At 42.5% G+C, this 72,089-nt stretch overlaps 1 protein-coding gene across 1 annotated transcript; it reads right to left on the reverse strand.

The window, feature by feature from the left end:
* Positions 1-26,126: 26,126 nt before the first annotated feature.
* Positions 26,127-27,150, reverse strand: LOC136569472 (zinc finger protein 892-like). Its single transcript, XM_066569868.1, has 2 exons — positions 26,281-27,150; positions 26,127-26,210 (listed from the first exon to the last, which is right to left on the reverse strand). The coding sequence occupies exons 1-2, from the start codon at positions 27,148-27,150 to the stop codon at positions 26,127-26,129; spliced, it is 954 nt and encodes a 317-aa protein (XP_066425965.1).
* Between the last annotated feature and the right edge of the window lie 44,939 nt (positions 27,151-72,089).

Raw genomic sequence — 72,089 nt, forward strand, 5'->3', positions numbered from 1 at the left:
GAGCTGCAGCGAAGGGAGAGGGATCAGCGGGAGCACAGCCAGCCGCTTCGAAGTTTTTCCTTTCGACCAGAACTTTCCGTAAATTTTGGTCAGTGAAAAAGTAGCGCCGAGCAGCACCCCCCTTCCCCCCCCCCCCCACCCGGACGCGTCTGCTTTTATTTTAATTCATTTGCCTCACGAATGGATTTTACAGCGATGGGAAGCAATTTATCCCGCGCTCAGAGGGAGTTCTATTTCCAAGTTCAAAGCCTCCTTGTTTCGGGGAAAATTTCATTTTTAAAAAGGGACGTTAAAGCCTTTGTTCGTTTTTTGTTCGAACATTTTCCCGAGAATTCTCGGGAAGATGCTTTGTCTGGTTCGTTTTGGGGAAAAGTGGGGAAATGTATTTATTCAGAGCAAGTTAAGGGGGATTTTAGGGTTGGGAAGTTCAAAGTTTGATCCAATTTTTAAGTTGATAAACGAAAGGGAAAAAGTTGGGGTTCCCAGTTCTCCTCCCCCGTGTTCTCTCCCCCCCCCCCCCCCCCAATCCTTTTCCCTTATGGGCGATACAGGACACAGATCCTGCCAAAAGGCACAGGGTTGCTGCCGTCTCCCTGCTGTCTCCTGCAACACCCAGTCCCTCTCCCAGCCTGGAACTGGCCACCCCAGTCTGGACCCTGCCCTCGCCCTCGGTCCTAAAGCTCCTGTTCCCAATTCGGACCCTGGTTTGCTCCCCAGTTCTAATCCACAAAATGGCGCCGGCCACGTGGCGGCCCGAAAGTATTGTAGGTATTTTCGAAGCAAAATATAGATCTAAAATAAATACATATTTCTGAATCTCATTGGAAAAATATCTCCCTTCTTGTTCCTGCTCTGCAGTGTTAAATATTGGTGGAAAATTTTACAAAATCAGCACTTGGCTATTTTCTCTGAAGAAATTTTTCCTAAGGGATGAAGAAGAAGATACTTTCTGCTCAGCTAAATATGTGAAGTTTGAACATATACAAAGAAATGGCCAAATTATCTCTGAGAGGTACTTACGTGTTTTATGGAGGGAATCAATTTCTGTAATGTGTTGACAGCGGCTTATTGCTTGTTAATATATTTAAAACTTGAGAGACAATTGGCTGCATTGACTGCACAGGAAAAATTTATTACCTGTAGCACAAGATGGGGGGGAGGATTGCAGGTTGTCCAAGTATTGGTTACTTTGAATGGACTCGGACTCAGTCTTTTTAAACTGTTACTAATGGAAATTTAGATAGCAGCTGTGTGAAATGAATCTATTGGCCTTCTTTCTGCAATGTACAAGCTCTTTGCTAATTGGGTAATGGTTTCTTGCTACAACTCAGTCTGCACCAGGGATATTCAGGAAATAGACAAAATGGGCTGTCAGACAGGAAGAACTGGGGGTGTTGTAACTATAACATCAAAAAAAACCCCCAAACCAGCAACAAAGTTTTGCCATGTCCAAGCACCCAACATTGATTGGGATTCAGGGGCTACAGCCAAACTGAGGCCCCACAGACTCGCATCTCCCCAAAACATCCCTGTCCTGCAGAAAATGTCCCTACAGAGTCCTGCCCTGCCGTGGTGTCCCCAGGGATGGCCCTGCAGCAGCTGAAGCTGCAGCCAGCTGAGGGGTGTCTGTCCATCCCCAGTGTCCCTGCCCTTTCCAGAGCCACACCTGGCACTGGGTCTGACACTGCTGATCTCCAGCTGGGAGGATAGCAGTGAAAGAGGACAGAAAGTGCCTGAACTCCTCTGTGCTGCAGCTCCAGCGACTGATAAGCCCATGGCCCCCTTTGGTGCAAAGCCTCTCCACAAGGTCACACCAGCCGGGAGCACAAATCCTCATGTATATGCATTTTTCAGGCTATTTTCCTTGAGGAATTCTTAATTTTATAAATCTTCCTCTTTGGACTGTTACGAACATAATTTTTCTTTTAGTCTTTCAAAATCCTTCCAAGCAGACATAGCTTTTTTCACCCTGTCTTGTTTCTTCTGCCTATCTCCATCCCCACCTGCTTTTCTTCATTATTCTTTTGTCATTTAAGACAAGATTAATGATACTGGTGGGCCTGGAGTATTCTTGAAATAAATGGCTTCTTTTATTGTCCCATGCTAAGCATCATTTTGGATTTCGATTACTTGGATTTTGCCTCTCAGCCCCCTCTGACAAAAGCATCCCTCCTGGATATATACAGTCTGTGAGATTTGTGTGAAGCTGCGAGTCAGTTCAGTGCTGTTTACTACTACTCATCAATAAAATAAAAAATAAATTGAAAAATCACCCAAGAAATATTTTTCTGTTGTGGCGATGAATACTCAGTAGCTTCTTTGTACAAAATCAGACTCACTGTGGATGCCAAGAATTTTCTTTTTAAAGGGGGAAAAGATTCTGCTTGTGTAGGGAGGTTGGATTAGATGACCTCCAATGGTCTCAGTCAGCCATGCCCATTTTGTGTGATTTCATTAAAAGGAAGGTTGGGGCACCTTAATGTTAGAACTTTAGGGGGAAGAACCTGAGCAAAATTTTTCAGAGAAGTTAACAGAGAAAGAGGCAGGGTTATTCCTGGTCATGGCACCATTTGAAATTGGGTTTTGGTGGGGTTTTTTTTTCTTTGCTTTTCCTTTCCAAACAAGAATAAAAACAAGGCCCATAAAATTCTTTTTAGACAAGCTAAAAGAAATCAATAAATTAAGGACATTGAATTGAAACACAAAGGGGGACACACCACTTTAATACATTAAAAGTGTTCAAAAGACTACTTGAGTGAAATCTGATGAAGTGCAAGATTAGGAAATTACAGGTTCAGGGGTTTGCTTTTATCTATTCTGAGTTCACCATTGAGTAACAAAAATTAGAGTCCAGTTTCCTCTCACAGAGGCCAGGCTTTTCCAGAGAGCAGACAAGGAATATCTTCTTTCTTTCATTTTCAGCATGACAGAAGTCTTTAGTTAAGTTTCTTGTTGCCCCAAATCTTATAATCTCCAATTAGGGTTTATTCTTCATCAGCACTTTACCTGGCTGGAGGCCAGCATTGCAGGAAGAGATGGATGTTTCAGTACCTTCCATGTCCCAGATCACCTTGCTCTCTGCCACTCTGCCTTTTGAATAGAGGACATCCTAATTAATGACATTTTAGCCACAAAGTCTGATGATCAGATATTCCTGCTGATACCAACCTTTTTATCTGCTTTGGATGTGGCAAGACACAGGGACACAGCCAAAGGATCAGAACCCTAACTTTAAAAATGGGCTTTGTGCCAGGAGAGCAGTAACAGGAGAATGTTGTCACTGTTGAGAAAAGGAGAATAGATAGTTGTTTTTCTTAATAATTTTGATGACATAGCCAAAATTTGTTGAAGAAGAGGAGGAAGAAGAGGAAGGGGAAGGGGAACAGGAAGAAGAGAAGGAAGATGAAGATGGAAGAGGAATAGGAAGAGGAGGAGGAAGAGGAAAAATATGAAGAAGAGGAAGAGAGAAATTGGAGGAGGAACAGGAAAAAGAGGAGGAAGAGGAAGATGAGGATAAGGAAGAGAAAAAGAAAAAGCAGCAGTTGGGGAGGGAGAGGGGGAGGGGATTTCATTGGTAAGAGAAGCTCTGCAAGCTCTGTAGGTACCAGCAAGAAGGAAATACACCTCCTTCCGAAGGGGCTGGTGAGTGAATGCGCTGAGCAGGGGCACAGCTTGCTCTGAGATGCAGTTTCCCTTCCCTGTTGGTAGATGTACAAGTGGCAGTGTCAGGGGAGCCCCATGAAGGCAGAACTCACTGCTAAGAGGATCATCTGAGATGTGTCTATGTGTGTATCTCCCTGACAGCTGCCACCTTGGCTGATGCTCTGTGGCTCAACTGAGACCCCACTGCCACTCAGGCCAAGTAAAGACGGAAACAGAGAGCTCCCAAGGTCTCAGCCGGGAAATCAGAGTCCTGCTGGGAGCCCAGCAGTCACTTGTCATCTGTGAAGTGGGTTTGTCATATGCATTGCTGGGAAAGAAATCTGTCAGAGACTTGTATAACAACACCACTTCAGCCAGCTTCTCCTGCTGCCATTCTCTTTGGGATTTATTGGTGCAGCAGGACCTCGTATCACAGTGGTGCATTTTACAGCCCTTTTGGGAGTCTTCCGTGTATCAAGGGAAAATCTGGATTTAGGGATATACCTGTATTAGTTTTGAACACCACTATGAAGGAAGGAGGGGGGAGAAAAATTAAGCCAACAGAAAAAATGAGGATTAGGGAAGACCTCAAATGTGAATATTGATCAAGACAAACACTTGCACAGGTGAAGTCTGGTGTAGGTGAAGTATTTGCCCAGATGTAGAAACTATTTCCAAGTCATGTTTTTTACTGCCTGTTGCTTTGACTGGAGTATGAGTTTCATGTATTTGGCAGACATACTGGAACAAATTGCCTGATTTTGCCTGATACACCTGTGTACTTGTCTGCAGCTGAGACTGAAGACTGACAGGTGACATTCTCACGGTCTGACCTGTTTCAACATCCCACCACAGAAATAAATCCCGTTTGTACCCCATAACCCACAGAGCTGATTCTGTCTGAGGCTGACTACCATCCAAGGAAGTTGTCCCATCCTGTGTTCTTTGCTCTGCTGCCCTGTTGTGCAGGTGCGCAGTCCAGCTCCTTCTGGGCTTTGTTTGCAAGGAAATCCCTTCCATGGTGGGCGTGGCAAGATGGGCTGGGGATCACATTTCTTCTGGTTTTTCTGCTATCCATGCCAGTTCAGCCTGGCTGAAATACAGTAGTAGCACTTCCATTCCTCCTAGGGCTACTTCATAGACCCTCAGAGAGAAAATTATTTGTGCATCAATAATAATCAATAATAATCACTGCCAAGTACCTCTGAGGGGACAGTTCCACACAAGGATCTTCTCTTGCTGGTGTCTCTTTGTAGGAATGTGCAGAATGGGTGCAGCAGTTCAGATTCACAACCTGCCTGAATGTTTAAGTAAAGACGGCTCATTCCATATGTTTTCTCATATGCTTCCTGTGTAAAATGTTAGTTGCAGTGTGGTTTAGACTTCCTGAACAGACTAGCTAACACAAAATTGTCTCTTTCATAATACTGCTGGAAAAAATACTCCAAATTTATGCTTCTTATGATTTTAGTTCACGTTCAGGGAAATTAAGTCAGAAACCTTGCTGGTCTGCATCTCTAGGGCATTGTAAACAACAAATTCACTTTGAATAAATTATAATGCAGTCAGGCTGAGAAAATATAAGACTGGGCTCTGAGCTAATATAAATCATAGCAGATATATGGAAATTGAACTCTGTGGGTTTACATCAGCTAATGGGTCTCACCCAGGATTTATGTAATACAGTTACATAAATCTCTTGGTTGAGGCCCCATACTCATTTTGTAGAAATTCACCAATTCACCAACTAGTATATCAACTCAGAGAGCAATTAAGTGTCTGACAGCCTCACAGAGACTTTCTAAGTTGTTCCTTTACGGCAAAACCATGCCACCTTTTTTGCAAAATCCACCCATAAATAGCCATTTAACCTGTAATTGAGCCTGCTGTGCTCAGGAGAGAACAATCACCAGACAGCTCCATGCTGCAGACAAAAATAAGACAAATAGTCAGTCTCATAACACCAGACTTGTCTAGACTGAGCAAAATTACATGGACCAAAACCCAGCAAAAAACGTCAAGGTTATCGAACTCCCTTCATGGCCTGTTGCTTAATCCCACTGTGCAAGCACGCTCACAGAAGAATTTATGCTCATCTCAGCAGGCTGATTTACTCTTCAGTGTGGTTTAACAGTAATACATAGATAGCATCAATGAGACAAAAATAAAGAAAAACATAACTCCCATGCCAACCAAAGCAACCCCTCTTTTGTAACTTAGAGAATTGCTGACACAAACCCAGGTCTTTCAGAGGAGGTGGTAGGTTCATCATGGTTAAACCCAGGCTGCACTCTGAGCATGTGGCAGATAAAAACAAGTTTTTATGAGCTACTAGTCCTTATTTCTGCAATTCTTATATATTTGCCCTAAGTGACTTACCTCTTGCCATTTTTCCCCTCAAATTTGAAAAAATATCAATTGACCAAATGGTTTTCCACAGCACGGCCCTTCTTCTGACACACAGTTTCAGTTCATTTCTGCAGTTGTGCTGTTTTTATTATAATTTGACCTTGAAGCTTTATTCTCTGGCAGATTACATCCAATATCTCCTGAATTGGTTGCGTTTTGCTGCTTGTTCCTACACTCCTACCTGGAAGCAGGAACTCCCAAACACCCAGGAAGGATGAGGTGGAGAGGAAGCAGTGTCACCTGTGCCTGACAGCAGAGGTGTTGTCACCTCCATAGACTCTGGCTGGTGACTGGATAAAGGTTGAGGGAGCAGCAACAAGAAAAAACATTTCCCCATAATGTGCACTGACTCTCCAGACCCTGAAGTGGATTTGCAGAGTACTTGGCTCTGAAGGGCTTTAAAATGCATCTGAAAATGGAAACAAGCAGAAAACTAGATTTTTTTTCTTTTCTGCTTAATGTAGATCTCATAAATGAGGAAAAAAATCCTTCAGGAAAAAGACTTGCTGAAAATCCTAGTGATTGGTCAGAACTATTGAGTTTTATTTTGAGGATTTTTCTCATTCCTCTTCACTAGTGGTACTGAAATAGGCCCAGGCATGTCACAAAGTCTGACTGATGCTGCTCTTACCAGCTGTGACTGGATATTAGGACAACCTATTGTTAAAATATTTGTAAATATAAAAAAACATAAAGGTCGGAATTAAGGAATAGATCCTTGGGAGCCTGGCCCAGTTGAATCCACTGCTATGGAAAGGCTCAAATGCAGAAATATCAAAGAATTCAGTCACATCTCCTCCCCCAGGGAAGTTTCCCTGCCTCTAGTGTATCAGACCCTGTCAGAGTTCCCATTACACCTCTGCTCTTTCACACGTGATGAACCATGAGGTTTCCACAGCAACTCACTCTGTGCTGAGATGCCAGTCACTGCCTGGTTTAACAAAAAGTTTGACTGAGCCCTGATCCAGTTGTAATTCAGCTTCCAAAGAAACACAGCTTCTCAAAAAACAAAACCAAAAATCCCTCTATTTGGCAGGCTGTTATTTTCAGACTAAACAGCAACAGAGCAGATTGTTCTTGGCTCTTGCTCCACATATGATATAGATGCTGGCTGTTCTTCAAACACATTTAATGATCCCATGCTACGTATGAAGAAATACAAATAGTAAGTAAAGGCAGGTGCGTTTTATTTGGCAGTTAAAAGATGCTCACCATTTAAAAGTGAATATAGTACAAGTTATCTGTGCAATAAAGTGAATTTATTGAGCAGAAAATGGTTTGCTTTATACAGTAAATCATTTTATGTATTGTAACATTTTTTTCTTTTCAGCATCGAGTTGAGCTATTCCACACTGAATACAATTAAATATGAATTGTGCCTGGAAGGACACCAGTTCTATCTACTTTCTCACATATACAGGAGGCAAATATTCAAGTCTTTGCTCTCATCTATATGTGGTGTATAATACATATACTTCTGCATCATTCCCATGAGAAATGCATGCACTTAATCAATGCTCCTCCTATAGTTTCAACTGCCCAACTCTTGCTTCAGTTTCCAAAATTCAGATTATCTCCCCACTACATACGGTGACTGTGCTTTTATAAAGCTTTCCCAGGGACCACTGAGAACCAACTTTTTTACACTGATTTGAAGACCCTCATGCTGCTAACATTGACCTGGATTAAGTAATATACCAGTTTCTACTAATAATGTATCTGAGCACCCTCTCTTCATGTATTAAATGTTCTATGGCTGTCTCTGGTCTTCGCCAGAAATCTAACATTGTGAATAAAGTATCAGGCCAGACAGCTCTTGACAGTGTAAGTTTTTAGAATAAAACCAAAACATAAATAAACAGACAAAAATTTACTCCAAAACCTACAGCACAACTTTGTTTAAGCCACATATGCAGTCTTTTTTAAAAGAAAAATGCATAAAAGTACCTCTTACATTTGTTGACAAGTAAGCTTCATACCTTGCATACATATATTAATTCCAATAGTTTTTCAGCTCTTGTTTTATTTCCTTGTTGTGCAGAGATAAAAACCAACAGAACAGAACAAAACAAAACACATCTCAAAACCTCACAAAACCCTGCAGGATTTTGATTTTAATTTTATTTTTTAAAAAAACCCATAGAACATGTCGGGTCAATTTGAAATATTTGAAGTGTCAGGCTTTTGAAGCTAAATTCCATTAGTCATCACCAAGCAGAATTTGAGAAATTAAAAATTCTTTGAATAAGAAAAAAATCAACACTCACAAATAATTTATAATTTGAAATACTATGTTCTAGGCTACTGAGAGGAAAAACCTACAAATAGGAAAACTTCTTTAAGAAAAAAAGAAAAAGAGATCACTTAGCAGATTTTTTCACTGTCAGTTATTTTAGAATGAGGGAAATCACTCTGATATTTGTTTAAAATTGGACTTTCCCATTGCCATGAAATTTCAAGGTCAGTACTTTTTAAAAAAATCTTCATTTCTTAAATCCATGTTTTATTGTTGGAACATCTGATAGCTAATCAAATTTCAGGCTTTTAATCCTCTTGGACATTTAAACTTTTCGTTATTCTCATCTTTTTATCTATGCTTTGGAACCCTCATATCTGAGGGTTTTTCTAAGCAAGATGCAGATAAAGAAAAAAAAATAAAAGCAAACGGAGATATGGGTAGTTTGAAATGTGTTTTGTTATGGGTTTATCTTGCCTGTTTACTTTAAAGGCAAAGTTTAAATGAATCATTCAAGCACTATCTTTATCCAGTATTTTCCAAGTTTTCAACTTCAATAGTAAAAATTTCTCAGGATTTTTTTCTCAGGATTTTCTTCAGGATGGAGATTTCTCAGCTAGGCAACAATGACTAGTTTAATTAAATTCTTCATTCTGTTTTGCCACATACGATTTTTTTTAATCTGTGGTCACCTCCAAACCACAAATAATCCAATTACAATTTGAGGGATTCTTCCTTTTTACAGAAGAAGACAGAAAAAAGGACATGGCCAGAACAACATAAAAATTGCTTAGACAGGTATTACACTGAAATTTAGGGTGGTACAGTTTCACTAATAACACAGTTTCACTAATAACTTTTCTTTGATATCTTTTAAAGGAGGTATCTAAATGCCCCCAAGAGGAATCCTCTGTCTGCCAGAAGAGATGAATCCTTTTGTGATGCTTGGAGCAAGTTGTATTGACACAGGAGCCTTTGAAAAGTTTCCTTCTTCATACACTTCTCCTAGGGAAAATTTCGTTGATAAAAAAATTACCCAACTGCAATGTCTGACTAAAAATATTTTTCAATAGGCATATTTCAAAATAAATATTTCAACCCTTTTCTTCCCAAGATAAAGAAAGGCATTGTTTTTCACAAGGACTGGACATTATAATAATTTATTTTATTGGAGATTTTCTCATCTGACCAGAAGTAGCTTACTAGTTCTGGGTATCTAAACAGGAGAGTTTCTACCAGGTGCTGTATTTTCCTCTCATTAAGGTGGGCTGCACTTCTGAAAAATAAGGTCTTCCACACTTAGAGAGGCAGATTTTCAGAGGTAAATAGTCCGATGGCCACTTGCTGACCTCTAGTTGGAAACCTGTCTGCAAACTGGGAGGCTCAGTGGTCAAAATCCCCAAAACTGCCTATGGGCTCCCGTGTTTCTGTGCGAAATTCCAGCCAACAACACCCTGAAATAAAAAAATCTTACCACATGGAAATTATTTTTGGTAATTTCTAGAAATCTCAGCTAATATTCTCATTTATCCAATGCCATTATTTATGCCTCTGCTGGAAATGAGACTGGGCTGCGCAATTTTGGATCCAAAGATGCTGGAAAATCAGTTGTTCTCTCATAGTCAAAGAGCACATCTTGAAGAGTGACATATGAGATGAACAGCAAAATCCACACAGGGCCTCTATGAATGAATGGGAATGGACTCTGTGGAAGTGTGGGCACCTCCTAGAATAGTCCCAGAAATAATTAAATCATATTTTTCAAGCATGACATAGTGGGCAAGGAAATATAGTAACACTCCATTTTTAATTTTTTTTTCCTGTACATCTGAGTCAGACTGCCAGTTTAAGCTGAAAAGTGTTTTCCTAAAATTTTAAATCCTCTGAGGAGCAATGGGTAAAGGGACATGATGTTTTTCTAGGATTTGTTTAAGTATCTCTAAAGGAAATGTGAGCTTGGAAGAAATCAGGGTTAAGCTCTTTCCAGGAAGTTCTGTTAATCTGACACAACAAACTCGTCAATGAAGCTCACAAATTACTTTGCATATGAAAATGGAAATCAGCAGAAGCAGAGCAAAATGTGCATTTTTAACATTACAAATATATACTCAAGCCAAGAGTTACAAAGCTGGAAGTGTCCAGCTGAACGTATTGTTTTCTGAAAGTGCTCTTCTGACCCGGAGAGAACTCATGGACAGCAGCTGACACAGCTATGGAATCTGAAATTGCCAGATGTAGGAACTGCAGAAATTGAGCTAGGAAGGCTTACACAAAACACCTCATGGGTACTACCCTCCCAGTTGTTTAGGATTGGAATTTAAAAAGATCCAGCTAGCTGCAATTACCTTGGAGTTTGTCCCTCCTGCCATATGGAAGTGCCTCTCTCAAGCCTTTTGGAAGGGAATTTTGCTAAATAATGGATCAGGTGAACCAGATAAATTTTGCGATTTTAAATCTCATACATACGTATCCAAAGGGACTCAAATTCATTAAAAATTTAAAAAACAAAAGGAAAGAAAAAGGTTGTGCATGACCACATACATGAAGTTTGAGGATGGAGTGCTTTCTGTGACTGGGCTGCTATTTCTGGTTTTGGTGTTCCATTCCATTATGTGCCTTCAGTATGGACTTAAGACTGAAACACATAGCACAGATTTGCATTTTTTGTGGGGTTGCATATGCCTGAGCTATCAACAAATTCAGATACATAACAAAAAGAAAATGGTTTTCAGCAAGGCTTTTATTCTGGACAGTTATCATTTCTCTGTTCTAGGTCAAAATTGATTTAAATTTTGTTTGAGCTGAAAATGGCAGTCCACATAAATTTACAGTGTTTGCTTTTGCTCTGACACACAAAACTGGACAAACAAAAAGTACATTTCAACAAGAAGTTTGCAAATTCTGGTGGAATTAGTGGCAGAGGGCTCCAAAAAGTGATTTGTGTGATGTAACATGTTCAACCATAGGACATTTGAAAATACTTCCCCCAGCACAGATAAAGGGAGAGCCCAAATTATCTTTACATTTATGGAGCACAATCAAAATTGTAAGTGTTTAAATGAGGGATATGAACCCTAATTTCTACTGAAATTTGTCATATTGCTCAGAAGTTTTTTCTCACGCGAATCCAGACAAATCTAAACATAAACTTCTGATTCCCTGCAGAGTTGACTCACAGTAAAATGGAAATCAGGGCTGTCTGTAAAAATGCATCCCGGGAAAAATCTGATCGAGTTGGGATCCTGTCGTCATCTTATCGCAGGGGTTCCATACTGTTGCCTCCTTATCGCAAAAGTTTCATACCTGCTTGGTATTTTCTCATGGGCTGTTCCTCAGGGCACTGACTCTTTCTTCTTCACAAAGCAGCCAACTAACTCCAGTTCCCTTCTTAACCAGCCACCCCCACTCTTTTATAGCACTCTCCTTCTCATTGGTTACAACTGTTCCTAATCTTTGATAATTGGCCCAGCTGCGACTCCTTAGGAGTAAGATTACTTTCTACACTATCTTTATTTTCTTATATTCTATCCCCCTACAGGATCTGATATGGGTTCCTCCACATGCCTATGGATCACAGAATTTTGAAGAGCAGTCTTCTACCATTTCTCTTCGAATGCGAAACCGTGGATTTTTGTAGCCCCCTGTCATTTGCAACAACTTGTGTGAAAAAAACCCAACAAATTACCTGTTTTGGGATTTTTGAAAGTACATACCTTTTTCACTGAATGTATAAAAATATTTATCAATGTCTAATAATTTTACAATTTTTCTTCTACCAGGAGTCGGACATTTTGCTGTCTATTTTTGATGAATGTATATGGTTGTCCCAGGGCCTTTCGCTGGTCAGAGTGACCCCGAGAAAACATTAGAAAGTCACTTTTCCCAGTCGGGCGCTCAAAGAAGGAGTCAGAGCTCTTCAGTTCTCAGTCTCAAGGTTGTTCTATTGTTCCTTATCTATAAAATTCTTTCTTCTTCCCTGCTGAGGTCTGTCCAGCAGGACAGCTCCAGGCACTCTGCCTGCCCCCGGGGCAGTGTTATGTCTTTATACTAAAAACTACGTGTACAATGTTTACAATTAGTTTCCAATACCTATCACCTATGTTAGACAGTGAGCTTCCACTCTAAACCAATTTTTAAGTGCCAGCATCACAGCAGAAGATGGAGGCCAAGAAGAAAGAGAAGGGCTGGACATGCCTAGATCCCTCCATCTTGCCCCCTGAACTCTCATTCTAAAAACCCCAAAATATCTACTTTTTCACCGCACAATAAATTTACTATTATTCTACTTAACTGTCGTGGCCTGCAGATCTTTATCTAAGGATGGTAACTTGCTCCATGGGTCATAATCAAAACCACAGGCATCTTGGGCTCTCTGCCAGGGTCTCTGAGCCCCCTGGCAGGGGTCTTGGCTGCTCAGGACAGCCAGAGGGATGTCTTGGGTTCTGACATATGGTATTCAGTAAATTCAGAACTCAAAAGGGCTTGGCAATAAGGATTTCTCAAATATGGGATTAAATAAAATGTCTCCCCTACAATTACCTGTCAAATCCACTATCAAGCTGTTTCTTGCTTGAAGAACTCCAAAAATAAACCAAACAATACATCTATGAATCTTTTGAAATGTAGAAATGGTATTTATTTTCAGATCTTTGTGATGGAACCAGGTGGTTGCCCTCAAAAATTATCTGGGCATATTTTTAAAAACATTTTTCAGCCAAACAGTTTACACATAAAACCACCCAATAATCTTGGGTAAAGTTTCAAGTGAATTAGTTTTACAGATATTTTTTAATATTTGATGGTATATTTTTATTGATTTAGTATTAATGTTTGTGCTCAGAAATGGTAAGACTAACATAAATGTTTAAGCTCTAAAGCAATAGATTTGAAAGCTCTTGAGTGTCATAAAATTCAGATTTTTCCAGACTTGCGGCCCATTAGCAGAAGATAAATATTAGCCTTTAGTGAGTATGTGGTATCACTCTAGAAACAAGCACATAACCAGCGAGTGTGCTTTTCCTCAAGAGAACAAAAGAATTTTACATTGTAAATAGTACCATGAGAAGGTGTGACATAATATTACCAAAATTATAATTTAAGTCACAGGTGGTCTGAAAAAAAAAATGTTTTCTCAAACGCATTGTTTTCCCCTCCCCATACTTACCTCCAGACAACTTGGAGGGAAAATAACAAAATAACCCACAATAACTGAAGAAATTCATGCCACACCTGACATTTTGGGGTTTGGTATTGCTAACTCTGTTTGGAATAAGATTCAATGCATTCTAAATGAAACTCTATTGTGACATAAATATTAGTTGAATTACAAATTATTTGGTTTATTGTTTTGGCTTTATGCATTTTCAGTTGAAACACCAGAAGTTTAAATTGGTGAAAGACTTTGTGTTCTTCTTGCACTGAACCTTATAAAAACCCATTAAGCTCCCCTCAATCCTTTCTACCACTTTCAGAAATAAAAGAGCTCTTCACAGGGTGACTTCCAGTTTACTCTGTGTAGTTAAAGTGACCATGAAGCCACATCCACATGCTAAAAACACCTTCACAGCTGTCTTTAGACAGCAAGTCTTCTCCATGGTTTTTAAGGTATAACACTAAGATCCATACTTACCTCAATTTAAATGTTCAAAAATATCCTGGTTCTTTATTCCTTGTCTTTCAACAATACTTGAGGAAAATGTTGAAAGGATTTCATGTGGGCAACTAGGATTTCTCTGAGCACTCACTGTAGGCTGCTGTTCCAAACAGCAAGTTTTGCTGGGTGAAGCCCAGTGCAGTCTTCAGCTCTCCAATGTCTCCTTTATTATAGAAGATGCTGCAGAAAAATTGCTACCTTTCAAGCTACCATGTTTGTCTCTTCATATACACCCACAGTGAAATACTTTAAATTGGTGTTGCTTTTTAAATTAATGTTAGGCACAAAGGCCAAAGAATTATTATTTCATTAGAGAGAACTGCATCTGGAATACCCAACACTAGAACTTGCTCCCCTGCTCTCCAACAGCTGAAAACAGAAATGGTCTAATTATGCACAGCCTCCTGCACATCTTACTGTAAATTCAGGTGAATCACACATAGAAATCTGGCCTATGTTCATCAGGTGAAAAGCTCATGTGAACTCCTCCTGCAGCTCTCCCTGGTCAGAGCAAATTCCTTCCACACACCCAAGACTCTTCCTTCTTTGTGATTTTTCTCTTTTCTCTTTCTTGAGCATTTGTGTACAGAAGGGACTAAACCTCATATAGGGTAGAGCTGAACAGTTTTGTTTATCATTTAAAGCTAGTAGAATTAGAGGAATTGGAAAATGAAAAGACAACACTGACATGGGAAGTCAGACTGCTCACCTCTTGTTAAAGGTGGGACCTTGCAGCAGATGTAAAGAACAGAAATAAAAAAAACAAGTGTTCTCATTACATGGTGATGTGCAAATTTTCAGGCACTTTGAAGACAAAGAATAATGCAGTCAGTAATACCTGTACTGAGTTTGCATGATCTTGTTTTGGTAGCAGGGGGGCTATGGGGGTGGCATGTGTGAAAAGGTGCTAGAAGCTGCAGGAAAAGCTCCCTCAGCCATAACCATGGAAGAGTTTCTGGAAAAGTTTATAGTCTGTTAGAATTGTTATGGATCAACTTGGAACTGAAGAGGAACAAATTTTCAGAGATTATTTCTCCTCAATTTTTTTTGTTCTAATTCAGAAGGAAAACAAAGATGAGGTTCTCTGCTGGTGCTAAGTTGTGCTTGCAAGTAGTGTCATAGTAGTTGAGTTGGGAGAAGCAACAAGAGCAGTGCAGCAAGTACTTCATGCGATGCAAGTTAGAGCATGTTATAAATGATCAATCGAAAGCCAAATTATCAAAAATGCGAAAAGATTTATCTTTTTCTGCGACCAAAATACAGACCTCAAAACCACCACAGCCAAAGAGGCAGCATCAGGCCTGGGTTCAGCGCTGGGTGAACTTGGATCCGACCTCTATTGCATCGAATCCTCCCCCTGTTCACAAGAGCCGTTTCTTGCAGGGATGTTTTATACAGTTTATTATGCCCGAGGTGAAGGAGTTCCAGTTTCTTTTGTAACTGCATATTCATAGTTGGTTCTTTCACTGTGCAGTGCTGGACAAAGGCCATCTCCTGGTTGACAGCCAGCGTTGATCAAATCCAAGAAGTCGCGTATTCACATGCATCTTTCTGGGTACTTTGGCTATCTTGATCAATGTTATCAACAGGGCGATGATTGATGATCGCTCTTAGGCGTCTTCCGATGGCTCGGGATAACAGTGATCATCACGCTGGGTGCGTCTATTCTTGGGCTAAAGTGCCAATCGTTATCTGGCTGACTCTAGGAATTTTGGAGTTTGAATAGACATCCACCTCTCGGGCTGCTTGTGGTCAGAGACTTGTTTGGATTTCACAATCTTTATAAAATACATTCTTTGATAGCATGAATTATTTCTAACATATGTTACAAGCCCCGCCCAAAAGATCCCAAGTTGATGCAGTTACACAGCTTGGTTTTGCCCAGGAAGTTTGTGTTGTTTTCTTTTCCTAGGAATGCCCCCACCTCCCTGCTGAAGATTAGAAGAACCAGTCTGGGAGCGGGGCGGCTGCCAGCAGTTTTAAATCGAGATGTGATGATCATTTTTCACTTAGGCTCTGTCACCTTTGGCATAGATACAAGAGGCTTTTCCTTCCTTTTAATAATTGGTCTGTAGAGGGCCAAATTTTCTCATTTCTTTTAATAGAAACCTTCCTAGAGTTGACATGGAGCTGTGGAGAGCTAATGAAATTTTTAATTGCCACTGTAATCGCTTGTATTGACAATTTACTAATGTTTGTGACTTGTCTGTATTCTCATCACAAGTGACTTGTTGGGAGACCAAGTATTAGCCAAAGAACTTTATTTTTTTTTTAACAATAAAAAATTGGCATAAGAAAACTCCTATGGATGTGTACTTTTTCTCAAAAAAACTTAGACTTAATTGAAATAATGTTAATTTTCCCAGCTCTGCCTTGGGAGATTTTAGAAGTATTATGGTCTGGCTACATCTTTCAGATTTCATAATAAGGAACTAAAGAATCCTAACAGAACAGAAAAAGAAGTCCCATGAGGAATGGTTGACTTCACCTTCCTCAACTCCTTTTCGGTGGCAATGCTGTCACCTCAGCAGCAGTGGCATTGCGGCAGTGAGTCCGAGAGGTGGCAGCTCTCTGGCAGAGCTGCTGCTGCCTACTCCAGGCCCAGGCAGGCACCTGAGCTGCCTCGCTGCACGGCCAGAGCCATCTCGATGCTGCAGTGCAGGCCAGAGGCGCCGCTCAGCCGGAAGCTGCAGGACTTGCCGCAGGGCAGCGCCGTGAGCTGGCAGTGGCGCGACTGCGGCAGGAGCAGCCAGGCCGACAGCACCAACGTTTGCACCCAGCGGGTGACTTTCTTGGCATCCAAGTAGGAGCCCGTGCAGAGGGTGTCCATCAGGTACCACTCCTGATCCGTGGGCAGCTGGCCACCAGAGGCGTGCAGGAAGCACGTGTGCCCCAGCAGCTGCTCCCCGGAGCACAGGCACTCCAGCGCCACACGGATGCGCCTGGCTGGCGGCCACTTCGTACTCTCCAGGCTGAAGGAGTGGCCGGGGGGTGGCCGCAGGATGACCAGCGGGCGGTAGGTGCTGCTGTTCTCCTGGACACTGCAGGCTGCAGGGCTGGTGTCCGTCCCAGCAGCTGGGTGAAGCTCCGGCATGAAGCTCCTCCGGGAGAGCACTCGGCAGACACCGAGGAGCTCGTCCACCAGCTCCTGCAGCACCTTCGTGCTGGGCAGGCCCTGCTGCAGAATCACAGAACAGTTGGGCTTGGGAGTGACCTTTATGGACCATCCAGTGTGAGCCCACAGCAGTGAGCAGGGACATTCCCAATGAGATCAGGTTGCTGACAGCCCACTCCAGCCTTATCCTGGATGTGCCCATTGGTGATGGGCTGGGCACAGCCAACATGCTGCCACCCCAGTCTGCACCCTTAACCTTCCTCATGCTCACTGACCTTCTCCTTGCTGCTGAACTTCACCCTGACAACGTTCCACTTGCTGCTGGATCCCTCCTGCATCCTGCAGCTGGTAGAGCCACACTTCCATCTCCTGACCAGCCAGAAGGCCAGAGAGAGCAGAAGAGCCTCGATGAGCAAAGGCAGCCACGGCAGCTGCCATAGAGAAAGGAACAGCCTTTCCATGATGGACTTGTCCTCCTCAATCTCCTGAAGAAGCCGGGTCATTTCCTGGTGCAGATATTTCTCGTGCTCCAGCATCCGTTTAACATCATCCTTTTGAATTTGTACATTCAACTTCAGCCCACCATGGGTGGCTAACAGGGCCAGGATCAAGGCCACTGTTGGAGACATGGCCTGGTGGAAGAAAGGGGGCTCAGCTTGTCTGGCTGGGAGGGAGCAGGAGGCTGGTGGCACCTGGAATGTCCCCAGAGCCTCTCTGGGCACCAGCCATGCTGAGAGCCCCAAGCCCCTCTTCCCCCAGCCCTGGGGACAGTGCCTTGCCCTGAGGGTCCCAGCTCTCCCTCTGGCTTTAAACCCCCAGGTCACCTTTCCGAGCCCCCATCCAGCCCAGCTGTCCCCCTGTGTGTGCACTCACTGGCTGCCAGAAGCCATCTGCCCGGTGCTGCCCCTGGACACAGGTGCCAGCGTGACCTGTCCTCTGTGATGTCACAGCCAGCAGAACCATGTCACTCAGCTGCCAAGCTGGCCGTGCCCCTGCTCACAGCTCCCACTGTGACCCGTGCCCTGGTGTGTCACAGCCCCCAGAGCCGCACCTGCCAGGCCACAAGCCCCAGCCCTGGTCCCCACTGCCGGCCTCGGGGGCTCCTGGGCATCCTCACCCTGAGTGCAAAGGCAGCCACAGGAGCCCCCCAGGGCGCTCTGGATCCAGGCTGCAGACACCCTAAAGCCAGCACTGAAAGGGACATGGATGGGGACTGCAGCTGGATCTTGCAGTGCTCACCACCCCTACCTGCCCTCTGAGTGAACCCAAACCTCACCTGCAGCACCTTGAGCACATTTACTCTTCTCGCCCATTCTGGAACGTGGTGTTCCCACATCATACACCAGCCCTTTGCAGGCAGTGACCAGATCCTGGCTGCTCTGCTACCCTGGCCTTACTTTCTGTTTCCCAGCAATGAATGTAACTGCTACACTGTTGCAGTTCAAATTTATTTTATTGATTTCTTGTTAAGTGGTTATTTCTGTTGTACCCCTGCGTGTCACCATGATATTTTTGAAAAATCTCTTCTCCAGGATTTCTTCTCCTGGCAAGATGAGAAGCCTCAGCTTCTCCATGTTTTGCTGCTTTGGAATGTGATTTGGAGAACTGTTTACCAAGCATGTGAATTGTTTTTAATTAATGACCAATCCCAGTCCAGCTGTGTTGGGACTCTCATCAGTCACAGGTTTTATTATCATTCTTGTCTAGCCTTCTGGCTGAATCCTTCCTCAATAGAATAGAATAGAATAGAATAGAATAGAATAGAATAGAATAGAATAGAATAGAATAGAATAGAATAGAATAGAATAGAATAGAATAATCAGCCTTCTGAGAACATGGAGTCAAATTCTCATCTCTCACCTTGTCCTGGGGACCTCACAACACCACACCCGTGTTCTCCCTGAATTGCTTTACCCCTGGGTTTTACCCTCCCTCAAAGCTGTCCCTCATGCCATTACCCAGCATCTTATACCTGACCTTCTCTGCCACTTAAACCTGGGGCCAATCCCTGTCTGCAACATTCCCTTGGAATTCCTCTACTCCTCAAAGCCCCATAGGCCCATGTGACCCATCCTCTCCACCCTCCTACCCCAATTTGCCCCAGACACTTGATGTAATCCCCTCACTCCTCCCCTAAGGATTCCCTATTAGTTAGCTGTTTGTATCCACCCCCTGACTTGTATCTATACAAAACCCCTTGAACAATAGAGCTAGCGGCTGGTTTTGTCCTGCTCCCTTCACCAGGAATAAACGGTTCCTTGTGGACCCTCAAGACTGAGAGCCTCCTCCTTTCTCCTCTGCCTAGTCCCTGTTGTGGCTTGTGTCTGGCACCTTAGAGCATGTGACTCTAAAGGTTCTGCCTCTGGTAAATCCCCATACCAAGGCAGTTCCCCACTCCTGGCATGGTGCTGGAGTTCTAAGTGCTAGCCCGGGTTCTGGCAGCCACTTCACACACTCATGAGAATCCCATCAGAATGTTTGCTTTTCTGGAGCTCTTAGGCAAAAAACCTCCACCAATCACTATTCTGTGCACAGAGAAGGAGGTGCTGACAAGCATAAGGCACAGGCAAGGCTCTGACATAAGAGCTCCTGAGCCATAAGATTCCACACATTGCTGTTCCCAGCTGCTTTCCTCATATTTTATAGCCAGTTCTGGACAGGGGCTGCTGCTGACAGGGTAGGAAAAATACAGAGCACAGCAGAAGTCCTTGGAGATGGTTCAATAGAAAATGCCACCAGCAGTGACCAGAGCCGGGAGCTGCTCACTGCCACCGCAGGGGCTCCTCGGTCTCCTGCTGCTTTGTGTCTGATCCCTGCTGGGCTCTCTCTGCCCCTGCAGCAGACGCAGCCCTGCCTAGAAAGGGCTCCATGCTCTGGTGTTCCCAGCTTGCTCCAGGCTACATTCTTAGCAGCACTGAAAGAAGAGGTGAAACAAAGAGCCATTTTCTGTCCTGCCTGCAAACTCCTCTCCAATGCCACTGCCAGAGATCATCCCTGTGTCAGCTTGGCACTGTGCCTGCTGCATCCTCGTCCCTGTGCCTTCCATCAGCTCCTGCACATCAGCACTCACTTTCCCACATCATGAACAGAGAGCTGTGTCAGAAGAGCAAAGATTGCATTTTCTTGGCCTTTCTAACAGACACAAGAAACACGAGTCACAACAACTGCTTCTTGGACATAGAAGATATTAGATTAATACAAAACTCAAGGGAAAAGACACTGCTGAGATCTAAATTTTTAATCAAATGCATTGACAAATATGAGTTTTAACTGGAGCATAATTTGAGGTCTAGAAATTTCTTTAGTTTAAAATGAAGGAAAACAAAGACAGGGTTCATTGCTGTTGCTAAGTTATGTTTGCAATTAGCCTAATATTAGTTATCAAGTTAATACTAATTATCAGTCTCAAGTGTTCCAAGAATTATGTCTTAGAGAGAGTGAATAAATTTTATTTTCAGAACATGAGAAGGAATGTATACATTGTAAAAACAATTCTAGCTCTGCACACACAACTTCTCAGTGAAGTTTTCCTAGTCAGCAGACGTGTCATCGGTCCATGCAACAGCTCTGCCCAGCAGGCATCAGAAATACTGCATTGGACTGTTGGGCATTCTTAGAAATTAGACAGCTTAACATTATGGGAAAGTTACTGTAAAACTATAAAGGAAAACAACAGGTTTGCAAGAACTTGAGAGGGTTAAACCATAGTAAAACAAAGTAAACAAAAAAAAGTCAGAACTTGTTATAAAGTTGCTCCAAGTCAAAGAGAGAAATGATAGAAGTCTCTGGCATTTCCAAAACTCATAAAGGAACTGTTACAATCTGTCATTGTAACTCAATAGAAATTGAGTGATTGTAACTCACAGATTGTGAGATCAACATGGGGTCACAATGTTGGCACAATGAGATGACCTCACTGGATGACTCTGATGTCACCAGGGGATGCATTGCGACTTCAAGACTACCAATATTTATACAGGGGCGAGTGCGGGCTCAGAGTGGCTTTTTTTCTGGGCTCATGGAGAGCTGCTCGTGGTGGTCGCTGAGCTCCGCCTGCTGTGCCAAGCAGCCGCGGCCATGGAGACCCCGGCCGGATCTTTGCTCCAAGTCACCAACCAGACAGAGACAGGCCGCAGCTCCGTAGTCTCCATAGCCCCCCCTCATCTTATGCCCGGGGCGGGTTTCCTGTCCAGGGTGTGGACGGGACTTCTCGGTGGACTGACTCCCGTGTGGGCTCGGCTGCGGCAGAGGCTGGCAGGAGCGTGGCGGGTCCGGCAGTGGCGGGCGGAGGCCGCAGAGAGCAGCAGCCCGGCCGGGCCCGCTGCGGACGGGCGGGGAGCAGCCGGCCCCGCTGCGGCTGCCGGGCAGCTCTCAGCCGTGTCTCTGCGCATAGGGCAGGAGCCGAGCCCGGAGCAGAGGCAGGAGCGGACCCTGGAGCAGAGCCAGGAGAGGAGACAGGAGCAGAGCCAGGAACAGGCAATAGCGGCAGCTCACCCTGCCCAGGGCCTCAGCCCCAGCCGCAGCCCCAGCCGCAGCCCCAGGCTCAGCCCCAGCCGCAGCCCCAGCCCCAGCCCCAGCAGCCCCAGCCCCAGCCGCAGCCCCAGGCTCAGCCCCAGCCGCAGCCCCAGCCGCAGCCCCAGTCCCAGCCCCAGCCGCAGCCCCAGCCTCTCCCCGACCGTCCTCAGCGGCAGCCGCTCGCTTCCAAGGCACTCCCGCTTCCGAAAGAGGAGGGGGCCCACCCTCCAGGACGTCCTGGAGCTCCACAGGAAGAGGAGCCGCCAGCGCTCCAGACGGCGGCGCTCCCGACGGCGGTGGTCCAGGAGACGGAAATAAACTTCTATTTCTCTGCCAGCGGAACTCTGCGCTCTGCTTTCTCTCCTGTCTCAGACTGGTGCTTCTCCCTGACCCTCATCATCGGCCGAGGGCCCCGGAGCCCTTTCGAGGGCTGCAGGAAAAGCTCCCTCAGTCATGACCATCGAACAGCTTCTGGAAGAGCTCTGGGGTGGTGCTTCCAGAAGAGTCAGGAGTGAAAGACTGGTCAGATGTGTGCAAGTATGAGAGATTGGAAGGATTGTTAGCTTGGAACGTTCCGGGTGCATGTGTGTGAGGAAAAGGGACAGCTTGCACCTCACCTTTATTTGCACCTGTGAGAAACGATCCTCACTTCTTAAAATTAAAAATAATTTATTAACCTACAACAAGGGACAAAAATAAGATAAAAGGGTGCTTAGCCACATCCAGAGGCACACTGCGCACACCTGCAACAATCCTTAATATATAAGGCTATTGACGCACCAATCCCCTGGTAAGCTGACTCTCCCCACACTCGTGCACATGGCACTCTTCTGACCCAGCTCCTCCTTTGTCCCCCCTCGCTTCGGCTTTCCCAATGGTCAGAAATCAACTTTCAACACTACAAAACTCATATATAAAAATACCAGACCTCAACAACTTATTTTAACCTTACAACATACATTTAATGTTCACAAGAGCCAACTTCGCACTATCCGTTTATTACGGCACCGGTTCCACATGATAAGGAGTTTGGTTCCACTCAGCAGTTAACTCATTGAGTGTTGAGTGGACCACTGTGCTAAGAAAAGGCTTCAGGAAGGAGCACCCTGAGCCTGAAGAGCCTGTTGCCAGGTAGAGGTTATCTCATACTGCTGGAAAGTGTCAGGGGTGTGCCTGGGTTGTGCTAAGGGCTATACTTCTGAAATACATGTGTGACTTTACTGCTGCCTCTATACACGTTTCCTTTGCCAATCTCTGCAAGATTCAGTGATGGATAAAAGTATTCAGTGTAATAAATTCACATGATAAAGGACAGGCAGGTGAAAGGACCCAGGCACAGTTAACACAAGTGTTTTTCCCCAGCTCTGGGTAGTTTGTTCAGCTGTCCAGCAGAGCTGGACACATGATGGACCTCAGGCACTCCTCAAGAGAGCAGAGATCATGAGGGAGTTCATGAGGGATGTGTTGGACGTGCCATTGCCCTGAGGGTGCTCGTGCTGTGTGTGCCGTTGCTACCATCTCTCCTAAAGCCAGACACCCCTAAATAAACAAGTGCCCAACATGGCACAGTGTCTGCAAAGTGTCGGGAGTCTTTGCTGTCATTGCTGTCCTTTGCTGTCCTGGCTGCTCCTATGAGGCTTGTCCTGCCTCACCTTGCTGCTCTGGCTGCCTGGGGTCACACCTGACAGAGAAACCAGGGCTGGACCCATGGTGGTACTAACCCCTTTAGTCTGCTTCTCGTATTTTTTCTTGGCATTTCCCCAATTTTCTATTTCTTTTTCTTTCATCTTTCATGAAAACAAGTTGTATTATTGCTTTGGATTCCCAACATGTAACCTCGTTTGTGTTTTAATCTCACTTTCAGGTATATTTAGAACTAAATTTCTTTGCAATTGTGGATCAAGGCTCCTTACGTTAAGCCTGTCAGAACATCCTGCTTAGCTACTTCCCACATTAGTCATTGCTCCATAAATTGTAGAAAATTCAATATAAAGGATCATTCCTGCCTAAGATGTGGATATGGAGTTTATAACACACCTTCATGTTTATGTCTACAGGGCTATGTTGTAGTGCTTCCACATCCTGCCCCAAAATCTGTAATTCCTTAACTCGGGTTTGAATTTTGGATTGCCTTCCATCTGTGTTTGTGCATCTGCAGGAGGGGATGTGGTAGAAGTGTCAGAGTAACAGCAAGATGTTGCAAAGAAAAGAGGCTTTATTAGAAATGTGTTCAACAAAAACCCAAACCAACAAACTGTAATAGCTAATGGTCTTACAGTCTCAAGTCAAACCTACTTTTATTAGAGTAAAATACTGTGACCTAAGAGCTGTGAAATAGCAGTATCTCAGAGTTACAATACTTGTTTAAAAACCAAAGAAATAGCACTGAAATGTTTCATTTCAAAAGTATACTTTACCTAAATTGGAAACATGACAGTTTTTGTTTTCCCCTGAAGCATGATGCTAAATGTAGCATTTTAAAAAAATACGTTGGAAACCCAGGACTGAAACATCTTTTGATCATATGCTGATGATTAATAAAGAAATTCTTCTTTTGATCTTCTTTTGATTTATCTATAATGCTTAATCATGAACCTATGGAATTTGCCAGTTCATTTTATAGCAATTTCACACCTTTATTCACATTCCCAACTTTGTGGTTCAGTTTTAAAAATTAGCTTATTTTAACTGAGCCATGCAGCAACTTGCTTTGACTCTGATGGAACTTTTTTTGTATACAATTTTGTTTGAAGAAATGAAACACTGGGGCAGTTGTTGAGCTATTCTTATGTCCCACAGTAAATAAATAAAAATCCATCTGTTTTATGAGAGCAGGTTGTATAAAAAGGCAGATGACGTGAATTATGAGGTGGTTAAAACTCAAATATTCTTTATCCATAAGCCTGAAGTCTGTCTCCTCTTGCATGGGAAGAAATTAAAGAGAAAGCAAAGCAACTACTGCTGAGAAAGTTTTCCTTACTTCTGGCTGCACAAAGCAGCTCAGCTGCCTGGTGCACCCAGCCCATGCACCAGCTGCTGAAGCATGAATTTGTTTCACTCCTCAAATGAAACTGAAATCACTTTGGGAAAGCAGTGAACCCACACACATTTATGGTGTCAAACATGTTTTATATTTGTATCTGTTGGTGGAATTTGCAGCACATCCTTGGTAAGGTTGATTCTGTTTCTGGTTTGACAAAGTTATTTCTAGGGGAAATGTTTTTTTCCTTCTTAAATTATTTTCAGCTGCCATTTTTACTTTTGTTGTTGTTTGGTGAACTATGAAAAGGAAATGATAGCAATCAGCCTAGGCATAAAGAGTGGCAAAGCCTCATTCAGCTGCAGTAATACCAAAATTTCAAGGGAGTCCACAGTACCACAGCATGGATGAGCAGAAATGCCTCCTGGTGACTGATCAGGGCTCCAGCTGCGTAAACAGTGGCCCTGTGTGAAAGCACAAAAGGCAAAGATCCCGGGCTGGGATAAGAACAAGTTACTGGGAACCACAACAATATTGAGAACAGAAGGAATAAGACAAAGAAACTATTTAAAGGGAAAACTGTGACAACACCGACCCGGCTCTTCCGGACCATGTATTTTCTCTCACCTGGAAAGGACACCCTTCTCCTTGGGTGTCTCGGTTCCTCCGCGAGCCTCTCAGGAACCCTGGGCCAGTCCCGAGTTGGCAGACACCGGGGGGGAGCAGCCGGCCGACAGTGGGGAGACACTCTCTGTGCCCCGAGGGTACTGAGGGCACCTGGGCTGGTCGCCTGTGCAGCACAAGAGACACCAGAGACATCGGTAGAAGAGAAAAGGGCTGACTCTTAGCAGGGGTTAATCCACGGTTTTATTAGGATCCCAAAGGAGCTCCTGCACCTCAGGGGGCCTCCTGCCGAGAGCCCCGGGAGATGTGCCAAGGTCACATTTAAAGGGAGGTGGAAACCGAAAGTAGATAACATTTTACCAACCAATAAGTGACCCTAAGGGATGGGTACTGGGGGATGGACATATAGGACAGCGTATGGGGCAAGGCTTGGGGGGCTGACTCCCAGCCTCTGGCTAATCACTCGACGACTTGGACAGAAACTTCTGGATGGAGGGGTGGGATGCTGAGTGATTGACAGAGAGCCAGGGTGGGGGTTTGGGGATGATCTCATCCCGGGAGAGGGATAACACAGGTAAAGGGAGGGGAGTACAGTCTGGGATAAACCATTTGGGAAAAATATGGGAATACAAAACAAAACTACTTCAAAATATTACAAAATATAAAAACGCACTACAACACTTGGGAGAGAGAGAGAGTTCCATTATCTGTCTCTGGCAATGGCCTGAGGTGGGATCAAAGATGATGACGGGGACATGGCCGATCTCTCATGTTCTTTGGTCCCACCTCACATCATTGCCAGGTGCAGGCAAAGGGACAGGTGTCTTCCCAATGTGGATCTTGGGGAATGTGGGTCACCAGGTCTTTGCCCAGCATGGATCCTGTGATGGGGAATGAAGTTGGAGCAGAGGACAAAGCTCTTTGTGCAGTGGGGGCACTCACAGGGCTTCCCTTACTGGTGGGTTTGTTGCTGTTGGGTCAAGGATGGCTGCCAGGAGAAGCTCTTCCCACACTCCAGACATTTGTAGGGCTTCTCCTAGTGTGGATGTGCCAGTGGGTGATGAGGTTGGAGTTGAAGTAGAAGCCCTTCCTGCAGTCAGGGCAGCAGAAGTGCTCTCCTCCATGTGAATCCACTGGTGCAGGAGGAGACTGGAGCTTGTCTGAAACCTCTTCCCACACTCAGGACACTCACAGGGCCCCTCCTCAGTGTGGATCCGCTGGTGGCAGATCAGGCAGGAGCTCGTGCTGAAGCTCTTCCCACATTCCTGACACTCCAAGGGCCATTCACCACTGTGGATGTGCCGATGCCTAATGAGGACAGAGCTGTTATTGAAGCTCTTCCCACATTCCAAGCACATGTAGGGCTGCTCCCCACTGTGGACCATCTGGTGACAGATCAGACTGGAGCTCTGGATGAAGCTCTTCCTACATTCCCCACACTCATAGGGCCGTTCCCCAGTGTGGTGCTGGGTCAGGCTGGAGCTCCAGCTGAAGCTCTTCTCACATTCTAAGCACTTGTAGAGCTTCTCTCCATCAGGAAGCTGCTCATACACCACCAGCTCCAAACTCCAGCTGGATCTCTGGCTGCCATCCTGGCACAGGGTGGGTCTTTCCTCCTTGGAGCACCCTGGGCTGGGTTTGGAGCCCCTCCTTCTGCGAGATCTCTGGGGTTCTTCCTCTCCATTGGATTCCTGCACTGTGGAGCTGCTCAAAACAGCCTCTTCCACGAGGTTCTGCCATGGGGATTTGTCCTCCTGGTCTCCATCCTCAGCTCCTTGTCTGGGGGAGGAAGGACAAGGAGACGATGGGATTTGCCTCCATGCCAGAGGAAGGGGAAGGAGATCGCCCCAGCCCATCCCTGGAAGGACGATGTTGGCAATGGGGCTGTCCTGCAGCCAGGGGCGATGCTGGGCTGGGAGATGGAGGGGGAAAGGGGCAGTGACTTCCTCCTCACTTGCCTGGGTGTTCTGGGGCATCTTCCTTGTCCTTTCTGCCTGTTTGTTCGTCCAGGCAAGGTTTGGGAAAGGGAAGTCCTGTTTTGGGGGGAAGCAAGATGAGAGTACATTGGGTTGGGAGTTCATTCTGCCCAAATCTCTCTGTAGAAGTTACCAGGTACCCTGTGTCCATAAAAACCTCTGAAACCCCAAGATTCAGAAAAAGCTCCCACCCAGGAGTTCCCCCACTCTGGTCTCTCCTCTTTGGGGTCTCCTTTGTGGGATCCCCCCTCTCTGGGCTGCCGGAGGTCCTGGGGATCCCAGAGGTTCCCCTTCCCTGGGTTCCCCAGTTTGGTGTCAGAGCAGCTCCAGAGTCTCCCCTGTTGGGGTCCCTGTTTCAGGGCTCTGGGGTACCCATGGGTCCCCCTTGCACATGCTCCCAGTATCTCCAGGCTGCCAGAGTTCCCCCCTCTCTGGGGCCACGTTTCAGGGTCCCGGGGGTCCCTCCTATCCGGACACCTCCCCGCAGGCTGCCAAGTGTCCCCCAGCTCGGGTACCACCACTCTCCGCTCGCCCAGGCCCAGCCCCGCCGGTACCGGCGATCCCCCCATGGCTCCGGGTGGACAATGCAGGGCCTGTCCCAGGCACTCCAGTCTCCTTCTCCGGGGGACCCCGCATCCCAGCACCCCCCGCCGGGGCTCTGCCGGCAGCCAGCACGGGGACCCAGCCAAAATTCAGCCGTCTCGGAGCCGCCGAGCGCTCCCCGGGCCGCCTGGAACTCGGCTCCGGTGGCTCCTGGGTGAAGGCGGCGGCTCCGGCCTCGGGCAGCCACAGCTCGCCCAGGGCTGCCTGTTTCACTTCTATCAGAATATTATCTACCAAATTTACCGTCTGGAAGAAAAGAGAATTAAAGTAATATAATCAAACATAACAACACTTGAACTTTTTTTTTTTTAAATAAGAAAATGAGGTAATGACATGAACTGGAAATAATAATTCTGTTTTATTCCACACTTTATAGAATTCCCTGTTGCCAGCAACTGTTTATTGATTTGCATTAGGAAATTGCAGCAGAACCACAGTCCAGCAATGAGGGTGCTTTCCTGAAGCCATATGGCTATCAGTCCTCATGGTGGGCATGCAGAATGGGGAGGAGGAGGAGAATGTAACTTGTGATGAACTTCATCACCATGAACACCAGAATGACCTGCCTGGGGGTTGTGGCGGTGGTAGCAAATCGAGAACCACTTAAGGAGGAAAGCCAAAGCTAGTCAAGGCATTTTCAGCTAAATGCAGTTTACACAAAAGGATGATTAATAAAAAACAAAGGTCACAATCCTGCTTACTTTCTTTTTATTCTCCCAACATTCCTTGGGGAATTTTGGGGAATATTTCAGAATAATGAATCCAGGCTAATTCAGGATAGTTCCTGTGATTGGGTGACTATGATGAAATCTTTGGCAAGAAAAATGTATACGTCCTTCTGGTAGATGGAATAAAAAGAAATACTAAAACCCAGCTGGTACGGCCAGGGTGTTCCTTTTGGCAGTCTCTGTGAAGCAGAGTCAAACTGGCTCATCCCAAGCAGGGTTTTCACTCAGTGGATCTCAGGTCCCTGCAGAGGTGTCCGTGTGAGCGGCTCCTTGGAGTCTCATGTGCTTGGTGGGCATCCATCACGTCAGTCAATGGAGAATGTGAGGTGACTCACAGGAGCAGATGAAGGTGCCCCTTTTGGGATGAAATTAAACATTCCTGCAGCTTCCTTGCCTGTTGCCTGGTTGTGGGTGGTTGTACAGGCAGATCTGCCAGTCTTTGTCTGTCCAGGGAGACTCCCAGGCTGCAAGGAGCTGCCCTAAATTCCTTTGTGGAGGGGGCAGTCAGAAGCTTTGCTGAGCAGAGGCTGCCCAGCAAGTGCAGTGTGACTGCAGGATGCAGAAGAAGCAAGGCAAAAGAAGAGGGGGAAACCTGGGCACAAGCTGATTGAACAGCAGCACTTTTTAGCACTTACTGCCTCAATCCCTTAATTCAGGGATTCAGCCTGTGTCAGAGAGAAGCAAGTCCCTAATCAGCCCTGTCTTGGTACTGGGAGGCTTCTCACAGCCCTTGTGGGACCTTGCCAGGAGTGGAGGCTGGACCTTCACAGACTAGGAAGAACCTTTACCCTGTGAAGTTGAAAGCTGTGTTCAAATAAAGAAGGAAGCCTATAGGAATCACCTCTACCAAGCCCCCTGAGATTTTTGTTAAAGCTGAATTCATGTTTATGGCTAAATGGCATGGGGCTAATAGCTCCTCACACTTTACCATTCTGTTAGAGACTTCATGTTTATCTAAGTGCTTTTTATTGCCTGCACTGATTCAGAAGTAAAGCAATTCAAATGCATCACAAAGACATAATTTCCTTCTTTTCCTCATGTGATAGTCAAGGATCTGAGATACAAAGGGTGACAAGGCAGAAGAACTTTGATGGGAAAAAAAGATGTGAGAAGACTTCTCTCACTTCTCTTCTGTCCATTTGCACAAGGAGAACCCTGTAGTTTTTTAGGTTTCCTGCAAATACTCTTCTATTCTTCTTAATTATAGAAGACTAAGCATATTTAAGAGTCTTTTAGAAATGCAAAGATAATAGATTTTAAATTAATTAATGCAGTATACCATTAATCAAGTCTTCTTGAAAAGCTTTAACTTAACTAGAAAGGTCTGTTGGATTTGTTGTTAATTAACAACAAATTTTAATTTGTTGTTAATTAAGCAATTTAATTAAGCAATTTATTTCTAATGTCTTTAATAGATGAGAGTATTGCCCACAAAAGAATTAGATCTTGAGCAATCTTTGACTCGGGAGGTTTGCCTCAACTTACAGAACATGAATATTAAATTACTTCACAGAGTATGCACGAGGTTGATGTTTCAAGTACAAGTCAGAGATATTTTAATGAGAACTTAAAAATACCTTGCACTAAATTATCTTAAATTCCTAAATCATTATTAAATGTTCATAAGCACAGTTCCTATGTTTTCACTGCATCTTATTCCCTGAAAAGAAATGAGAAAAGCAGAGAAGCACAGGTCAGCCTACAGCTCTGAAAAATCAAATGTGTTCTACACATGCTGAATTCTGGGATACTGCTAAATATTAAAAAGAGCTGGGATACTGCTAAATATTAAAAAGTTTAATCACAAAGAATATTTTTAACATCAGATGCCTGTTACAAAAAAAAAGGAAAAAAAAGAAGAGTCTCATAGTCTGATGAGTGTGTTATCCTGGAGAACACACAGTAAACAGGTTTCAGTGTGTGAGAGAGAGAGAGAGAGGGCTGTAAATTTTTATTGTGATTCCTACGTACAAGTTCCTTTTTCGTTTGCTTGTTTGTTTGAATTTTAATACTTCGCTGGACAATGCCAAACCTGTTGTGTCTTCTTTGTCTGCAGGAAGAGGAAGGAGCAGATTGGAGTGGTTTGTCTGTGATAAACCATCGCTGCAGAGCCTCTGATCTAACTCACAGTAACAGGCAAAGCACCAGATGTAAGGAAAGGCAGCCGGATACACAGACTCACAGAGATGTAAACCAGCCTCTTCCAAGACCTCAGCTGAAATATTAGGGAAAAAACCCCAGCTGAAGCCATGACTATAATAAATGTTGTGCTGCAGAGCACAGCAACAGGAGCAGCCTCCACAGCAGGGCTCGCCACTTCTGCAGAGGGTGATTTGCTCTGTGCTTGACTCTCACCATCTGGGAGGGGCAGCACTTGGAGGCACAGCTCTCCATCCCACATGTTAGAGAGACCTTTGGTTCAGCGGCTGCAGTTTGCAGGAGTCTTTGCTAAATAACATTTAATGGAGAAGGATGATTAATTCTTCTGATGGAAGCCACTAGTGATGGCCCTCTGAGATTGAAGCAGAAAAAACTCAGAATCGCTGCTTTCGTGTCATTGAGGTCTGCTGTTTAATTTTAAATGCACTCCTCTGTTTGTAATAAACCTGACACTGATTTCCCCAGGTGAGCACTCAATGCTGCCTTCTCCCAGCCATCTCACTGACTGACGAGTGAGTTTCTCTTACAAGGGCTGTCATGTGCTTGCTCACTGCTACCATGTCCCTGACAAACCAGGCTACAGCTCTTCCATAAACTTCCAGGAAAAAAAATTACATACAGAAAGAGCAATTTTTGTTTAATTATAACTTTGGGAGTATTTTTTCACCATTTGTGCCATGGTTTATTGTAGCCATACTTCACTGTTACTAACAAATAGCAAAATTCCCAGGAAATTTGACATACTGCAATTCCTTGTAAAGGTTAGAAGCTCATCCTCACCTCTTTTTCACACCTATTTCTGTAATATCAGATTTTTTTTAATTTGAAAAAAAGGCACCTTTTGCAATGTAAATACAGAGATGTCCCACATCCTTGCAGAAAATTATCAGCAGCTACATTTCATAGTTATGAATAATTCCAGCTTGCCCTTGCCCTGGCATTTGTCATTTCTGGAACAAATTTGGAACAAATATGGAACAAATTTTTCCTTATGAATTCAGTTATATTTGTTGGTAAACCTCTGTCCCCTGTGAAAATAGCATCTTAAGTATTTCATTCTCTCAAGGAATGATGAATAACCTTTTTTTTTTAAGCACAAGTACCCTGTTTCACTGAATCAATGCACATAACAGCTGTTTCTGTTCCTGTGTTTGATGGAGATTTATGTCCCATATTTAATGACTGTCATTGTTGAGAACTGCAGAGACAGCAAGAAAGTTGCTGTCCAGAAATAAAAGATAAAGGGGAAATAATATTTTTGTTGGACATGCTGTGCATCTTCAGAATTCAATACTGGACAGAACAGGGAAAAAGGAGAGGAGAAAAGAAGAATAAGGATTATCACATGATGTTGCAGTGTGTTTTTATTTTGCAGGTTATTGTTTGATTTGTTGTTTGGTAGTTGTTTGGGCTTTTTTCCCCCTGTTTTTAGAATGACACAGACTTGTCTTTGTTATTCAGTTGAGCCAGATGTCGGTTTATCTTTTTGCTAGTTAGCTACTTTTCAAACCCCTTCCTCCCACAGCCAGTTGTTAACCCCTCCTGTCCCAAGCAGTTTGCCTCCCTTGTATCCCTTGCCCTTGTGTTCCACCCCCAATTCTCCTGATTAGCTGAACATTGTATCCTCCCTTGTGACCTGCCCCCCCCCTTTATAAGCTATTGTGTGCCCCCAGCTCATTGCCTGGGTCACCGAGACTCGGGGAGTGTAACATGAAATAAAGGAACCCAGTCCCACCCCAGGCCTGTGCTGGTGCTGTTTTTGTTCTGTGTTGCGCCTCCACTGGTAGCTGGGACTCTGCAGAGCCCTGAAAGAGGGGGACTGTCACCCCCCCACTCTCACCATCTAGCCGGGATGTGCGACAACATGTATTATATATTTTTACTACTTTATTTAGCTTATGGCTAGGCAGCAGAAAAACACAGACTAAAACACTGTTCATTTTCCCATCCTGGAAGAGTTTTTTTCCTTTCCTCTGGAAACAGAGAATATATTGGATAGCTGTGTTTCATTTCTTGTAGGGTACTTGACTTTTATTTGTGAAAAGCACAGAAGGCTGCTGCAGCTAGCTTGTCAGGGATGCTGAGAGTAGGAACAGGGAAACCATATAGCTGACAGCAGTGGAAATGCACGGGCTGTGACTGTGTGGGTTTTTTGTATCAGGTGCATTTGTTTGCAGCATGGAGGTTACCCAATGAAAGCACTGAATCCTCCCCAAAACAGGGAAGATTTTGTTCCTCCTCTGTATTGTTCTCCTAGTTAACAGTATGGAGTGTTGCTGTATTCCAGTGGTATTGTCAGAGCTATTTAAATATAGCTTAAAAGCTTCCTATCAAGTCAGGGGGATAGCTCTAGGATAAGATTACACTATTAATTCTAATTGTCTTTTAAACAATTTTGCTCTGTTTATGGTTACTGGAGAGCATTAGCACACCAGGCATCTAAAATTTGTAAAATCAAACAGCATGGACCTGAACATTCCATGTTCCATATCTATCCTTGTGTCTCTGCACGTGCAAGTTTTCTGCCTGTGATAGTATGTGACATGAAAATGATGATTTCTGTTTTATTTATATCAAATTGAGTTTGTGGGATACCAGTGCCTGAACAGGACTCATAAGTATTGCAATTTTATATGAAGTTAATAATTAAAAACAAAAAAAAAATCACATGTAACAAGTGTCTCTGAACCCATGTTTTTAAAATAAAATAGGATGAGGTTTATCTTAAGCCATTTCCTTAACTCTTTGACAGCACCTACTTGGAGATTTAAAACTGGAATTATGAATTAGGTAACAGATCAGCCTGTTAGTAGAATTACTGCTGGAGATTTGGCTCTGACAAATCATGTCAGCTCTTCATGGTGTGTGATAAAGCACCAATGACCCAGCAGAAGGTCACCAAGCTTGACATGATTGTAAGTCTAGATATTTCATGCCAGGGTTTTTGATGATCATTTTGTTCCCAAAGGTTTTCTGCTGTTATCGATGGCTATCAATCAATACCAGATGATATTTGGAATAACACTTTATTATTTTTATTAATTACATAAATGGTGTGCTTGAGTGCATATGGTGGAAGATGTCCCTACTGTGGAGGACCGTGCATAAGCACATTTTGTCTCAAACATTCTGATTGTTATGACAGGGAAGATGTGATCAGAAAAGAGGGCCCTGGAGGTGGGGCAGCACTGTTGTGAGCCAATTTTCTACTCTGCCTGGAGACTAGAGCTCAGTCCTTCACCTTAATTCACTCTCTGAAGAAGGGCTCCAAGGGGCTGGCTGTGCATGTGTGGCAAAACTGCATGAAAAATCTCCTATACGTAAGAGGCTGCACCAGGTTAGCTGTAAAAGGGAGCAGGTTGGGCCTCCTCATTCTGTTTTCCCTCTCTCTTTTAGTCTTGTTTACCCCAGCTCTATATCATCCACATGGCAGGACCAATATGGGATTTATATTCTGGTGAAATTCTCAGTTCTCTATCTTCTCTGACTTAATTTCTCTCCTTCCTCACTCACTCTGCCTGGGCACAGCACAGCTCTCCTGTTCTTCTCCATGCTCAGTCCTGAAGTTTGCTATGGGTGTGGGGAGCTTGTGGCTGTGTGCTGTGGCTTGTGAGGCAGTGTCACGTGGGAAGTGTCACTAGTGGGAAGTGTCACCAGTGACCCTTGGTGTTGGATTTGTCTGTCAGCACCCCAGGAAAGCCAAGCCCCTTGTGCCCCACCAGTCTGTCAGTGTCCCATTACAGGGACCCTTCACTGGACAGCCCTGCTGGATTGGAGGGGCTTTGATTGACTTTCTCAGGGACACAGCCCAACAGCTCTGAGGGGTCTCCCCACTTGGTTCCAGTCTGTTCCCATGGCTGGCGCTGCCAGCGCCCGAAGGATGCCACGGACAGTTTATGGAATAAGAGTCTCTTTAACACAAAACTGTGACCGACCAAGGTTTGGGGAGCATCACTGACAGTATCTGACTGCAGAAACACGATCAAAGCACAGACGAGCTCTGAACCCCAATAAAGGTGTTCAGCACACACAGAGGTCTCACCCCACTGTCCCTGCACTGGAGAAGGCAGGTTCAGCCTATTGACTGATCCCAGCAGTTACAATGCCATCTTCCCTAAATTTACCCATTCTTGACTTATTTTTATACTATATATTCATATTTAAGTGGAGGTGGAGTGGCTCAGGTCATACATGCCCTTGTTACTGATGGTGTAAATTTCTCTCCCTGGCTCATACACAGTTGATGAACCACAGAGCAGGTGCCCAGTGAGGGGTGGTCAGACCCTGGGGCAGGTAACACTGGTTGGAGGGGTGTGTTAATATCACAGTTAGCTTATCATGAACCCAGGTCATCCAAGGAGAGTTCATCCCGCCCAGCTGCTGGCTCAGCAGCAGGACATCTCCTCCTCCCTGCCCTGGCTGACAGGTGCTGTGGGGTTCATCAGCTGCAGAGAGCCATCGAGTTCCCTCCTTGTGAGGATTCCAGCAGAGCGCAGCCACCCACCCTCCATTCCATCGCCCTTAGCAGGTGCTGCAGGCACAGATTGTGGGTGTGGCAGTCACTGTGAGATGGGTCTCAAACATTCCAGCCACATTCCATCCAAGGACCCAATAATTTCTATACTGTTACAGCTTCTGTTAGGATATAACTTCTCAGTTTCCTCTGATTTAAACTAGGTTTGAAGGGGGAAGGGGGAGCAGCTGAGCTATCTGGAAGCAGGCCCAAGGCTTGCAAGGCTAAGTCAGGGGCGAAGCCAGTAGCCCAGCTGAGATGCATGTATACCAATGCACACAGCTTGGGCAACAAACAAGAAGAGCTGGAGGCCATGGTGCAACTGCAGAACCGTGATGTAGTTGCCATCATGGAAACATGGTGGGATGACTCACATAGCTGGAGTGCTGCACTGGATGGATACAAGCTCCTCAGAAGAGACAGGAAAGGAAGAAGAGGAGGAGGGGTGGCCCTTTATATTAAGCAGACTTTCGATGCCGTAGAAATTGAAACTAAGGAAGATGGAGTTGAATGTCTATGGGTAAGAATTAAGGGGAAGGCCAACAAGGCTGACACCCTACTGGGAGTCTGTTATCGTCCACCTAACCAGGAAGAAGAGGTAGATGACTTATTCTATAAGCAGCTAGGTAATGTTTCAAGATCATCAGCCCTTGTTCTTGTGGGTGACTTCAACCTACCAGACATCTGCTGGGAACTTAATAGAGCAGTAAAGAGGCAGTGCAGGAAATTCTTAGAATGTATGGAGGACAACTTTCTGTCACAGCTGGTGGGTGAACCCACCAGGGGAGGGGTTATGTTAGACCTGCTGTTTGCAAAAAGAGATGGGTTGGTGGGAGATGTGGTGGTTGGAGGTCACTTGCTTGGGGCAGAGTGATCATGAAATAATAGAGTTCTCAATATTTGGTGAAGTCAGGAGGAGCACCAGTAAGACTCTTACATTGAACTTCCAGAGGGCAGACTTTGGCCTGTTTAGGAGACTTATTCAGAGCATCCCTTGGGAAACAGCCCTTAAAAACAAAGGAGTTCAGGAAAGGTGGGCATGCCTCAAAACAGAGATCTTGAGGGCACAGGAAAAGACTGTCCCTGTGTGCAGAAAGATCAGTCAGCGGGGTAAACGTCCAGCCTGGCTGGGCAAGGAGGTTTTGGAGGAGCTTAGGAATAAAAAGAGGATGTATCAGCATTGGAAGGAGGGTCGGGTCTCTAAGGAAGGATTCAAGAAGGCTGCTGGAGCATGCAGAAAAAAAATTAGGGAGGCCAAAGCTCATTTTGAACTTAGAATGGCAACTTCTGTAAAGGATAATAAAAAATGTTTTTACAAATACATTAATTCTAGAAGGAAGGGTAAGACCAGCCTTTGTTCTTTATTGGACAAGGGAGGGAAGTTAGCATCTGCAGATGAGGAGAAGGCAGAAGTGCTTAATGCCTACTTTGCCTCAGTTTTTAGTGGGAAGATGACTTGCCCTCAAGACACCTGCCCGCCTGGAATGGTTGATGGTGTCAGGGAGCAGAATGGTCCCCCCATTGTCCAAGAAGAGGCAGTCAAAGAACTACTGAAATGCTTGGATGTTCATAAATCGATGGGACCAGACGGGATCCACCCCAGGGTAATGAGAGAGCTGGCAGATGAGCTTGCAAAGCCACTCTCCATCATTTACCAACAGTCCTGGCTCACTGGTGAGGTTCCAGATGACTGGAAGCTGGCCAATGTGATACCCATTCACAACAAGGGTGCAAAGGAGGATCCTGGTAATTATAGACCAGTCAGGCTGACCTCAGTACCTGGCAAGATAATGGACCAGTTTATATTAAGTGCCATCACACAGAATTTACAGGATGGCCAGGGTATCAGACCCAGTCAGCATGGATTTAGGAGGGATAGGTCATGTTTAACCAACCTGGTCACCTTTTATGACCAGGTAACCTACCTAGTGGATGCAGGGAAGGCTGTAGATGTTTATTTGGATTTCAGCAAGGCCTTTGACACTGTCTCCCACAGCACACTCCTAGACAAGCTGGCAGCCCACAGCTTGGACAGGAGCACTCTTTGCTGGGTTAGCAACTGGCTGTTTGGCCAGACCCAGAGAGTGGTGGTGAATGGTGCTTCATCCAGCTGGCGGCCAGTCACCAGTGGTGTCCCTCAGGGGTCCGTGCTGGGGCCAGTTCTGTTTAATATTTTTATTGATGACATGGATAAGGGTTTAGAGTCTTTCATTAGCAAATTTGCAGATGACACTAAGCTGGGAGCGTGCGTTGATCTGTTAGAGGGACAGAGGGCTTTGCAGAGGGACTTGGAACGGTTGGATGGATGGGCAGAATCTAATGGGATGAAGTTCAGTAAGTCCAAGTGCCTCAATAAGTCCTGCACTTTGGCCACAATAACCCCCCGCAGCATTATAGGCTGGGGACGGTGTGGCTGGACAGTGCTCAGGAGGAAAGGGACCTGGGGGTGCTGGTTGACAGTCGGCTGAACATGAGCCAGCAGTGTGCCCAGGTGGCCAAGGAGGCCAATGGCATCCTGGCTAGTATCAGGAATAGTGTGGCCAGCAGGAGCAGGGGGGTAATTCTTCCCCTGTACTCAGCACTGGTGAGGTCACACCTTGAGTGCTGCATCCAGTTCTGGGCCGCTCAGTTCAGGAGGGACGTTGAGATGCTTGAGTGTGTCCAAAGGAGAGCAACGAGGCTGGTGAGGGGCTTGGAACACAAGCCGTATGAAGAATGACTGAGGGAGCTGGGGTTGTTCAGCCTGGAGAAAAGGAGACTCAGAGGTGACCTTATCACTCTCTTCAATTTCCTGAAGGGTGACTGTGGTGAGCTGGGGGTTGGTCTCTTTCTCTGGGCAACAACAGACAGAACAAGAGGACACAGTCTCAAGCTGCGCCAAGGGAGATACAGGCTAGAATTAAGGAGGAAGTTTTTCACAGAAAGAGTGGTCAAATACTGGAATCATCTACCCAGGGAGGTGGTGGAGTCACCATTCCTCAATGTGTTTAAAAAAAGACTGGATGTGGCATTTGGTGCCATGATCTAGTTGAGGTGTTAGAACATGGGTTGGACTCAATGATCTTAAAGGTCTCTTCCAACCTAGAAATTCTGTGATTCTGTGATTTTACCCTCAGCCATCTTTCCACAGCAAGTACTTCTGAAAATTCCTTTTGAGAAGTTTAGAGCTGATTGAAGTGCCCTGTGCAAAACCAATGGCTTGTTAACCAACAAAGTCTAAAGAGTGGGCTGGGTGCTGGAGTTAAGGTGATTGTAAAATAAAAGCACAAGGTTTCCCTGAACAAATCTCGGGGGTCTTTGTTCAGCCAGATGAGAATTTATGATAAACATCATGCCCCATTGCAGTGGATTGTGACGCCTTCCCAGTGTTGGACTGGATTGATACTTTAAGTTTTAGCTTTCATATTTTTCAGATTCTGTGCTGCCTAGGTGTATAGCTCTGAGCTTCATATAAAGTGTCAGCAAGTTCTCTTCACAGGCTAGGTAGACAAAACAATCCTTTTCCAGCTTGAGACCACTTGTTACAAGCTTCAGGCCCAAAAAGCATAAACAGTGAGGAACTGAAGAGAGCAAACAAGGAGGATGGAACTTCATAACCTAAAGCTGTAGTTAGACAATTAACCCCAATATGCAAATGGACCAAAACTTTATAAAAGTGTGAAACCTTGTGATGCTTGCCCATTTTGTGACCATTTTGGATCCATCTTGGCTGTAGCCCTGGCTGGGCTCTTGTACTGTCCAAGGTGTATCCATTGAGGCCTTTTAATAAATACCTACTTTGTTCTTTAACTCTGTATAGCCTCTGATCTAGGGCAGCCTCTCAAGGCATCAAGATGATCCTTAAAGGTCCCTTACAGCTCAAAGTTTTATGTGGTTCTGTCATTTTATGAGCTAGAAATGTGGAAAGAATGAGTTATAAATCAGCATGTCAAAAGTGTTCACATTTGTAAGATGTTCTTACCATATTTCCATCCTTTATTTCTGCTACCACTCTTCTCTACCCTCTCCACATAGAAAAAATCAAGTTGTAGTTGTGTCATAGAGGAAATACAATGAAGATTGAAGTCTGCACATTGTAGATAGGTTTTTTTTTCGGTTTAGCCATGAAAGGATTTATTTACAGTAACATAGAAATACGCATTTTAAGATCATGCCATGCACATACTGTCATGTATTAAGCTACAGAAATGCGTGTTATGCATGTGAAATACATGTTAAATGTGTACTAGGGTATGGAAGGATGCAAACTTTACTTGCTCTTTGTTCTGGAGATCCTTAAGGTCATGAGGGTTCTTCCACAAGGCATATTCTAGTTTTGCCCTTGGCATTGCTGTGCTCGCCTGCCAGTGCTACAGATTTAGCAAATCTTTCATGTCCAATGAAAGCATTCCTCTTCACAGGAGCTGTCAGACAAAAACTACACTAAGTGTGTGGGGCAGACCAAAAATAAAAACAAAACTTTAAAAAGCAGCTCAGAAATGCAGTGAAAATTAGAAAAAGCAATCTGCTTGGCAGAGCTGCATGTTGGCTTTTTCATGTCCTATTTTAACATTTTGACATCCCACCCCATGCACCCTGATTTATCTTAAACAAATCAGTAAATCTTTGCTAGTTCCCTATGTCCCTGCCAAAACATAGGACACAACAAAGATCAAGTATGTGCATTTAGCTCAGCTATTTTTTGCCTCAACAGTGTTCTTTTTGTTTCCCTTATTCTTGCATAAAACATTCTTTATTCAGGGAAAAAAGTGTCCTGAAACAATAGTTCACTATGTTTTTCTGCTTTCCAAATGTCTTTTCAGGTTTATTGTGTGAAGACTTCCAACTGTGTGTGTTCATGCAAGGTGTTATCAGAAAGGTGTACTACGATTATTTTTATTAATCATTCTATTTAAAAGAAATGAAAATTTCTCTATACAAGTGTGGGATTTTTCCCCAATCCCTCCTACTCATTTGACATTTTGTAAAAATGTTTTTGCAGTTACCCAAGATTGCAGATTTTATGCAGCACAGCTGCTAAATATCAAGGGGCACATGAAGTCATGTTGATCTAATGAGGATGGTGCTGCAAAGGCTACAACAGAAAAGCTTGCAAACTAATAAAGCCCCTAATCATCAGTCTCTCCAAAACACATTGTTAAAAGTTTTCTTCCAATATTTTGTATTTGTACAATACTAACCCCAAAGAAAATGCTACTCCTGCTTATCCTTCCTGGTGGCTAATTTTGAAATGCATAACTTAGCAGACTCTGCCTCAAATGGCAAACTAAATTAAGACTCTGACTCAGGAAAGCAAATTTGCATATGTTTAATACTATGGAAAAGAGGAAACTATTTAGTCTTGTGGGTTCAATTGAGTGGATGGAATCAGGAGAAGAAATTAATTTGTAGCTGAAGTTCTTTAATTTGCAATAGCGTGAAATTCTGGTTTAGAAGCTCCTGAGGGTGAACTAGTTCAGGACATTTTTATTTTTTTTTCAAAACAAAGCAGCCTGTCCAACTGTAAATGGTGTGTGGGGGAAATCCCAAACAAATTCAATGTGTTTTTTCTTGCCAATTTTTTCTCAATTTTTTAGTGGTGTTTACATGTGTACTCAATTTTAATAGCATCCTTTGAGTCCCTCTTATTAAAGACCATGAAGTTTTCAGAATCCCATGAATGATGTTGGTTCTACACTCCAAGCCATCAGGATAACAGATGCTTTAATTCCATATATGTATTAAATAAGAAACAGGGAGAAAAATTGACATGATCTAGTTAGGCTCTTTTTATATCACTCCTTTTTATTTTTTTTTCATCCCTTAATGACTTGGATCATTTTTCTGTCCACTATTGTGGGTCTCTTAGGCAATACAGCATTAAGCTGAAGTTTGATGGTGGCTGAACAGAGAAGCTGGAGTGTTGTCCAGCTGGAGTGTTGTCCAGATAAGAGACAGAGAAGCAAATTAGAAAAATGTAATCTTGTTTTCATTGTGTGGCAGTGAAATTTATACTGAAGTATTTTAATAAAACCTTGTTTAAGTCAAAGCAGTTACCAAGGACAATTAAAAAATTAGTTGCAGAAATGCTGAGGGAGTGAAAGAAAAGGATGTGGAAGTTAAAAATGTGGAAATCCCATTCATCAGCATCTAAGCAAACTTACAGTATTTAGAAATTTGACATAAATACATGGAAGAGGATTTCAACCCCTTCTGTCCCCACCTCATCAACTTTCATGCTGCTGCCTAAATTTGCTTCCCATTCTTTTCTCAAGTGTTCGAAGAAGCACAAACCCTCTTGCAGGGATGATTTTCCATAAAAAAATAGATGATCAAGGCAGGAACAGGTGGCTGTTGGTAATTATTGATGTGAAGTAAATAAGAGGGACAACACACCAGGATTAGCATTAAAAAATGCAGTTTCTTGGCAACTGAACGAAAGAAGCAGTTAGTGGCGTTCAATGGCACAACAACAAACGTGCAGGGGACTGGGAAGCAGTGAGAGAATATTATAAGGTAGAGGCAACAAGGACAAGGAAATGAGGATAAGCTGGGGACAGTTATGAGGAGTGGGAGTGGTTCAGAGTTGTGTGTTTGTGGCAGCTGGTGTGTGCTGTTAACTTCTTTCTCAGCAGCATCAGCAGTACCACAGCTTTATTCTGTGGGTTGCCAAAAAGACACCAAGTCATAATTCTTGCTGCCATTCTGAGCTAGAAATTAGGGAAGTCCTTAAAACTATGAGAGGCTGCCATTATAAGTGAAATTCTAAAATAATTTGCTGCCCTTGTATTCATACTTTCTAAAAGCTTTTTCATGGTGGTGGAAGGGCAAAGGCACTGATTGGTCTTCTGAGGAAGAAAGGATTAGATGCACTTTTTAAAAAATGAAAAAGCAGTTATAAACAACATCAAATGTCATGCTGAAGCAGATCTCTGGTGCAGAGAGAGAGGCAGCTCTTTGGCCAGTCAATGTTGGCCAAGATGGGTGTAGGAATTGGGAATTCTCAGACACCTTCCTGGCTCTGCAGTAACAGTGACATGCAGCAGTCACTCAGTGGATGCTGCTGTTGTGAACATAGCATTAAAAGCCCATACATTTGTTGTAGCTCTTTTCCCAGGAGAAGCAAAATAATTTAATGGAGTTAGCTATTATGTGCAGATATATATTTTTTTCAGAGTTTGTGTGAGTTAGTGACTGAGTAGCAAAGCAAACTTGAAATTCCTTTATGAGTCCCACAAGCCAGGCTTTTCAGTTTTCCTTAAAGGCAGGGCAGCCAAATAAAACACTGGAATGTACTCAGTGCAAGCAAGTGTCAGAGGGTAACAGGAAATACATTTCTCCCTAAGGTTGTCTTGAAGGTCTTGACCACCATTTTACAGAATATCATCAGTATTAGTCCATCTTTCTGTCTTTGGTCTTACACAATTACTGAAAGGACTGGGCTCTCACAAAGAAAGCCTTTCATCTTCTGCATGAACATCAAACCTACCCAGATTTATTTTTGGGGGGTTATATCAGTCCTTGCCATCATTAATCATAATTTATTGAAAGGTGTCATGCAGCCAGGGAAAACGGGGAGAGGAAACCAGTGAGTTACAGGCTGGTAACCAGGTCTTTTGGGGTGAGACACAGTTTCTATGCAAATGGCAAATTCAGTATATTATGTTCCTACAAAATCTTATCTATAACAAGCCTAGGAGCTTTTCCTGCCAGGATAGATTTTGGAGGTGTAAATGAGGAGGTCACAGTTTGTAATTGTGGCCTATTACTATTTGATATTAATAACAGTGGGGAATCTCTTAGCTCTGCCTTCTCATATTTGGTCCCTTTCATAGCAGCAGATGGGACACAATTTCTGATGTAGAAATAGATTGTCCTTGGAGTTTGGTCTGATTTGTAAGTCACTCATATTTTAGCTTTCCCTCAATAGATGTGGTGATTTGTTCCTAAACCCACTGTGGTTCTGTGCTTACTTATTTTACTGTTATGAAAATGCTGGTGTTGTGCCTGCACTGGAGGTTTGCTGCAAATTCGGTGTAGGTGGATCAAAGAATCTGCTGTAGTGACACAGCACTCTTCTCCTTGGGATAAAAAAAAAGGTGTATTGGAAATCCTTCTGCAGGTATCAGCAGGAAAAAAAAAAAAAGGTGTATTGGAAATCCTTTTGCAGTCAGGGACTGTCTGTAAGAGATGGAGATAATGGAGAAGGGTCCAGGAACAGGACAAGCTGGGCGGGGGAACCCAAACCCCAGATCCTGGAAGATCCTGACTTCAACTGTCATTTAAAGAGCATTGTTGTGTTGTGGGAGAAGTCTTAATGCTCGTTCTCAGCACTTTTTCATCAAGTTAGTTTCATCATCTGTTGGACAAAATTATAAAAGAAGTAGAAAATGTAGGTCTGTTTTCTGTTATTTTGGTGCTTTATCAGTTTTAAATCTGATGTATTTTCCCACTAGTTTCAATGCATGTCAAACTGTTAGTCTTAGTCTTAGTCTGCTGCTTCAATGTATTTTATTGCCCATTATGTCTTTTCACTAATCATTAATCTCTTTACAAAACTAACCACAACTAATTACCTCAAATAGCCTTCAATCTTTATTTGAAGCCTGTTTGCTATTCTAAAGCTGTTTGATCACCTAGGATCAACCATTCCTTGCCTTTCTCTTAGAGAGAATCTTAGAGAAGCAGCAATTCATTAGAGCAAAGAACAGTTAATACACTTAAAACCAGGCTGCTATGCAAGTTTTCCTGTAGAAATGGCATGAAATATCCTGAAGTATTTTGAGGATTTTCCTCTGAAGTGATACTTTTGACACTTAAGTCTTTCAGATTCTGCTCTCTAAAAGGGAACTCTCTCCACAAAGCCAGAGTTTTCTAAGGCTGTCCCTTAAGCTCCCTGCTTAATGACAATGATATCAAACATGATATACTTAATAGCCACAAGAAATGCAGGCATGGACAATCCATATCTGATCAGGCTGCCAAAGTTAAGATGTTTTCTTTGCCTGTTAGCTTTCTTTTCCACCCCTTTTGTCTCACTTTCCAGCAATTCTACCTTTATTATCTCAAGAAAAACGTAAATGCTGGAGCTTCCAGAGACCCTGTGTGGCAAATTCCACCTTGTCTAGAGCCCACAATGTTTAACCTGTCAGTCTCCTTTTGCCTCCAGAGAAACCCTTCTGTGCATCCAGGCATGAAATTCCTGGTGCCGCTCTGAGAGGCAAAAGCTACATCATTCTTTTCTTCAATGCCCCCTTAAAACTTGTTGGTGATACCTAAAAAAGCCAAACACATAGGGCTTCTGAAAACTTATCTTTTATAATTCTAAGATCAGATTTCAGCAAGCCAGGACACTTTTTTTCTCTGTCACTTTGTAGTTATGTGCTCACCACCTGTACATTTTAGCTCATCAATTTGTTCTGATGCCAGCTGTACCTACTGTCCTTTGAGTGATGATGAAAGTTTTGTTTCTGCGCACAACATCTGATGCATTGGAGTCTTTTACATAACACCCACTCCTGTAACAATCTGTCTCATCCATACACATCTTTTTCAAAGGCTTCTAAGTAACATTTTCATAGGTAAACCAAAAGTCAAATCTCTAATCTGGCCACTCAGTGTGCTGTGTTTCTGGAGGCAGAAATCATTCAGAATTTTGTTTGTCTAAATTTGTTTTGGGGTTTTGAGGTTGGGTTTTTTCAATATATTTGAAACACATGGGGGTTTGGAGAAACCTTTTGTTTCAGTTTTTGTCCATTTTTGTGTAATATCACATGGGTGTATGTGACTTCACAATGAAGGAAATAAATATGAGCATGAAAAACAACATCCTGTTCAAGTTTGCAAAGCTTATATACAAAGGTGACAATCCCTCCCTCTCTCTATGTTTCTTGTAAGCCCTCTCTAATATGAAATGCTGCAATAAAACCTCCATATAATTAATGCAATGGTAGCAGTAAAACATGAGGAATCTTTGTCATATCCTTAAGATCTTCTTTACACCCATGTTAGCAGAACTCACAGTACAGTTTTTTGAGCCATGATGCTTGAGAGCAGCACCACAGTGAATTATGAGGTTGGCTACATAACAGTTAGAGTTGTATTTGCAGTTTGTCATATCAGAGATGAGGGGTGTTAAGAAAGAATTTTTATTGCAACTCTTAATTCTTGGAAGATTTCTTAACCAAAAAAAAATCAATCTTTTTTGTGAGGCTTTTATTTTTTTTATTGCAAATAGGTTTGGTATCTCTCTATCTCTCTGTAGATTTTATTTTCTAGTCAAATATTGTTCTGCTAGGGTTTTTGGTTTGTTTGGTTTTTGCTTTTGATTTCAGCAACTATTGGAACAATGTGTTTTTTTTACCCAGGACATGGTATGAACATACAGCAGATGGTATAAAGTACACAAGAGCCTTGTGATTAATTTTTAAGAGGAAAGTACAGTATCCTTGCGTGAAATTAAACTTTTAACTCGCTTGCCCTTTTCCTGACGCATATGAGACATTCTCCCTTTGCTCCCTCTGCCTTTGTTCCTGTCACATACTTCCAGAGACAGTAGGAAGAACTGGGACAGGGTTTTATTGCACTGCAACACTCTCACAACTGTAGCATTGTATGTTTTATATATGGGTTTATTGTAAAGTTGGTTAATTTTATAAGTTAATAATTTGGTTTGACCGTTGGTTCCCCCCATGTTCTCCCTTGTAATGGTTTGTTCCTTCCACCTGTTACCTGTCAATCATTTTAACTGTCCCCTCTCAGGTCGAGAATCTTCTATGTCAATCATCTCTCACCTAACATATGATTTGTCCCCTGAGCCTTTTCCCTCCCCAGGCCATTCCTATTGGTTCAGTTGTGTCCCTCGCTCCTCCCCTGGGCTTTGTTCATTGGTTCCTCGTGTCTCTTTCCGTTACACCTTTCCCCTTTATAAGTGCCTCCCCAACGGTTTTCCCCTGACACCGTTACTGGCCCCACCTGGGTCAATAAAGCGCCTTGGCATCCAAACGCGTGTCCACTCCTTCCTTCCTTCGCCTCAGCACTTTGCGGTTCTGCTCTTTGGGGTAGAGCAGACCTACCGATCTGCTGATGTTCTTTTCAACTCTGCAGTCCTTATCATGGAGCTGGAGATCAAGGGCTGTGTCTAGATTAGAAAATTCAATATATTTTGAAACATCTTTGCCCAATGGCGTGAACTGGGCACACCAGAGGCCACGGCTGATCATCATTAGCTCTCTTTGTTTCCAGAGCAAGATTTTTAAAGAAAATTGCCAGTTAGTAAATGTTCTTGGGAGTTTTGTTGCTGCCATATCATGCCCAGGAATTACAGAGGGACCTGGTGGTCAGCAGAGGCCAAAGCTGTGCCAGGGACTGACCCTGTGAAATGCTGGCCAACTGATCTTCTGTGTCCAAGAATGGTTCCAGCCAGCAATAAATGTACTCATGAGTGTATAAACTTAGTTTTCAGAAAGATAATCACCACATTAAAAGGCTTAGATGTCCTTTATGATAAATGCTCTGACTTGTTGTCATAGATGACATGCACACTTACATCTGGGTTCTTTTACTGAAAATATTTGAGATATTACACAAATGTCATTTGTTCAGGTTTACCCAAAACTTTCAGTGTCCTATCAATTGAAAAAGTCAGGAAGGCAGATGAAAGTGTCTCCCTGCTGTCATGGGTATGACAGGTTGGATTCTTGCTTTAGACTAATTTGAGATTGTTTAGAAAGTATGTTTCTTGCTGCTTCTCATTGGAGATGACAGTTTAATTGCTTTAAGACTCACTTTGCACACACAATGATTGATCTATTTTCTCAAGACAGTGAATTTGAATTGCTGGAGAGCCTGGGTTTCCAATTCTTCAAAAAGGCTCATGGCAGGCAGGCTCTGTGCTGTGGGAGAGAGACTTTGGTTCACCTTGCAGACCCTGGATGCTCTTGGGGCCGCAGGTTTTCCTGAGTCCCAGGATTCTACCCCACAGACCCTGACCTAGTTTTACACAAGAAAGTCCATTGCCAGGAGTAACTGGGAAATCTTCTGTAAAAGAGGAGAAGATGACCAAATTAATGGGTTGGCTTTGGAGTGCACCAGCTCTGCAGTTTGCCTGCAGCAAACGTTGTTTCTCAGAGGAATCACTGTAACATAGCAACATCCACCTAAGGTTCCTCTGTTTCCATCTCATGTTTTTCTGACTAAATATCTCAATTCCCTAATGAATGTAGTGTGTGGCATTTAGCAGCTGTGCAACTGCTAGTCTTCCCAAAGAGTGTAACTGGGTTTTATAGATATTACTCTAACATCCTGAAATGTTTAGCACTGCTGCTGTCCCTTCTGGTTTCTCTTGAGCAGCTTTTTCAGAAACTCCTGAGTGGTTCAGAGTGATTCCTTCTGTTGGGTGGTTCAGAAGCTCTGCAGTAAAGTGGGAGGGTGTGTGTGTGTTTCGTATTGAATTTACCATAGTAATTCACAGCAATATCTGAGGGTGTTGGCATACTCTACATGTTCAAGGGGCTGCCGGGGGAGTTGTAAGCTGTGCCAGCTCCTGTCCTCACCTCCTCTAACACCTATAAAATTATGGATATACCAATATCAGTGTGTAGGATGGCTGTACAGGTGAATATGTATGTTCACACATAAATATAAATGCATATCCAAAATATTATTTAAAGCATCTTCCTCTGTACCCTCTCTCTCAATAGAAAGTAAAAATAAAAAGCTCCAAGGTTGTCTCTGCAGCTGACTCTGTGCATGTTAATAGGGGAGAGATTCACAAACTAGATTATTTCCTGCAAGATAAAGATGAACTATCCTGTACTGATTTATCTCCCATCTGTTAAAGAGCCCCAAACCAGCTGACTTCCTAAAGATTGGCAGCATTCTCAGGGAATATACAGGAACTTCACAGTTGACAAAAAAAATAACATAAATTATGTTTTCCTGGAGACGATGATAGACACAATGTCTCAGCTTAGTTTATAGCATAAGTTACAACTCCTTGTGTTTGAATGGAATAATTTTGACAAACTTCAGTCTGTCATGCAAATTTTTAACTCCTCATCTCTACTGTTTGGGTTTTTTTTTGAGTTGCTCAGTTCTCTAACAGAGAAAAGAGAAGCACATATGAGTAGGCACAGCTACTTTTAGAACCAGCTTAAGCATATCCTTCCTGCTGATGCCCCAGAAATAACAGGGCTAATCTTGCTGTGAGTGGTCTTTTATCACCTTTGCCTTTTCAGCCTTGGAATGACCCACTGCTTTTTATTTTAGTTTAAATCCCATTGATATCATGGGCCTTGCATGGGGAAGCAGAAAGTCTGGTCAGGTGTCAAATAACTTTAATCAAGTCCAGGTCTCTTGCAGGACTGTCTAGTTGGAAAAGTCTTCTGAGCCAAATCAGGCATTTGCAGAAAACAACATAAAAGAAGAGAGAAAAAATAACTTAGGAAGAAAGACATAAAAGAAAAAGAACTATTAGGGTTTTCAAAGTTATGCCTAACCTTAACTTTTTATGTACATTTTCAGTTAGTTTATATTAAAACTGGTTCTGGCTTTCAGAGAAACTTGAGTTTGAGTTCTTTTCAAAGAGGAATATTTTTCAGCTGTAGCTGAAAGTTTAAATAGGCCTTTTTCAATGCTCTGACAAATTGACTTTCTAAATGGTGGTGAAAAAGGCATTAACATGACACTGACATTCATATGTGAAGAGAAAGGAATGAATGATTCAACAGGAAGAACGTGATGAAGTGAGACTAAAATGGAACTATTTGCCTGTGCGCTTTCTCCCACATTTATATTTGACACAAACTTCTTAAATCTTGCATCTTCTCTGGATTTTACCTAAAATTTCTCGGTCTGTAGTGATCCATCAGAACACTGTTCATTTATTTATTTTGCTTATCTGGGTTTTATGGGTCCATTAGTAAAGTTATACTGCTGTGGGGAATTTGGGAACCTGGTCTGGGTTTTATCCTAAATAAGGAAAGGAAAGGTAGGTAGAGGCATAGATTGGTGGGAGGAGAAGGAGTCTCTGTGCTTGCTCTGTCATCACTTTAATACAAAAGAGTTAATACAAAGGGCATTTGTATTATGCTCTTTGTATTCATTAACAATACATTCATTAACAGCCTTTATTCATTCATTAACACCCTCTGGGGAGGTGTGTAGGTAATAAAAAACCCCACAAAACACACGTTTGTGAAATGCGTTTTCATCCTTCTCATTGCTGATGCCCGTGAGCAGAGTCTCTCTCCAAAGCAGGGCACTGGAATTTCCTCTGTAAATTAAATTTCTCTGAGTCCAGGAGCAGCTGCACAAAGGCAGCTTTTGGGAGGTGCTTGAGGCTGGGGCAGGTGACAATAAACAGTGGGATGGAGGGGAAACTCATTGCCCTTCTTCACCACCCTGAAATGTGATGGATCTTCCTGTTGTCAAAATACAACACATTTCACGAGATCCTATTACAAAACTGAGACAACACTTATTGTGCCCTCTGACAGGTCTTTACAGCAAACTCTTTCTGAGTGCCAGGTTCATTTTGACTCATATCTATATAATTTTAATCTTATCAGCCTGAGAGAAGTTCTCGTTACAGATTAGCTAAGGAGACAGCTGCAAATTCAATGAGAGGTTCATCAGGAAAATAGACATAATATCCTTGAGGTTTTTTCCAAGGCATGTTGTACAAAGTAAACAACCCAACCCAAAGGCTGGCATTTAATAATACTAGTAGAGCTGAATAAAATAAATGCATTTTCATTTTCTAGAAAAAATTTAACTATGCACATCATCCTCTCCAATTCAATATTTTGCAAGAAAAATATTCTATACCTAATATTTTGTTAAAGTGGCAGAAATTTCAACATGTAAAACAATGCAAGTTGTAATTTCTTTCCTACACACAGGGTTTGATGCACTTAAAGAGACACAGTTATTGTTACATTGTTGCAGAAGTCAACCAGAACAGGTTTGAAATTAATAATAAAATACAAGGAAATGTCACACTTTGTAGCCATGATGAATGAGGAGTACTTCAAATTGTCTGTTTAGGTATTTTTTGTCACAGTTGTGTTCATCTGCACACACTGAATGAACAGACACAAAATCTGCCAGCAAGTGAAAGATTTCCATTGACTCAAGCTTGGATTTTCCCTTATCCATTAATCAAATCCCTTTCTTGCCACACTTTTCCTCAATACTTAAAGGGTTTGTAACTGCCTGTGTCTCTGTGATTTGTCCCTGGCAGAAGACCCAACTCTGGTTATACCAAGGACACAGTTTCCTCATCACTGACAGCTTTGTTCACTTGCCAGTAGAAATGTCCTTGTCCAAATCCCTTTTCCCACCAGCCTGGTTCTTCCCAGACTTTTGTCAAATCCAGCAGCTGAAAACTTGCCCCATTTACATGACAGATTGCAGATCTGTCTGAGCAGCAGATCACCTCCATCAGACAGGAATTTTCCTTACAAATTCAACGTGTCCTTTCCAGGGAAAACATTCCTGAACCTTTACCTGTCTTGCAGACCAGATTTCATAAGTCATGTAGTGAAGTGGTGGGTGATGTGGGAAATTAAACTGTACAAGTGAAATTTTGTTAACCTTTTTGTGCTTTCTGTGGTGTGTGTTACCTTTGCTAAGGATTTCAATGTTTGTCTCACCATCCTCACAATGAGCTGCATTAATGGGTACCACAGCAACCCCCCACAGCTACCGTTCAGCTTTAAATAGCTTTTTAAACCTTAAATGTTTTCTAAAGATTGTCCTCAGTACAAATATTTTAACAGATGTAATTTTGATCCTCCCTCCCCTCTCCCTCCTGAAAAAGGCAAAGGGAGAGGAGCATCTGGAAATGTCTGCCCAGATCACCTGTATGAATGAGGGCAAGATCTCTCTGCTGTAGTTAAAAACCTGCAGACAAACCCTAAACTGTGGTGGCTGTGCCCCCAGCAGGCTCCGGATGGCCCGGGAGAGAGGGAAAGGAAGAGGAAGAGGTGAGGAAAAGGAACAGGAAAATGAAAAAGAAGGGGGAAAAGGAAAGGGAAAGAGGAGAAGGAGAATGGGATGGGGATGGGGATGGGGATGGGGATGGGGATGGGGATGGGGATGGGGATGGGAAGGTTCCGGGAAGGGAAGGGAAGGTTCTGGGAAGGGAATGTTCCGGGAAGGGAAGGGAAGGTTCAGGGAAGGGAAGGTTCAGGGAAGGTTCAGGGAAGGGAAGGGAAGGTTCAGGGAAGGGAAGGGAAGGTTCAGGGAAGGGAAGGTTCAGGGAAGGGAAGGTTCAGGGAAGGGAAGGGAAGGGAAGGGAAGGGAAGGGAAGGGAAGGGAAGGGAAGGGAAGGGAAGGGAAGGGAAGGGAAGGGAAGGGAAGGGAAGGGAAGGGAAGGGAAGGGAAGGGAAGGGAAGGGAAGGGAAGGGAAGGGAAGGGAAGGGAAGGGAAGGGAAGGGAAGGGAAGGGAAGGGGAAATCCAGAATTGAAAATAACATCCAGGATCTCAAGGAAATGAGAACAATTTATGTTTGCAAAGGCTTCTAAATTTGTCAGCAAACCAGAGTTTTGGATCCCAGGGTTCCTCCCTGCTGGGAGATCCCTCCATTCTCTGTCTCCTGAGTGCCACAGGAAGGTTCCAGTGCCACAGATTTGCACACAGCGTGGCTGAGAAACCACCCCACAAAGAAAGATGTGGTTCAGAAATACTATTCAGAAATCCTAATGAAGCATGTACATGGTGATATTTCCATTTAAATGAGCAGAGGGAACAAGGAACAATTAAATATGAAGTCATAAACAGTTCCAATGCAGTGAAACAGGTTTTCATTGTAATCTCTCTACTTTTGGCACAGTAATTGCATATTAAAGTGGATAAAAATTCTGAATTTAAACCAAGTATATTTTATAAAACTGACTTCATTTAGTTAAGATATGCAGTTCTTAAGGAATGATGATGAAGGTGGAAGATGTGCTTATAATTTGTTAACGTACTCTTTATTTCAGCTGCTAAAATTCTTTTTAAATAAGATTCTTCCAATGGCTATAAGTTTATTTGCAATGTCCTGTCTCAAACTGTGATTTTATCTGCATTTTGATTAGCTAAAAGGAGAACAGGCAAGTGGTGGGTGGGTCAAGGTCAGACAGAATCCGGGGGGGCTTCAGGAGATGAGTTTTTCAGTCTGAATTTGCCCATTGAAACAGTCTTCCCCCCCATGAATGAGAGATGAGACAATGCAAGGACATCAAGAAAAGGTTTGAATTTCTCCTATCTCTATTTCTTCTGCTTTTTTCCTTATTAAAACGGAAACTAAAAATAAGCTGAACATTGCCCATTTGCATTTTTTAGTTTTACTGTTTGGAAGACCCTGCTCTCTGCTCAGACAAGCCCAAGAGCTCCATCCTGAACTGACTCAGGTTCCTCCCTTGACACTGCTGGTAAATGATGTAGCCCAGCAGGACTTTGCTCATGAAGCATGATGTGCTCAAGGCTTTTTTGATGTCGGACTACACTAATTATGCAGCCTGGGAAAGTTCATCTTTCCTGCATTTCTTCAGATGATCACAATTACAGAGAAATTCACCGGGATTTTCAAACCCAAGGACAGAAATGATCCCTTCTCTGTAGCTTTACAAACTGTAATTTTTAAAAGTTGCTGTAAGTCCAGTCCAGACCAGTCCCAGCCAGAGCCCTAAGACACCACAGGGAGATGGTGAAGCTCCAGTGATTGACACTGGTGCATTGCTCTGACTCAAGCACCCTTACCCTTTGTCAAAACTTGAGATAAAGAAGTCAGAAGGTCTGAAAGATTAACACTGAAGAGAGGTATTTCATGGATTCAGAGAGTTCTGGATTTATGTATTTTTTTAAAGCTTGAAAATCAGAAAGGCAAAGGGTGAAAATTTGCTGAGACAAAATTAGATGAGTCGGAGTTCTGCAGACTGATTTTGTAGGCCTCATTGTGTAAGTCAAATCATTTATCTTTTTCTACTTTAGAATCTACATAAATGACTGGATTACTGAAAACAAAATCAACTTTTAAAACAAATATTCATGGATTCTCCTAAGTTAATTAAAAACATTTGTCCCTTACAATAACTCAAGCATGATACATTTTTTCAGTGTCATCCGTATTTGTTTTGCCTTAGCTCTAGAAATATGAGTTAATGAAAATGCCTGGAGTGTTTAATTTACTACAGTGTGCTGGCTCCAGACCTATGAATTTAATCAAAAGTCTCTCTCCATCAGAAAAAAATAAAGAGCTTTATTGGATATGTGAGACCTTATGATTGTTTGGGTTTTTTAAAGCCCTGTTGCGGGATGTGACAATAGAGAATAAATGAGACCCTGCACACTGAAAGATCTGAGGAAGCACAATACAGGTGCTTGTCACTGACCCTTAGAGGGGTTCACATCACTTTGTTTATCAATGCAATGACCTTGGCCATGGCATCTCCCCAGTGAAACCATTTCCCATCCCTGTGGTTTCAATCACATGGCTGTGACATGCTAAGGGCACACAGAAGTGTGATAAACCCTTATTCTTAGTAGTTTACAGCTGAAATGAGCAAAAAGGAGAAGGGAAGGGTGGCAGGGAAACAGAGATTGAAAGGCTTCCCAGTGCAACTCGAAGCCTGAGCTGGAAATGCAGTTCATCTTCAGTCTAGCTCCTCAATCCATTCAGAAAGAAATGCTTGTGTCTTGGGATTGCTGGAAAGCTAAAAATTAAAGTGGTCTGATGGATTGACAGCTGAAAAATCCAGTGAGCGTTATTCATTACAAAGATACCACCTTTGGCTCTGCATCCTTGCATCAATTTTTGTAAAGTGGGCGGTTAGGGGAGAGAGAACAATGTCCCACCTTGTGTTTGTACCCTTCCCTGGGCATGTGCCATTGGCTATTGTTGGAAACAGTCCCTGAAATCCACAGCTGAGAGAGTCTGGAGGTCATCTGTACCCTGCAGGTCACAAACTCTGAGAACAATTCAGGTCAGGAAGGAGATATGGAATTGGGTACTTCACCCCAGCAGGGTCATCTTCCAATTTAGTTTCAACTTTGAAATCAGATCTGAAATGTTCTCATGGTCACACCATTCACATTTTGAAGCCCTACCAAGGATGGGGATATCTCAGTGTCTCTTGTCCTGGTTCAGGAGGTTGGACACTCTCATTGTGGAAATCACTTCTTCTGTTCTCTGCTCAGAGATTCTCCTGCTGTTGCATCTTCTATGTAGAGCCTTAGAATTTGGAGGTTTTGCTTTTGTTTTCATTGGTTTGGGTTTTTTTAATTTTGGGGTTTTGGTTGGTTGGTTGGGGGTTGGTGGTTGTGTTCTTTTTGGGTCTTTTGGGTTTTTCCCCCTGTGTGAAAATTCAAATTGAAAGAAGCAAGTAAGCAAAACTTTAAAAAATAAGCAGGTATAAGCACCTATTCGGAGTAAGCTTCCCTTTCTCAGTAGCCAGTAGGTGCTAAAACCCTTCTCAGACACAAAATTCTAGTATCAAGCTTGGACCATTAATTCCACTTTATAGGGGAAGAAATTGTTTTATTCCACTTCAATACCTTTTTTACAGCCTCTGAAATGCTTTGTAAAAGAAGCATAAAGCTGAATCTCATCTATTAGTTATCTTTTCCTATATGAAGGAATCCTTCCTCGCTTTCTGCATACATTAAAAGGTTTATTTCTTCAGAGTACCTTCAGCACTGGGTATCCCTTAAGAACCAACAGAATTTTTACCAAGGTGCCTCTTGTTAAAAGCAGGGGGCACTTGGCACATTTGCTGGCAGCAAACCACTTCCACAGCAGGATCATTTTTATCTTTCCCCCCGTGACAGCCCCCTGTATGAGCTGACACCACTGGGAGGAAATTGCTGTTTTTCCTAAGGAGAAAATAAACAGTCTCTGTATGAACACATCTAACTCGGTGTTCTTTCTTTGTCAGGACACCTGTGTGCGCCACCTGCAAGGGGGGAGGATGCTGCAGGAGGGGAGGGAGCTTCTGTTCATCCACCCCATCTCTGTTGCTGTTTTTGTGCCTCATAATGAGCACATCTCACACTGGACAAGTCTCACAACATTTCCCATTTTTGGGTGCCCAGGGAATGCCAAGGGCACAGGACAGATCTGTTTTCATGGTTTCTTGTCTGCTTTTTACATGTACAAATGAGATTGCAGAATAAGAACAGAGGGGAAATACGAATTAACGCAGCAGAGTGTGTCCTACAGGTAGAAAACACCTGGGAGATAAGGCAAATAAACTTGTTCCTTACTTCTAGCAGTAGGTAAGGAATAAACCTTGGAGTATCCAGCAGCTGCTGGTTTCATTTCTGCCATGTGCTGTATAAATTTTACACCAAAAACTAATTTCACAAAATTTTTATCATGAAGAAATATGAAGACAGGAAAAGGGTGAAGACCAGGGGTGGTGTTGAATACCAGACATTCAGTAACAGTCTGCAGTGCAGAGTCACAAAAGAAGCTACAACTTTCTGCTCTCACTCTTCATTTTTTCATCTCTAAAGCAGAGGCTTCAACATGTGCATTTGAAAAGCTCTGCCACATGGCACAAGCTGTATTTTCCTCTGGGAGTAAAAACAAACCTCACAGGATACACATGAGCTACAACTTTAGATCTGCTGCTGCTGCTGCTGCTGCTGCTGGAAAACATTTTGACACTACAGAGCTAAATTTGTAAGGCACAGGCTGAGTCTTTGTCACAGGCTGGTGAAACACTCAGCCAAAGGAGGGTCAGAGCAGCACAGAGCAATCCAAAGGCATGTTCACATTTAAAAAACATTCCCTGTTGGTTTGAATTGCTTTTTCTTTATGTCTCTATGCTATTAAACCAAACTATCTTGAATGACATGCACAGATGAGCATCCTGAATTTCATTTCATTGCACTGACTGTCTGTTTTAAATATTTAGTTGATTAACAGCCAACATAATTTGATGAGGTTGTGATTTGAACCATCTCCTTAAAGACAATGGAATAAATGTATTTGAAGAATTAGTTGTTTCAGTCAGCCATAGGAAATAAAGAACAGTTGTGAGACTAAAATTATTTTCCTTTGCTTCTTTTTAATTCTCTGAGAAATGGTAGACATGATGCCTTCATAGAATTTCTTTACTCATGCTCAAATGAAGCCATAGGTTTTTTAATTATATTTTTAATGAAACATGGGAATTTGTTGTCTGCCTCCATTCAACACAGGTGGGTGAAAGTTTATCAGACATCTGCAAACATCTGTCCTTTGTTTACTCTGAAAGACAGTTTGTGTTCCCAGTAAGAGAAAACTTTGTGCCTTGAGGTTTCAGCCAGAAATTACAAAAAGTTGTTTTCTGTAACAACTTCCACTTTCTTTTGAATTGAGATCGAATTCCCTGGGCCAATTCAATGGCAAACACGCTCCTCCAAAGCTTTAACTCTGTGTTTTCCTTATTAAAATTGCTGTAATGATCCCCCGGTTATCTCTGTGGAGGGACCAGACCAGGTGACAGCAGGGCAAGGGGAGGTGACGCACACACCTGGAGGGGAATTCTCCCTCCTACACTGGTGATGCTTCTCTCAGAAATCACCAGACCCCCTCTTCAAAAGCTGAAATGCCACCTTCCACTCTGAAAATGTCTCTTTCATAACATTTCTACTGGAATAAAAGGACACTTCCACAGAAATAACAAGTTCAGTGTTGGTTTAGTAATGATAACATGGAGGAACAGCACCACAAAACAAGTGCTTAGTCAGGTCCTGATACTTTGGTCATTTATTGGCACACTGAAGTAATCTCAGGGGATCCCTTCTCAGGCACTAGAAAATAATTTTTATGAGCAAAATCACACCCTTAATGTGATGTAGCTGTAGTGTAAATGAGATGTAGCTAATGCTGCCAGTTTCTGTTTTCCTATTCTATTGAGAGTTTAACACATAAAATGACATTGCCAAATGGTTTATGGTACTCCAGGTGCAGTTGTAGTGGGCATGAAGAAAAGCCTGCCATGCAAGAAAGGGAGAGAGGGAATTACTGGGCCTTCTGTTTTATTGGCTAAAAGCATTTGTGCCAGGAATTAAAATACGGAAATATACTGATTGTAGTCCATACATTGCCCTTGTTTTTTTAATGGAAAACAGAAAATAAGGGCTGAAGAGAAGGGCTGAATGACCAAAAGTCTTTCTCTTGTTTAGAACTGTTACCCCTAAGAAAAATTGGAGATTTTCTATCCACCAAAATAAAAGTATCTCTCAAAAAAAGTAAGATGAAAGGCTGTGTAACCTAGCTCAAATTATTGGCAATTAGCATGGCACTGAAAAGTCACAGACATTTATTTTATAAATTTATGGTTGTTATCACAAAATTAACACCAAGAGACAAACAGATAAGAAATGCAGGAGGATGAGGGTGTAATTGGGTCATCCTAATTTACAGTTTCTCAAGTGACTCATATGGCTGTAGCTAAATAATAGGAAAAGTAAGGAAGGAAAAACCTTTATCTTTCAGTTCAGGAAAATTACACAAGAAACACTTTCAGGTGGACAAAATAATCCACACTAGCTCTAAGGACATGACTTCAACAGTAAAATGAAATTTAGGTAAAGAATGCAAGTTTCCACTGCATGTTTTTTGGGTTCCCTTCCCTGAGAATGTTCAGGCTCATTTCTCAAGTTCATAAATATGAGTTTAAGGTCCATTAAATGTCTGAAGATTTTTCTGGATTGCATCATGACAATAGCAGACATCTTGAGGCATATCTTCCCTTTGGGCTGCACAGGCAGGTGATTTTTTCTCTCTTAGCCAAGGGCATTGCAGCACTCCAGCCTTGGCATTTCACCCTTTCCAGAGCTGCTTTCTGTAGTAAACACAGAAATGCGGGAAATGCTTCCAAAAATTTGCATTTAAGGGTTCCCCCCCCCCCCCCCCCCCGCTGTGGTTGATGCTGTACGTATTAAAACACACACTGCATCCAGATGAGAGAAAGTATAAAACCCAGGCTAAGAATGTGAAATTTACTTATTCATGATGGGAGGTCTTTGTGGGAAATTCATTTCAGAATCCCAAAGTCACACTGAGATGTAAAGATTTCATTGCAATTGTTATTGTTCATTTAAAGCAAGCTTGAATTCAAATATTTGAATTCTCAAAGAAAGACAGAGATCAGGTGATAAGAAAGTAGTCTGAAGGAAAAGTGTGAAAGCATTGCAACAAAAGAAACACAGATAAAATGTTTTCAGCTGGAAATGCAAGATTCAGGGTGGCAGTGAAATATGAGTGGAATGGAAGATAATCTGAGTTTGTGCAGTTTTGGAAATATAACAACTTTGTTGCATTTTTTTGCTGTCATATTTATTTATTGATGCTACAGTACTCTGTTCAATCTGGTAAGAGCTGAGGACACTCAGGACTGGCAGGAGACATTCATCAAGGGGTGGAGAATGCTGCCTGGAGAGGGTTTTCTCTGATAAAGAGGTTTTCCTACTGTTCCCAGCCATAAATCTTCACTCTGGGGAAAAAGGCTGGATCTCATTGCATCTGGCAGGTGATTTGCCACGACTTTTTCCACAGCTGCTCTGATTTTGAGCTGTCCTGGAGCTTTTAAATTCTCACTGGGGGCTGTGCTTTTGCTGCCATGGCACACCAGGTTGGTTCATGCCACTGTCCCCCAGCCTGTCACAAAGCCGGGGGTCGCAGGGGACCAAACTCTGTGCAGGATCAGAGGGAATGGCATTCCACTCCCAGGATCACTGGATCAGACAGGGGGGCTTCAGGGAGATTCAGACACACCAAGCACAGCAAAATGATGCAACTGATTAAAATACTGGAAATTTATCACCTGAGTCTTAAGACTCAGCCTCACACCTTGGTGGCCAAGCTTTCCAAAGGTGAGGAATGGCTTTCACACAGAGAAGAAATTACTTCTGCTGTTTATTTTCATAGTATTTAATTTCCATTTTATAAGCTCTTCGTCAATATATATTTTCACTGAGCATTGCTGGGATATAGAAGGCAAAAAAGAGATACTAGAAGTAGGAAACTCTTTTTTTGGTTGACCTTGAAGACAATTTACTTTGCCAGTAAGTATTCTTAGAATTAATTGTAAAGTAAAATCCCTTTTCTTACAGGTGTGAATATTTAAGCAGTTTTTCCTTCTATAATATGCATCATCTGAACTGTAAATCATTTTACTTAACTAACACTGCTTTTATTAACATTCAAGTTATGAACATGTAGAGGGAAATAACTGCCTGAGATGAATTTTCACAACCCCACCCCCCACCTTTGCTCTGACTTCTTAGCTTTCAGTCTGACAAGAAAATTTAAAAAATGCTAAAAGAGTTTCCTGTGTTCTCTTTTTAAAAAGTGTACTGGTTATTTCACATCAGAATATGAACACTTTGTTTCAGTGACTGTATACAAGTAGAATCTTACCAGCATGCAATACATGCTCAGACCCACAGAAATCACTGAAAATGTTTGTTTCAGGCTCACTTCGGAAACTGAGCTATCTGGAGCAGTATTTCAGTTCAAATTAGGTTGTGTCAGATAGGACAGAATTTTTAACTTCAATTTTTTTTCAGAATATTTCTTTTGTATTAGTAAAGACTCTGAATACTTCTCACAATTCAGACATGCCTAAAAATTAGTGGATTCCTGATGGTTAGAAGTGTTTGAGGCCTGTGGGGTTCAAGTTGCTGCCAGGGAAGGGGGGAGCTGTTACCAAGGTCTCTTTCCAAGTGAATTTCCTGTGGCTCCAGTTGGCAGCTGGTCACTGCTGGTTACTTCCTCACTGGAATTAATACAGATGATCCTTCCCTTGCACAGTGCTTGGAGCTGGGCTCCGCTCTGTGCCAGAGGAGCTGAAAGAAGGCTTGTTGTGCCAATTCCTCTTGGGGAACTTACCCTGTCTGCGTGTGTGTGTAAAAGCAAGAGGAGAAAAGTGTTTTTCTAATGTGTGAGAGCTGTGGCTGAGTCAAGACTGGGCCAAAGTGGTTTGACCCCTGAGTTTTCTTGGGTTAGAAAAAATCAGAGGAGCTGGAGAAGGTCTGATAGCAGCAGGAGGGGTAAGAATGGTGCAGAGACCCACTGTGAGTGCAGCAGAACCTGCACCTGCTTTGTTGTTTCAAAGGCAAGATTCAATACCACAGAAGTTACAGCTCTGCAGGATTGTTGGTGTCCCAGAGCACTGGCACTTCTCAGCACAGTGCCCCTGTTTGCCTGCAGTCATGGGGACAGGAGGAAGTCACAAAAGCTTCTCTTGGGTTTGAATGTTTTTCCACACTTGCCAACCAACCATATTTCTTTTTCACACTGTGCTGTGGTCCCACAGCCTCTCAAGGGGTCTCTTGCTGAGCTAATTGTAAGAGACAGCTTACAAACTTGAGCTGGAAAAGTCATGCCTTTTAACTCTTGTCCATCTGGTCATTGAGTTTGAATCCTTCCAGTTGGTTTTTGAGCATTTGTAGATTTGTATTCAGTGGTTTCAATAAAATAAAGTGGCTGAGTGATAGCTCACATTGTGAATGATGAGTAAATGCAGCTATAACCCCAGTAACTTCAGAGATGTGGCAAAACACCTTCACGCAGTACATGATGTGACTGCAGGCAGAGTTAATTGCTATTTTATGTACAAATGCATGTAAAGGAGGTTTAAGGACAATTGGAAATAGGGTAATGACTTGTTTACAAGGTTGAATATAAGGACTTCAGCGCAAAGAGCAAGAGTGATAAAGGCTTAACCATATTATAAGAATAGACTTTATATTGTTACACAGAATAAATCAAACTCTAGCTGTGTGGCCAGTGTAGTCTTGTCATAACAAACAGTGGCAGATGGGAACGTATAATAGATAAGATTTACAAATTAACACTTTCTGGCTTGTCTCCATCCTCACAAGATTTTTAATGCTCTGATAAAAACACTCAGCCAGCAGACACAAATTCTTCTTACCAGTGTGCCTTGCCAGTGGTGAAAAACAGAACACTATCATACTCAGACTTGAAAACTTAAGTCTTACTGCAATGCTTTTAAGGTTCTCTATAGACTAATAGTAATCAAGCTCATCAATCTCTACACTTATGTGTTGGATAGTCTGAAATTTCTTTTCTAATACCATTTACTCCTTTCATGACACTGTGTAGGTTGTGTCTCTTTCAAGTTCTTCAGTCTTTGAAGAAATGGGAATTACCAAAGCAGCAAAATCAATCATTCCTGGTTGTATCATTCGAAGCTTCTGCTGTCTCATGCTGGCACAATTCCACTCTTCAAGGGTGCTCTGACAGCTGAAAACTGTGACTTATGTCTAAAGACGAGAGAGAAATGGGACTGGAACAATCTGTCTAGAGATAAAGGCAACCTGGCTGAAATGCCCCCAATAATCAAATGTTTCTGCTTGTCTGTTATGTGTGCAAGAACAGCGAAAAAAGTTATTTAGCTTTATCCTGTGCCAGTTCACATCAATTTTTACATTTTTGAGGGAACTGTCACAACTGTGCTGCTGGTAAATGTGGTGACAAAGAAGGATCTGTCTGGGAGCCCAGAAAGTCAAGGTCAGTGTAAACTTCAGGATGGGGCACAATTGGCAGGACAAAGATTCCTGGATGTTTGCAGAACAAAATAACTGGACAACAGACTGACCTTCCAGGAAGACAGGAGTCAGCAACAGCTGTTCCAGGAGCTGCTGTGTCTGCACAAATGTATAGAAGTAACACACTAACTCACAATCTGCTCAAAATTATCTCTGTTGATTGTATCAAATGAATATTTGAGATTTTGGGTGAAATAGGTTTTGGGTAAAGTAAATCTTTCTAGGATCAAAATTTCACAGAAATTTCATAAAAATTAAAGCACATGCAGATTTTACACCCTTGCTTAACAGGCTTATTATTGCAAATATTTAATCTTCTGAGTATTTAGTCTTCTAACCAGTAAGAGAAAATCAGGCTATCCTAAGACTGAGACTCAGTGCTGCCCCTAAAACAAAAAATTACTTGTCTCCATAGAACGCATTTTTCTCTTTTTTTCCCCCCTAAGCACCTTTCTCTAGGGAAAAAACAAAACAAAACCAAACACTCAATAAATGCCTACAGCTAATGAATTGCATAAAACCCGACTTTTTTACTGTAAATAAAAATAGCAAATTTGGAATGCAAGAACATAAAATTGACTACTTTAGACCAGCCCAAGTTCAGCCCAAGTTCATCCCTGAGGGTGAGTGAAAATGGTTGCTCAAGAGTGTAGAAATGAATGTGATACTTCTTCCGGTTCTGCTCCATGGCTCTGCTTGCAAGTCCTGGTTTCCAGAGTGAAAATTCATTTGCATGCACTCAGTAGCTCTCCATAGTTTTCACTTTGTGTAAAATTTTCCTGTTTCCAGTTGAGGCCACAGTAACTTTCAGCATCAACAAAATACGGAGTTTTACTGCTTGCCCATTCCTGTGCTGTTTGATGAACATGTCCCATCCTTCAATTTCATATATATTTGTGTAATTACTAGTAAAAGACTAAAACATAGGACCCATGTTTTTCTGGGGACTATAGGATCGAGACAAGAATGAAATAAGAGCAGTAATGTTAGGGCCTGTTATGACGAAGCAAGACAAAAACACAGAAAACTTTAGGTAGTACCAACCATTTATAGTTAGGGGGGCATCTGTAATAATATAATTTCTTACTCCACTCAATTAAACTTTCTTCACCAAACTCAGGAGTGGCATTATTGACAGATTTATGAACTTACCCATAAAGCATATGAAAAGCCCATCTTTTGTATAAAAATCACAAATGTACATAACTGCGATGTAGTCAGTCTTGTAAAATGAGACTAAAATCCATTGTTAAATATGTGTTTTTCAGATAAGACCATCAGTGTGTGGGGTGCTCTGCTGTTCAGTTAATTTGTACATAAAACTAAAGGAATAATATTGTGAAGTGTCAACTTTCTTCTCATGCCACTCTGTTGAATTTGAAAGATTTTGTTTCAAAAAACAAAAGAAGAAATAGAAGAAATTAGAATAGATGTGGTTTGATAAACAACTCTGTAGAATTGCTGGCTTATTGAAAATGGGCCAGATACTTTTTTAGAAGAATTTTCTCTCATCATTATAATAAGAAATACCTCTAGGAAACTTTTTTCTACTAACAGTGATCACAGTGAGAGAGGTTGTGCTGAATATCAAAAAGATGTTTTGAAGATTTTTCCAGTTTAGGTTTGTCCTTACTTCATACAAGTATTGTGATTCTGGGGTTTTGGATGAGTTTTAAATTTTTTTATTTTTTTTTTTTTAAGAGGAAAGATAAATAATTTAGTAGTTAGGGATCTGATGACATAGGTCAGTGAGCAGGATGGTTGTTCAGAGCTTAAAAAAAAAGGATTAAACCTCTCCCTGCCCCCACCCCCCCATAATTCATGTTTTGGCAAGTTATGTACCTGTTCCTCTTTAGTAAACAATTACATTGTCAAGCAAGATTTTAATCTTAAATCTTGAGTTCCATATAGATAAATTCTCATCTAATGTGCCTGCAACAATATCAGTTAAATAATTATATTATAATATGTATTAGGAATATAATTATATAAATAAATATTACAGCAAACAAACTGTTGGGTGGACTTGGAGAGTTTTCACACCTTATGTATGCTTTTGTTTTTTCACACCTCTAATGAGATTGTGCTTGTATCTACAGCTGTTCAAGTTTAAGCCTAAAAGAAACATATGTTGAAATTGAAATTTTTCTTTTTATTCTATTTTATTTCCACTTTAAAAATTATTATTATTATTATTATTATTATTATTATTATTATTATTATTATTATTATTATTATTATTATTATTATTATTATTGTTGTTGTTGTTGTTGTTGTTGTTGTTGTTGTTGTTGTTATTGTTGTTTTTGTTATTATTTTATTTAAAAATCCTATTGCTAAACCTTTTCTTCTGTCTTTAAGAGTATGAAGTACATGCTTACCTTTAAGGTCACTAAAAATCATTTATTTTTCCTCTAATAACTTTTTCCAACTGGACAAAATTGCTGTTCAGTACCTTGGGAGAAAAGCTTGAACAAGCTTTAGCTTTTGTGCTTGAAATGTAATTTCAGAGCGCTGTAAATGCTTTAATTCCCCACTAAAGCTGGAGAGCACTTAAAATGCTATGAAAACATTTTCAGTTATTTTCAATTATGACCCCCCCTACAATGACTTACAGGTTTCTTCATCATTGTAAACAATCCCCAGCTCTTTTCTAGTAGGGTAGCTAAAGTTTCAACCTGACAGCTTAGCAGATTAACCTTATTTTTATTATTTTTTCCTGGTGGTTCTGCTCTATCTTATGATATTGAGGTATTTATAGAAGTAGATATTAATCACAGTATTTTAATCTGTATCTTCTGGTTCACAGCCCACTAATTTACATGGCCTGAAGGAAAACCAGGCTGAAAATGTGGGGAAGTCTCAGCTGCAGGAATGCATTTCAGATAGTTGGCTGTCACCCTTGGCAGAGAGGTACTTGACTGGCTGTATAAATGACCACTGCTAAAACTCTGCATTTAAAATTCAAAAGGCAAGTTAAATCAGTGATTTTTACATATTTTCATAAATCAGCATTCCCAGCAAGATGTCCACTACTAAACTTTAGCTCCTCTGAGCTCAAATCCTCATGTCAGTCATGTTTTGTGACAAATGGCAAATGGCAGGAAATGGTGTCAGGGTTTAAGGCTTGAGGTGACGTTTTGAAACCAGGCTGACATTAACCTTTTTTTACAACATGTTTTTGGATCAGACCCTTGGCAGCTGTGCTTCCACTGAACCCAGTCAGCAGAGCTAATGCCATGGCAACTGAGAGCCCACCCAGGGCTCATAAAATTCAAATAGTAGAGTGTTTTTTGTAATGACAGAATGACACTCAGGCACTCGTGTGCTGGAGTGAGCTCTGAATCATCTGTGCCACATCACAGCTGAGCAGTGTCACACAATTTGTGCATGTCAAAGCCTCAGAAGAGCAGCACCATCTACTTCAAGACTGCGTGTATTCTGTGCACTGTCACAGAAATTCTAGTAGTTTGGTTTGGTTTGGTTGCTGTTTTGTGTTGGTTTGGGTTTTATTGTTTTATGTTTTGTGGTGGTTAGGGTCTTTTTCCCCTCACTCTGTTTAATACCAAATGGGCTTTATCAGTGATTTTGCTGCCCCATTACTGTCCCAAGGGCTGTGAAAATTCACACACCAGCTGCAGCTTTCCAAGAATTGAAAAGTACCAAAGATCCCCTACTGAGAAGTGCAGTCTGTGTTGATGCTAGCACCAGCCTCTAATTAATAGGCTGAAAAAGAAAGAGGCATTAAATACTCATTAAGACAATTTTTTTAAATATTATATTGTCCAGAGTAAGTCAGTGACTTCAAATTCTGCTTTGGCTGACCACAGTAAGTTCGTCAAACAGGGTAATGTATTCTACCAATTCAGGATGTCTCACCCTACACATTAATTATGCCTATTGCTATGAATATATTAAGTACTTACTAGTTACTAGTGCTGAAGCATAATAATTTGCAGCATTTTCTTTTGGCTGTAAACTTCCCTTTTATGCTCTGGAAATCCAGGAATAAAAAGGAAAGCTAGCAATCAGCAAACTGGTACAAACAATTTTTATAATGCTCATAATGGAAAGAGGAATGGAATCTGCAGGTGAGAATTCATCAAAACTCCAGCAAGGCACATGCAGCCGATTGAAATCAAAACTTTTGAAATCCAGATCATTGCAATGTAAGTCTGGTCACCTGTACAACGACATGCAGCCAGTACCAAGTTTAGAAGAAATAAAAAATACCTCTAGGCCACTTGGAGAGTTTGGTGACCCCTGAAATACAGCATTTTTCTGCCTTGCAGTTTGTTTGCATTCTTCTGAATTACAGGCAAAGTCTGCTTTGCAGGGAGCATCGTATCACTGTTACAAGTTGCCTGTTCTGAAATCCCAGAAGGAGCAATGGACTTCAGTTTTTTAATGGCATGAGAAAAACAGTAATTTTTGAGTTTCTGCAGGTCACTGAGGCCTTTTCCTTCCTGTCTAGCAGGAGGGGCAGGCAGAGACTGTGGCTCTCATTAAAAATGTGAGAACAAGCTGCCTGAACACATCTGAACAACTGGACTTGCTGAGAACATGCACAGATTGTGGGATAGACAGGAACAAGATAACCATGTCCAAATGACTTTCATGGAACAAAAGTGTCTCTTTCTCACGTGGTTACACACCTCAAAACTTTACATAACCCCTCCATATTAAATCAGTTTCTCAGACTGAGCCTGAATTCTCTTTTAGATAGGATTCGCCTGCCTGAAGCTTCAATTATTTGGGTCTAGTTGTTTCTGGGTTTGGTTGTTCATTTGTGTGTTTGTCTTTCAAAGGACAACATAGGGAAAGGAGCATAAGAAATAGATTTCAAAGGTTTGTGTTATATTACAACATCTTGCCACTACATTGGTCTAACAATCTTCAAAAATGTAGTATTCAACTAATAATTTATTTGTATAAATTAAATTTCTTTTTACAAGCCATTATTGCAAATAAAGAATTCTCTGCTCAAAAAAAGACAAGCCACTCTTCCCTCTTATCTCCTTCTGAAGAGTTTTATTAGGAGGTTATCCCTTAGGACATGAAATCAAATTGGATTTTTGATCTCTGGTATAACTGACTGTGATGTTTAAAGGCTCTACAGAAAGTAACATCATCTTTTTTTTTTTTCCCATTTAAAAACTGACAATAACAGCTAATTCCTCAGCAGGAGCTAATGAACAAGGTACACAGCAACCTTCTTTTTTTGCAAATTAGAAATGTGTGCTTAAAGACAACGGTGGGAAACAATATTTGTCAGGTTCTGTCATCCTTTTCCTTTCACACCGACCCATCAGGGAGGTGTGAGTTACATTTCCAAAGGCTCTTGAGGCAAAACAAGACCTGACTGGGTTTCTCCTCTGGGGTTTGACGCTCAGGTTACCAAACCTGTAGCACAATGATTTACCTCCAGGAGCCCTTGCAAGCTTCATCTGAAGGAAAAAAGGGTGTTCTCACTGCATCCATCCAGCCTGAGCAATGCTGAGAGCCGGGAGCACCGGCAGAAGCCGGCAGCTATTGCTAATTATCAGCTATTGCTAATTATCAGCCCAACTGAATCTTTTGTAAAGCTGCTCTATTGAGGATCCAGGGCCGGCAGCTGAAATACAGCCTAGACTCATGGGCAGCCATTCTGACCCCGCACATCAGCAGCATTATTTACAATATTTTGGGAGATAGCTGGTTCATTTCTTATATCTCCCTGTAATGAAGGCATTTACTGGTCTGCAAGGCATTGCTGTCTGTTTATTGATTGTCTTTTTGGCCCCCCAGAACACGGACATTGAGGGGCTGGATCATGTCCAAAGCAGGGAATGTAGCAGGGGAAGGGTCTGGAGCAACAGGAGGGGCTGAGGGAGCTGGGAAAGGGGCTCAGCCTGGAGAAAAGGAGGCTCAGGGGGAACCTTCTGACTCTCACAGCTCCCTGACAGGTACCACCCTGTGCACCAGCCTCTTCTCCCATGTAATGAGCAATAGGACAAGAGGAAATGGCCTCAAGCTGCCCAAGGAGGTTTAGACTGAGTATTAGGGAAAATTTCCTCCTGAAAATACTTGTCAGACATTGGAAGAGGCTGACCAGGGCAGTGGTTTTCTCTGGGTTTAATAGAGATATATATATAGTAGAAAAGATATATATATATATATATGTATATTTGAGTATATTAACGTACACTCTTTTTATTTAGGTCCAACCTGTACAAATAAATGAATGAAAGTGCCCAAAAAAGTTGTGGCTGCCCTGAACTAGTGAAGGGTGTCCCTGTCTGTGGCACAGCTGGAAGATCTTTAAGGTCCCTTCCAACACAAACCATTTCATGATTTAATGATTGAACTGCAGAAAAGATCAAAGCCTCTCTGCCAAAATGGCACTGTCCTCCAAAGGAGCATTGGCAGACGAGTAGATATTTCCCTTAGCAGTGTCCTGTAAGTGCTCTGGAGATACAGCTTTCATGATGGGCAATGAGCAGATGCTGCTGTGGCTCTGTGGCTGCTTTTCCTTTCTCCTTGCTCTTCTGCTGTGTGGTTAAATGGTGGATAACTGGAATCAGAGCTGCTCATGAGTAGGAGTGTCCTAGAAACAGACTGAAAGGCCAGAGGCAGCTTTTCTCCCAGACTGGTTTTCTTTTCAAAGGCTTCAGCAATAATACCTAGCACTTTCCTCTGATGGAATTACTCTGCACAGACATCATAGCACTTCTGAAAGGACTGAGTCACTTTTCCCACTTCATAAATGTAGATAAACAGTATCAGGCTGAGATGTGAAAGAATGAGACACGATTCACTGTCAGGTCTGTGATAGTGGTGGTGAAGAATGTTTACCCCAGGTTAAAAGCTGTTTATTTCTCACCACCCATCTGTGGCCTGGCTTGCAACTCCTGAATCCACAAAAAACAAAAGTGTCTTCAAGTTGAACAGGTTAAATCTGGAGTCTGAAAGATGGTGGCGCAGGTTTTTATTGTGACCTGCAGCTGGAATAGGGTTTGTTTTTTTTTTTATTTCAAAATCTGTGGCTGCACTGAAACAAATTCATCTCCAAGTGCTTGATGAAAGCCTGTGCTCCATTGTGGCCAAAAGCCTCTTTGCCTTTGTCACTGGTGTTGATGGTGTTGATCTGACAGACTTCAAGGAGGATTTCAGGGCTTTCCTTCATCACACCAAGCTCACTTTTTGCCACAGGCAAGCTGCCTTTAGCAGTGCCGCTGGGGACTGGGATGTTCTCTGCAGTGTGTAGAAGCGGGCAGCAAACACAGACCCTGCCAGGAGAGATCAGAGCTGACAGCCCTGACAATCTGTCACTCCAGCAGCAGCAGTTTCACAGAGTGGCGCTGATACTCACATTTTTGCTAAATTTGCTGACTCATGAGTGACTCTGGAATTAAGCCACAGCTAATTCTTGGACATGGCTTTGGTCATGAGGGGAACACTTTGGGAAGACAGGTAAAAAACACAAAGTGAATGAGCTACAAGGACAGGAAGGGTGCTGCATGGAGAGTGTGGCTGCTGGTTTGTTCTGGAATGCACTTTTCTCTCTTTTTTAATTTATTTTCCAGGCTCGAAAGAAAGGCAAGAAACAATAATCTTCTCCCAGACTTCAACATTTCAGGAGACATTGTCACTCCCAGAAGCTGTATCTGCTTCAGAAATTTACTAATTATCTGTGTCTACTTACTGAATTTACTTCCTCATGCTTGGGCAAAAAGCATCAATTTTCTGTATCATAGATGACACATATAAAACAGTGGCTACTCATCTTAATGAGTACATCTTAAAAAAATAAACAAAGAAATCTTGTCCTACTGCTATAAACTCTTTCTTCATGGCAGAGGTGTGCTCCCACCAAACTAAGGAGGGAGAGAAGGACAATCCCATGGCATTGAGACAAATGATAACAAAGGCACAGATCTCCTCAGACCTTAACTTTCAGCCAACACCCCTTCTGGCCTGAGGCAGTAATTGAGGCATTAAACACAAGGCTTCTTTTGCTCTAAGATTATTAATTTCCTTTTTCTTGTTAGAACAATAGAAAGGTAAATATGAGCGTGTCAGAGTGAATGTGTTTGACTTCCTGCCTGTTTAAATCCACTGATGGCTGTGCTAAAAAGGCTGGGTCCAAATTCTCATGAGGTAGTGGGGTTGTCATCAATACCTGACTGCTGCTCTGTGCTGTCACCATCAACCTGGCTGGCAGATGTCACCTGTCATTGCCAGGGTGCCCTGGGGGGTGCAGGCAGCCTGTGGCAGCTTTTCAGAGTGGGTGCTTCATAACTCCAGCCCATGCTGGAGTTATTTTGTCTACTTCTTTTACAGATGTGAGAGGATGTGCTTTTTCTGGGTCAGACTCATTCTTCTGCTTCAAAAATGCTGCTGGATCAAGGCCTCTGCTTCATCCTCTGCTGGCACTTGCACTGCAGCTGTAGAGCTGAGCAGGAGCAAGCGCACAGGAGAGACCATACCAGTCACAGACCAGCAAACTCAGAGGGACCAATTAGGTCCTGAAAACTGTCTGGTATTTTTGGGCCTCTTCTCCAAACACTGTGGGTCAAAACACTTGTAGTTTTTAACAGCTGAGATGCAGAAGCCAAAGAAGCCTCTGTGATGGTGAGGGCTGATGGGCTGAGATAAAAAAACATCATGAGGGATCAAGATTGAAAGACTCTGATGGTGAATTTGAAGACACTCTTTGTGAAAGCCCTTGAGTTGGTATAATCAAGTGCAGGCCAGTGCAGGCCAGCACAGGCCAACAAGAAGAGACAACACAAAGGCAGAGAGTTGAAATGTGAACTCCTTGAGAGGCTTTGCCATGGCAAAAGTTCATCAAGTTCCATTCATGGCTGTGAACCACAGAACCAGTTGGAAATCCTGCTGAGGCTGAGTGCGGGAAGGTCACAGAAGCCAAATGCTGCTTCCAACCACCTGGAACCTGCTGAGTGAATCCTGTTTAGGGAGGCAAACTGTAGGCACCTCTTCTTTCCAAGGTGAAGACCATACATACAGAAAATAATTCATGGATTAGGATGTTTATCTAAATTGACATGTTTACAGCTGATATTGATTTATCAAGATATTACGCAGTGTTTTTCAGGCTCCATAGCAACCCTTTCCTCCCTTCTGATTTTAATTCCATACCATAGCAAGACTTCCATGGTGAGGAGGAGGCAACAAGTGGGAAACTGAAAGAAAAAAGCATAGATGTGATTTAAAAAAAACCGATTTTTTTTAACAGAACTTCTAAACTTTCCTCTCCTCTCCTCTCCTCTCCTCTCCTCTCCTCTCCTCTCCTCTCCTCTCCTCTCCTCTCCTCTCCTCTCCTCTCCTCTCCTCTCCTCTCCTCTCCTCTCCTCTCCTCTCCTCTCCTCTCCTCTCCTCTCCTCTCCTCTCCTCTCCTCTCCTCTCCTCTCCTCTCCTCTCCTCTCCTCTCCTCTCCTCTCCTCTCCTCTCCTCTCCTCTCCTCTCCTCTCCTCTCCTCTCCTCTCCTCTCCGCTTTTCACAAAAAACTCTCACTAAAGTGGCTTTTCACCATTCACAGAAAGTAAACTGTGTGTGGCCCAGTAACACTGGGCTGAATCTGCAACATCTGAGCTTGTCATGATGGAGAGTGAGGTAGAGATGTTGAAAATTGGCTTTGGCAAAATTGAAAATTAACAAATCAAAAATCCCTTCCTTATTTCAATAATGCAGTGCTGCCAGAATGTCACTTACTAAATTGGCCTGTTCTTGGTTGGTTTTCTCAGGCACAATTAACAGCATGAACAAAACTGTGTTATTTGTAGTAACATCTCATAATGTGAATTACTATGTTTGGATCATGTAATCACAGTCCTGGTCTTCTGAATCATATTTGCAAGTTTTTGGAGGGGCATCTGAATTTCTGCTTTTCCTTTGATTTTTACATAAATAATTAAAACAAACAAACAAAAAAACCTCCACAGTCTAAACAAATTGTTCATTTATTTAAATGCATCTGTCAAGGAGAATTTGTTGTATGTTAACCTGGAGAAGACTGGTGAGATAAGCCTAGCTGGAATGATTAGGGGATTCAGTGGCAAAGAGAATGACAAGGAAATTCTCTTAGAACCGTAACTTCACTATTCCATGTGTGTCAGATTTATAATGATATGAACCAAAAAATAAAAACCCAAACCAACCAAACAAAAAAAAAAAAAAAAAAAAAAAAAAAAAAACCACCAAAAAAAACCAACAACCAAAAAAACCCAAACAAAAAACCCCAAACCAAAAAACAAACGAAAACAAGACCACAAACAGACAAACAAAAAAAGCCGCATAAATGAACAGAAACATTTTAAAAACTTCAAAATATCTCCTTGTACTTTTCCAAACTAGTTACTCTTCTGAACATGCATGCACATCATGGTCCTGCACAGTG

This window comes from Molothrus aeneus, assembly GCF_037042795.1.
Source record: "Molothrus aeneus isolate 106 chromosome Z unlocalized genomic scaffold, BPBGC_Maene_1.0 scaffold_33, whole genome shotgun sequence".
NCBI classification, from domain to species: domain Eukaryota; kingdom Metazoa; phylum Chordata; class Aves; order Passeriformes; family Icteridae; genus Molothrus; species Molothrus aeneus.

What these genes read in the sequence shown, in the direction of transcription:
- LOC136569472 (XM_066569868.1), bottom strand. Translation starts at nt 27,150, where the DNA reads ATGCCCCAGAACACCCAGGCAAGTGAGGAGGAAGTCACTGCCCCTTTC. An exon ending in ACATGGAGGAGAGCACTTCT is followed by an intron (nt 26,211 to 26,280) that starts GCTGCCCTGACT and finishes CATCCACACTAG; the next exon opens with GAGAAGCCCTACAAATGTCT.